Source organism: Akebia trifoliata, chromosome 7, assembly GCF_017979445.1.
Source record: "Akebia trifoliata isolate Shusen 1 chromosome 7, ASM1797944v1, whole genome shotgun sequence".
In the NCBI taxonomy this organism is placed as follows: domain Eukaryota; kingdom Viridiplantae; phylum Streptophyta; class Magnoliopsida; order Ranunculales; family Lardizabalaceae; genus Akebia; species Akebia trifoliata.
The window spans coordinates 3,184,160-3,256,248 of NC_141381.1; the positions used below are offsets into that span (position 1 = coordinate 3,184,160).

At 34.1% G+C, this 72,089-nt stretch overlaps 2 protein-coding genes across 3 annotated transcripts; both read left to right on the forward strand.

Annotated features, from left to right (window-relative positions):
* The first annotated feature begins 8,062 nt into the window (after nt 1-8,062).
* Nucleotides 8,063-16,229, forward strand: LOC147397994 (sugar carrier protein C-like). Its single transcript, XM_086447091.1, has 5 exons — nt 8,063-8,209; nt 8,302-8,445; nt 10,524-10,843; nt 13,933-14,436; nt 15,572-16,229. Exons 2-5 carry the CDS (start codon nt 8,349-8,351, stop codon nt 16,013-16,015), a joined length of 1,365 nt encoding a protein of 454 aa, XP_086303217.1. The 5' UTR covers nt 8,063-8,209; nt 8,302-8,348; the 3' UTR covers nt 16,016-16,229.
* A 4,622-nt stretch (nt 16,230-20,851) lies between these two features.
* LOC147397995 (sugar transport protein 10-like) lies at nt 20,852-38,385 on the forward strand. 2 transcript variants are annotated; one of them, XM_086447094.1, is made up of 5 exons: nt 20,852-21,150; nt 21,243-21,410; nt 25,845-26,164; nt 36,488-36,991; nt 37,744-38,385. In XM_086447094.1, exons 2-5 carry the CDS (start codon nt 21,290-21,292, stop codon nt 38,185-38,187), a joined length of 1,389 nt encoding a protein of 462 aa, XP_086303220.1. In that variant the 5' UTR covers nt 20,852-21,150; nt 21,243-21,289; the 3' UTR covers nt 38,188-38,385. The 2 variants fall into 2 exon arrangements, with proteins under 2 accessions (XP_086303220.1, XP_086303218.1); XM_086447092.1 differs by lacking the exons at nt 20,852-21,150; nt 21,243-21,410 and adding exons at nt 23,171-23,481; nt 23,574-23,741 and having other exon boundaries at nt 37,744-38,368.
* The last annotated feature ends 33,704 nt before the right edge of the window (nt 38,386-72,089 follow it).

Sequence of the window (72,089 nt, forward strand, 5' to 3'; positions counted from 1 at the left end):
TTTTCGAAATTAATAATTAAAATATTAATTAACATAAAGTGAAATCTTCATTAAAATTTTTAAACAATTAGAAACAATTAATTAAACCCACGGGCAAACTTTTAAGTAGTGGCCAATTTATTTAAGTGGTGGCCCGTTTATTTAAGTAAGAGCCCACCTAACATTTATTAAAAGACCCCTCCATCTGGGGGCCCAAATAATTAAAGATATAATTAGGGGGATTCTCCAAGAAAACTTAAAAAACATTATTTCATTGTATGTAAGAATTAAAACTAATTCAAAACCCTAATTAACGTTATCTTAAAGAGACTTAGTCAAACTGAAAGACTTCAAAAAAACTCTATAAATAGGAATCTCCACAACCCAATCTCGGAGGTCAAGAGAAATCCTAGGAAAGAGAGGTCAGAAACAACCCCAGTCTTCCCAAAACCTTAAATCCAAAGTCCAAATTTCCTACCAAACATCCAAACCCCAGTTTTTGTTTAAAAAAATACCTAGAAACTCTCCAAAAACCCTCTCAAAAATTAGAAAATACTCAAATCTAAGAGGAGGATACCTCATCTTGAAGATCAGAAGTAGATCCAGTAACGAATAAAAATCAGAAAAACTCATACGAGGATGCTCTCCGCCAGCTCTAAAGGAACCAGTTGTTGCAATCAACCAAGTAATATTTTTTATTTATTTATTTTTAGGTCTGTTTAGCAATGTAAATTTTTTGGAAAAAAGTAGACACCGACGTTTACCTGGCGGGGTTGGTGCCTAACACCTTCCAACCCCGTAACATGATCACCGGACCCGTTCTTTTTGTAGATCAATATTTTTTTATCTATTTAGAGTCAATATTCGATTCCTAGACCATCATAACTAAGTGATAACTCCCAGACCCCAAAAAAGTGGATCCGCAACCCGCGGATCGAGGGCACTTTCAGTAATACAATTTTGTTCATCTTAACTTTTAGGTGTGAACTTTGTATTCCTATTGCTAGCCACCATATTTTATTTATTTGCTGAAATTATGACCAATTGATACTGTGTTGCTTTAAATTCAAGCACATTGGTTTGATTTTAGAGTAAATTCCTAGAATCTTTTCATTGCAGTGTCTAAATTGACTTTTATGTAATTATATACAATCTGATTTTATATCTAGAATTTATGTGATTTTGTAAATTAGATTATGTTTTAAATAATTCCAAAGTTATCGAAAATTATAAATATTTAGGTAAAAGTAAAACTAATACTATTTTTAATGAGATTTAATAAAATACATTACTAATTTGATATTAGATTTCGAAAGAATCATTTAAAGAAAATTTGAATGATGATTTTGTTGATTGATAGATAGATAAATTGAGAATTTCTCCGGTATTTGGTTGTAGTATGTGTTGAGTGATTCCATCGAAAGAATGGAAATCGATGCGAGCTATGTTATGTAAGTCAGAAGTGATGGATGGATAGAGTGAATAAAAATGGAGGTTCATCACACATACATGCTTTGTAATTTAAATGATAATAAAAACCTATATGTAAATAATTATGTAGTCAAATATATATTTACGTGATCTATTAAAAGGTAAGTGGATGCTTATAAAAGTAATTGTTGTTATTCCAGTTACTTAGAAATTAGAATAACACTTGAAGTGTTTAATATCTTTGGTGGTATGAGACACCTAGAGAGCAGCATCACTCATGATATTCGGGAAATTCCTTTCATCTGCAACTCCCCAATAGTTACATATTGTTCCGGTCAAGTGGTTTGTCACAACCCCTATCAAAAGGTATTCCTCTCATACGTTGTTGGTTGGCCTAGTGCTCCTGATTTCAGATAACATAGAGGTAGATCCGCATCGCAGATCGACAACTTCAACTACTAGCAGAAGTGCTTGGTCATTCATTGTCTGTTTTATCTGTTGTAGTACGACAAGTCATATTCGTTTGAGAGAAGCCCTGGAAAATCATGTTCCCGACCTCCAATGCATTTGGTTGTCCTGTACTTTGCCCCGATTCCCATCCATGGCTTGTTGTCTATTACTGGTCAGCTTTTCGTCACGGGTCAACTTCATTTGTCTTCTGGTTCTCATCATTGTGCTTGACAATCGTGGTATGGGTTCACTCCCCAGTAGAGTTGCCAAAATGTATGGTCTCCAAAAATACAGGTGAATAAGGTCTCCTTTCCCAAGGTAGGGCTTCCTTTTATTGTTGGGTTTCGATTATGATTAGATGCCAGGTGGCTTTCTCTGACTGGCCTTTTCCCCATTCTCTATATCCGTATGTGAACACGTCGACTAGTGCGACACTTGTTACTGTAAGATGACACTTCCTGAATTGAGTTATGACCACCTTTATGGACATGTGTGGATGCCAGGTAGCATACCCTAACTGGCACGACAACTACTAGTTATACGCCCGTATGCCCGTTTCTTGACGTTCTCAATTATCAGCAGTGTGGCCTAGGGGAGGCCGCCTTGCCCAAGTAAAAGCTTCCATGATTCTTATGTTGTCGGTCTTGGTCCTGCACGTACCCAATGGGATGTGGCATTTCAAATGTTAGTGTCCCATTCCACATGGCCTCATTGGCATGGACTACACCTTCTTGATCTTCATGTCACATCGCTCTTTGCCCATGCTGACATGGCCCTGATCGTATGTGATGTTGTTTGCAAGTCTGGTTTAGTACGCATATTCATTGCACATGACTAGCTTGCCATGCTGTCTATACTAACCATTTTCAAGTCAAATTTGCCTTTTTTGATATTTGATCGTTCATCCTTCTTAGTTTTTCCGTGGGTCTACTTGTTACAAAAGGCAAACATTCTCATTCCAAATCACATAGATCCTCAGGCGGGCGTCGCAGGGGGGGACGAAAAGAGTTTATTTACCTTTACAATATTCTAGAATGTATCATGACCCTATCTATGAATCTTTTGATTCAAAAATATAAGTAAGTGGAGCATCTCTCTGGGGAACAAATAGGCATGGGGAAGAAGGAGAGGGAGAGGGGGGACCACAAACCCTCTCCCATTGTTGTTCTCGAACCACCCACCCCTACGCCTGGTTTGGTGAGGTCCGAAGAGATCATATTTCTCGAAAAAAGAGAAGTGATGGGAAGAGAAGGCTGCTAGCAAAAGATCTCTATTCTATACACCCAGCCCGCGCAGGTATGGATCGAAGTAGGAAATTCTCCATCCATTTTCCAGCAACAAAGGGGGTTTGATTCCCGTTATACGCGATGTGGCGAAAAAGATGAATTTAAAGAGATAGAGAATAGATGCGATTTCAATTTAAACTTGTCATCCACTTCTAAGAAATGTTCGAAAGAGTTAGTGTTTTTTTACTATGCTTCCGAGTCGTTTAGTGAAACAAAGAAACCTAAGCTATTCATATTTTCTCCTAATCTTCATAAATGATTTGGTGTGATACAAAACATAATTCTATCATGATATGAGGTGTTTTATGAAATCATTCAGGAATGAAAAATGAAAATTCTATTTTCCTAAGCAATTGATTTTGCGATAAATTTGTACATTTTAGACCTGTTGTTAAGAAAATACATGACTTTATTTCACATGATGATGATGTAGACAACTAAACAATTATGTATTTTGTTGAAATTATTTGAAGTGAACAAATAATTATATATTAGAGTTGCTATTTCTACATCAATTTTTACTATTGCCACACCAATTCCTATGTAAATCACCAAATAATTGCACGGAGTTGGTCTGGCGTTAGTAAAAGTTGGCATGGCAATATTAACTATATATATATATATATATATATATATATATATATATATATATATATATAAGGGGAAGCATTTGGTGGCCCTAAAGAAAGCCAAACATTATGCTAAACATTTTTCAAAATAGGGGTTAGAAGCTTTAGAATAGGCTGAATTTTTGTGAGGATGATCTCTACTGTGAAGAGATCATCCTCACCAAAAATCAGCTAATTCCAAAACTTCTAACCCTAGTTTACATGTTGAAGAACCGTAAGCCATTCGATTTTTGTAAACCACTTTTGATGGGATTGGAAGTTTTGGAATGATCTGATTTTTTGCGAGGATGATCTCCTCATCTTAGAAACCATCCTCACCAAAATTCAGCCCCATTCCAAAACTTCTAACCCATACATTGAAAAAATGTTTAACTTTCTTCAGGGCATCCAAACGCCACCCTATATATATATATATATATCAATTATTTGATGTATAGATAATTCAATGAATTTACCTTTATGCCCTTGTGTTGAATGTAGGTTCATGGGAAGGGTAAATAGATTGGCACTCGTTGCTCCCCTGCCCTTCTAAAAATGCACTTCACTTTAAAAAAAAAGTTTAAACATCGAATGGGTCCATTTTGTAACTTCTTACTGAACCTATTCATAACAATTCGGCAATCTGTCCTCACACAACTCGTTTGAGATAAAGTTTGAATATTTGATTATTGACTTGTCATCAACCTTTTGATCTAGGAGTTGCCTCAACACAACTTGATTAATGCAGAGCATCGTATCTTAGTCATAGATTTAACATAATGTTCACTTTTCAAGTTAGGGAGTGCCCTCAATGCAACCTTGTTAAAAGTTTAATTTAAATTCCTGGTCGTAAATTAGGCATCATGCTAACTCTTTGAGTCGAGAGTCGACAAGCTTCATGCAACTTGGTTTAGAGTGAGGGCTTTTAGTTGTAGACTCGTCATGATATCAACTCTTCAAGTTGGGAGTTGGTAGCAACATGCAACTCGGTTTAAAATGGTGGCTTTTTTTTTTTGGAGCATGGGCTCCTAAAACATAGGTGAAAACGCCATCGATCTACGGGTTGTAGATCCGCTTTTTTATTGTTTGGGAGTCGCTACCTAGTTTTACGGTTTAAAAACCGAAATATGACTCAAAGCCAATAAAATGTACTAATCTATGAAAAGAAACTACGGGTCCGAGGATCAGGTTACGGGATTGGAAGGTGTTAGGCATTAATCCCGCCTGACAAATGCCGATCTCTACTTTCCCCAAAAATTACATTGCTAAAAATGATTTAGACAAAAATAAAATAAAACTTAACTTACCTGGTGATTGCGACAATTGGTTCCCTCAAAGTTGACGGAAAGTCTCCTTATGTGAGTTTTCCTATTTTTTCTTCATTAATATATCCGCTTCTAATCTCCAAGATGAGGTATTTCCTTCGTAGATCTAAGTATTTTTCTGATTTTTTGGGTATTTTGAGGGTTTTTAGATGTTTTTTGATCAAAAATTGGGGTTGGATGTTAGATAGGGACTTGAGACTTCAGATTTTGAGTTTTGGGAAGGCTGGGGAGAGTTTTTGGCCTCTTTTTCCTAGGATTTTTCTTGACATACGAGATTAGGTTGTGGAGGCTTTATTTATAGAGTTGTTTTGGAAGTCTTTCAATTTGACTAAGTATCTTTAAGATAATGTTAATTAAGATTTTAAATTAGGGTTTCCATTCTTACGTAAATGAAAGAATATTTTTTAATTTTTTTGAGAACCCTCCTAATTATATTTTTAATTCTTTGGGACCCCAAATGGAGGGGACTTCTAATAAATATCAGGTGGGCCACCACTTAAAATTTGGCCCATGGACTTAATTAATTGATTTTATTTGCTTAAAATTTTAAATTTAATTTATTAACGTTTCATTTTTAATTATTAATTTTGAAAATTTGAATTTTTAGGGTTGAAAGATTACCGTTTTACCCTCAAAAAGGACTTTTGGGTTGAAAGGTCGTTTTTTGATATTTTGTGATGTTTTTAAATTAATTTTTCGTAAGAAATTCAATTGGAGTATCCGTTTGTGTCATTTAAGGATTTTTGACGTAAAATGATCGTAGACCTTATGAGAAGTATTTTCATAATTTTGTCGAATTTGGTGAAAATTGACGAAATACTTTATTTGGTTTTAATTTACTGTTTTATGTGTTCGAAAGGATTTTCCTAAGCGTAATGTAGGCTCTAGGGATGTTTTGATGTTAGGGGTATTTTGGTAATTTGATCATTTTTTAGTGATTTTCTCATAAAGCTTCTTTTTGTCTCAAAATGATGATTTTTATATTTTTGGATCATATTTTTCTATCGTAGCGTGATTTCTAAAATTTTGCTTGCTTGAAATACCTTATCCAAATTTCTAAAATATATCTAGTAACAAAATAAAGCATTGGAATATTCATCCATCATTGGGAACCGTTACAATCGGGTTGACGAGTTGATTACTCAGGCGAGTACGAAAATGGGGTGTCTACAATAAACTCTTAAGTTTAAAAGTTAGGCTTCTTTAGAGCATGAGCTCTTTAATTGAAGCTCAGGGTTCTTTAGAGCGTTGGCTCTTATAATAGTGAAGTGGAAACTTTTTTGATGGTGATGCGTAAACTTATTTTCTTTGAAAACGACGGCTCTTTGACGGTAAAGTGAATGCTTATTTTCTTCAAGAGCGTGGGTTCTTTGATAATGAAGTTCGAGCTTATTTTCTTTGAGAGTGAGAGGTGCTCTTTGATGGTGAAGTGATAACTTCTTTTGAGAGTGAAGGTTTTTGTTTTTATAGTTAGGTTGACTCGGCGCCATGTCGACTTTAGAGCTATGGCTCTTCAAGTTTATAGTGTGGTGACTTGGCGTCATGTCAACTTCAGAGCTATGATTCTTCAAGTTTATAGCCGTGGTGACTTGGCATCTCGTTGACATTAGAATTATGACTTTTCGAGTTTATAGTCACGATAACTTGACATTATGTCTACTTTTGGAGTTGGAATAATTCAATGCAATTCAATGTTTATAGCTAGGACTCTTTGATTGAGAAGCGTGGGATTCATTATGAGCTAGGGCTCATAGTCATAGGTTTGTCACCATGCCGACTCTTTGAGTTGGGGTTTTATTCCAATAAACTTGACTAGAAATTTCTCATTACTTGAAAAATGATCACATACTACTAGTAATACTTTCGTAAGTTTAATGCGTTCTAAGGACGCTTTAGTACATTACCATTAGGGGTTTTTAAGTAGTAAACCCCTGCTGCCCCCACTTTAGGCATTATTTATAGACCTCCCAACTTTCCACTATTGAGTTCTTTGCTGTTCTTTGAACACTTTCCTCAGCACCAAGTCTGTGGATTTGAAATTTCTTCATTGGACCTTTTGATCATAGGCCTTCTTCAATTGTTGTTGGTAGGTTGTAAGGCGAACCGATACTTATTCTTTTTTTAAGATTGAGTGTTTTGATCAAGAGGTCATCATTCTACTTAGGGGTCTTAACTTTGCTCCTTGTGGTTGGGAGATCTAGTTTAGTTGGTATGACCTCTTCTAATCCAAACGCTAGAGCACAAGGAGGTTCTCCAGTGACTTTCCTTAGGCTCATAGAACTCTAGGAAGTTCATCAACCTATTTTCCTTTTGCATTTTCAAGTCACTTTCTGAAGTTGTTGATCAGGGTCTTGTTAGTAGTTTCTACTTGCTCATTTCTTTGAGGGTTGCATGGGATTGATTAGAATTGACGGATTTCCAAGTTCTTGCAAAAGTCGAGAATTGCCCATCCTTTGAATTGTTTTCCATTGCATGATGACCTTGGAATCCTAAACTGATTAACAATATTGCTTTAGTAGAAGTGTCTTACTTCTAATTTATCATTTACCCCTTTAATCCCAAATTTTTTTTAATAATACCCCCTTCAATTTATCAATTTTCCTATTTACCCGAGACCTCTAGTTTGTCAATACTTCTGATAAAGTTGACATTTCACGAGTAATGCATTGTGTAGCACGTGTGGTATATATCCAGGATGCACGTGCAGGGCTTAATGAAGATGTTAAGAGTCTCATTAATAGGGAACAGCGGAAATATACAATTATTTGGAGCGTGTGTCATTGAATAAAGATAAAATTGAGGGGTATGTCAAGAAAAGGTCATAATTAGAAGCGTGGGGATATCGGAAATTGGCAAATATTTGGATGCGTCAAACTCTCTCTCCCCTATAAAAGCGGGTTCCTTTACCGCAAAAACATATTAATTGAGTCGTGCTGGGGTGACACAGGATTTATTGTGCACATCCCACGTCAGACTTATATTGTTCCATTCGATGTGGATTCTGACGCCGCTTCTCTCTCTCTCTCTCACTGTCATGAAAGAAAGCTACGGTTCCTTTACCTCAAAGTTGATTTTGGTATTTTTAACTCTTAAGGGGAGCAAGTTGGATTGATTTATTGTTTAAAATCAGGTATGTTTTTCGTCTATAAGGAATTTGATTTCATTTGATGTGTATTCTGATGCTATGTGCTCTAAAAAGTAACGGTTGAACTACTACATTAGGTTTTCTTTCTATCTTCTGCAACAGCAATTGAAGGGAAGGAATAGCAATGTCGGGTCTCAAGGGGAAGATTTCGTCCTTCTTCTTTTCTTGCTTTGTTGCTTCTTGGGGTGGTTTTATCTTCGGTTTTGATCTTGCTATTGTTGGTAAGTACAGTAAGAGTCATAGTAGAAATCTAAGCATGATTTTTATATATACTAGGAAATGCCCATCCCTACACTCCTTACACATGGAATATTCCTTGCGCATTGAAATTTTAATATATATTTGTCAGTCCAATCATATTTTTTAGTCAAAGTATGATTTTGTAAGAATACTTGGGATACATTGAGATCACAAAATTGCAATCTTTATCAAGATTATCAGATTAATGTGTTTGCATTGAATTAATTTATGCATGTGTTCGAAAATGTTAAAAATAATAACTAAATCAATATAATATTAAATCCAATTAATTAAATTTTTATATTTATTTGATAATTAAAGATTCAATATAAATCTACAATAACTAATTTTCATATTTTCTAATAGGTATCTAAATTTTAGGAAGGGAATCTATGAATGAATCTGTGAAGTTTAAGTTAAAATTCAATCTCGTTAATTGGTTAACATTAAAAAAAATCAAAATAACTAAAATTGGTCCTTAAGTAAGGATGGTTTTAACGGTTCACCATTGGTTTTAAAAAAAAATGACGGTTCTCAAAATAATGATGGTTCTTAGAGAATCAAATCGATAAAATTCAAAATCCTAACTCGATCACCTGGTTGAACTGTTGGTCTGATTTCATCAGTTGGAACTTCGTAATAAGTAGGAAGTGGTTTCAAGCATTAAAAAAAATAATAATAAAACAATGACTTTTTTCCACATTAAAAAAGAAAAAATCATTTCTAACTAATTAATTTTTTTTCCACATTTTCAACAAAAATTGAATTTTTAAAACAATGATCTCATGATCACGTTTAAACGTGATTAAATTTTTTTTAAATAAGACAATGAATTCTCTCTACATTTAAAAAATATATACAATTAGTTTCTTTCCATATTTTTAACAAAAAATAAAATTTGAAAGCAATGATCTCATGATCATAATCATCCTGGTTCCAAACTTTTTTTTTTTTTTTTTTCAAATCATTTAGAATTTTTTTTTGGTTCATCATGAATTGTAGAGATTCTTGGAACATAAATTTCTTAATAGTTGGTCAAAAAATTATGATGGAATGAATGACCCATGATATGTTCTCTTTGGAGATCATGACAGAAATATATCACCTTCTGACACCCCATCACATGCCATGCATGCTATATATAAAAGAAAATCTCAGAAGAAGCACTATTACTAAAGAAACGAAAAAATACACTAATCTTAATTTTTATTTCTGATAAAGAATTCCAATATATTTCATCATCACATTACATTTGAAATAAAATGGAAATGCCTTCATTTGTTCGTTGTTGGAGAAAGTCAATCCATAGTTGAGGCTAATTTAGGGTGAAATATGGAAATCAAAAGGAAAGTAATGCCTTAACCACTTAGACCTGCAAATCAGTGATCAAGGCCCATAAATCTTCAAAAATAATTGCAAATCTTTGTAAATGAAACATAGATCGATCTCTCATGCCACAATCCTCTCCAAATCATATTTTCACCGCCTTGTCGAACATCACTATTTGTGATCTATAACAAAGAACCAAAATACAATCAGAATTATAGTATTTTTTGAATCTGAAGTGTCTAAAAAACACACAAATGCATTAAATGTTAAAGAAATTTGTTTTACCAACAAAATAAGCCAACCAATCATCTCAATCATCTTAGAAATTCTCTTTGTAGCCCTCTTCTCCAACAAAGTAATATGACTTACCACTTTGACAAACCTAAATTTTTCAAGAGAGAGAGAGAGAGTATAGATAGTAGGTATTTTAAAGAGGTTTTGGTGGTTTCTAGATAGTTGGGTTGGTTATTAGTGGGGAATGCTCCTACCCTTGCATGTCCTCAACCTTATCTCTCTATTGTTCCAGATTTTTTTCACACAGATAGAGAGAGAGAGAGAGGAGAGTGGGTAGTTTCAATTTACAAACACTTGAGTTGGTTTATGGTGGTGGTTTCAAGTAGTTTTTTTTTGTGTGTGTGTGTGTGTGTGTTAGTGAGAGTGGTCCCAACCATATATATATATTATTGTTTTGATCTCTAAGTCTAAGATGAAATTTGATGATTGTTTCTAGGTGGAGTTTCAACTAACATTCATTTCATGAAGAAGTTCGTCCCTTCTATTCACAAGATTGTGATAGGTGACGAGCCTATTAATCCGTATTGTACATTCCGCTATCTTCATCTCCATCATGTTATATTTCCGTACTTTGCGACTCTATTGGTTTCACCCTTTGCTTCGACAATCCGAAGGAGACTCGGACGAAGGATATCAGTGCTCGTTGCTGGTCTCATCTTTTTTACAGGGGCATCAATCAGTGCTTCTGCCATGAGTTTTAGTACGTTGGTCGGCGGTCGTATTTTGCTTGGTGTTGGTTTTGGATTTATAGATCAGGTAACTAACTAACTCAGGGGTGGAACTACATATAGAAAAGAGTGGGGGTGGGGGGTAAAAATTTCAAAAAAAATTTCCATACATATAACTCAAGCTGAATTACACGTGGAGTGGGTGGTGTGTGATGGACCAAGTCAATTCGTGTTGACTCTGTTAAAGGATGTCTCACAAGCTTAGATGAGTCACAACCTTAAACAACAAATTATTAACACTTATAATTAAGAAGTAGAAAGCATTCGTAGTGTGTTTGGTATCTTGAATGTTTTTTATTAGTCATTAGGTACAAGTTAATGAAATTAGAATGAATGAAGAGCAAACAAGATATAATTATGATTCATTATTATTGTAATTTATCATTATATTGGAAATTATCTCACACTTCGAGATTCTAACACAAAATCATGGGGATTTGTGTTGGGATTTTGGGGTGTGACAAGTGATAACGTGGTATTAGAGCATCAACATTTGGTCTATGATGTAGGGTAGATCACACAAACTTAGAATATATGTTAAAAATTAGATACTAAGGTGAAATCCCAAGAACTAAGAGTTATGAAGAACTCCATGTCGAGCAAAACAGACTAGAAACTTCAATATAGATTTGAGATTACACTAAAATTAAGAAAATATTGGGTTCTTATGCTCTAAAAAACTAGGACTACTTAAGCAACTTAAACAATGGTCAAACTAATTTGACTCAATTAATGTTGTTGATTTTTTTCTTCAACGCATCTTAACTCGATTATAGGCATTGAGATTAAGTGTCGGCAAGCCTATTTACATCAATCTAGATGGGACATAGAGATAATGCTAAGTATACTGACACACCACTAGAAAGGTAACCTAGGATATGAGTTTACATGATTTGATAATCATATATGAATTGTCGTAGAAAACATCTTTTGGGGAGAAATATCGATAGAGTCTAATCGGATAGTTTTATTGAAAACAAGATAATTACATAAATGAAAATCTTTTATAAGAGTAGTATTGCCCGGGAATGCTGGGAAAGGGCGATTGCTTCTGTGGCTGTGGTCACAACCACAATTGAACCAACAAGGTAGTCGAGCATTGAGCTGATATAGTCTGTGCAAACCTGATGAGGTGGGGTTGAGTAGGTTGGCTCGTAGGATGACATGGCGAGAGTACTGAGAGAGGTTGGCTACCCCCGTTGCGATAGCTATCCACACCCAAGTGCCACTAGAGCAAGAGGTTACTCGCAAACTCCGTGAGTCCATAGTCATAGAGCTGGAGGATGGTGAAAGAGTGTGTCGCAAGAAAACCTATATTGATGGACATATTAATAGGAGAGGCAGGGTCTTATAGATCAATAATTAAGTTTACAAGTAGTTAGTATCAGAACATTCTTCTTAATAGACCAGCGTTTCCTGTTAAGTTGTAAGTTACAATATGTGAGGAGGAGGTCATTAGTAGGCCTTAGGAACTTGTTATGGAGCTCGAAGGAGATGAAAGTGTTGGAGATAACTTGGAGTTAGTGGAATATGGAAAAGTTGTCTAATGCGTCCTTTTGTTGCTATACTGGAGAAGTTGTAGTTTTTATGATGAACGGATGGATAGTTAAGAAACAAACATGTTGATCTTGTACAAAGCACAATATACATATTAATGAAAATGGATTTTTTTTTTTTTTGTGATAATGGAGGGTATTTGGGCCAGCTTGCACGCACCTGACTAGTCCCTACGGCCCGCACCCAGGCTATGTTTGGTGCCTGCTTGGTCCAAGCCAGTGCGTGGGCACCACGAATGAGACCAACTAGGGAGCAAACCTAATGATACCCAAGTCTACCAAAATGGATATTTTGGCTTGTAAGTAATTCATAATAGTAGTAAAGTACAATTATGTAAAGAGAGTTGAATTTTAGTTAGTAAACTTGTGTTAATTCAACAATGAGGATCATTTTAAATTTTGTAGAAGAAATTTCTTTTAGGAGGGGAGGTAGTAACAATTTGAAAAGTGAGTATGAATCTCAAGGAATTATTACGCGTAGGTTTGCATTTTTAAAATATTAATATTTTTGGAAATCCATTTTTACGAATAGATTTAGAAGCATCGAAATATCAAGTTTATATTTTAAGCAAGGTCAAATCTGAGTTTGATTGAAAAACGTATTTGGTATTGCAAAAAGTGAGTTTGATAAAGTAAGTTTTAGGAAGATCAGATGTCACGACTAGATAGAACTTGAAAAACTATTAAAGTTGGATTGTAAGATTGCAAAAATCAGAGATGAGTCGAAGCCGATCGATAGAATTGAAAATAAACAGGAATGCAAGTTGACTCAAGGCATGACTCACCAGCTAAGGACGAGTCACAACCTTAAACAACAAATTACTGGCACCTAGACAGCAACATGTATAGGTAATAGGTTACCGAATGGACCCATTCGGTATTTTCACTTTTTAAGTGTGGTGTATTTTGCAGACATGTGGGATGGAAATGAGCATGAGCCGTATATATCCGTTTTTTGTATATGTTAAAAAAACATGTTTAGTACAGCAAAATAAATGTGTTTGGTTTGCGGAATTGTACTCTTTACATTTCGACATTTGAAATTCAATTATCTGAAGTTCAACTTGTGAGCAACTTCAGTCCAGTGTTCAGATGCCTGTGAGAATTCACCCTGGAGTTCAATAGAACTTCAACTCCTGTACCTTGTCAATCTAGACTGCTTGTACTGGATGTTGTAGATTTTTCAGTAGGCTTTGTAGCCTGCCAAGATTGAGTAGTGCAGATCCATGGGACACTAAACATGATTTCTCAATTTATTATTTGGAGAATAAAATATGTTTTGGCAGAGGTCAGGTTCAGGTTTCTATCAATATATCTAGATCATTGTCATGATCATCATAATCATCAACATCAAGATCATCATCATCGTTGTTTGTTTTCTTCTATTGGGTTCTAGGATAAGCTCTCTTAATAAGAAGTTATAACTCACACCTCACAGGAAGTGTTATAACTCCTTAAAAATGATATTTATGAAGAGTTGAAATAGTTACAACTTTCTGAATCAGTTTTGATATTTATGATATTTGTACCCCTCTAACCCTCTGAAATGTCCCCATATTAGTGTCGTGATGCGTTCAACATCTTCTTCCAATTAATGTTCTCGCTTGGCGTTTTCGTTGCCAATCTTGTAACCTTTGGGACAGACAAGATCAATGCTGATTGGGGTTGGCGTTTGAGTTTGGCTCTTGCTGCTATTCCTGGTGGACTAATCATCATCGGATCGTGTATTCTATTGGACACCCTGGATTCCACCACTGAGAGTAGTAACAGTGAAGTGCCAGAGATGGAGTACCCATGGACTACAATCCTTCAGACAAAGTACAAACCCCATTTATTTTTTGTCACATTTATTCCTTGTCTCCAGGCCTTCGCTGGTGCCAATGCCTTAGTGTTCTTCTGTCCAATTCTACTTAAGATTATTGGTTTGGGAAACAGTACTCCTCTTTTTACCTCTATCATTAGTTTTGTTAATGTCCTTGCGACCGTGGTATCGGTGCGCCTCATTAATAACAAGGGGAGGAGGTGGCTTCTCATTGAAGGTGGAATCCAAATGTTAATTTTTCAGGTAATACTTATTGACTTTTTTTTTTAAATATTTGTTTGAAGAAGAAAGAAAAAAGAAACGGGCACCTAAGATTTCAAAGTTATTGACCAGTGGCACATTTTTAAAATATTTATCAAAAAGAGCATATACCCGTTTTAATCTTTACCTAAACATGTATCACTAATGTCATTTTACTGCATTTCCCTTTATACCTTAGTCCTGAATTCCATACAAATGGTCTTCTATTTGAGGTTCAAAAGAAAGGTATGTAGAAGTAAAGTGATGAAAGTGAACATGCAATGGTTAAGTTCTTGGTAAAAATCATTGAGTACCAAAATGGGTATATTCCCTTTTTGATTAATATTTTAAAAATATTTAAGGGGGTAATTTCTGCAAAACCTCGACCGTTTTGGTAAAACACTTGAGGTTTTTTATGAAATATATTTCAAAAATTATATATATATGAAATAGGAAAAGAATGTTGGACTTGTGGAAAGGAAGGACAATTTGATCCACAATGCCCCGAAAAGAGGTCAAAAAGAAAGGCCAATATGGTAGAATGTATGTTAATAGATGCTGATGATTATGATTTAGATTTGATCTACCCATCAGAAATCAATACCTTCCTAGAAGAAGACAATGAAAGTATATACTCTGTAGAAGAAACCTCTAGCATAGACGAATACCAATATACTTCGGAAACAGAAGAATCCGAAGAGACTCTTTAATGCTGAAGATGAAGAATCAAGGCAATTAAAAGAAGAATATGCCAAAAAATATGAAGATAAAAGAAATGTAGATGGATATGTATGGCTTATCCATAAAGAATTCATAGGCCAAACTAGACAACTTAGTATAGATAAAGAAAACTTAGTATATATATATAATTATGATATTGTAATTATGCTTGTTCCACAAAACTACTTTGTATTGTACAGTCACTTTTGTTATTTACATGGTTTCACTTCCTTCAAGCCGAAATTGAACTAGAGCATAAAGATAAATTCATCAAATTGTCTACACGATTACTGTACATTGGTTTTTGTTATAAATTAAAAAATAAAAAAATTACGAGATGGGGTATGGTTTTTTATTTTTTATTCAAGAAACTTTTAATTTAATGCATGCAACTCTTATGCGTTATTATTGTATGCAGTTGTTACTTGGAATTCTAATCCCGGTTAAGTTTTGGCTTGATGGTGTGGAGACAATTGGCAGTTGGTATGCCTTCGGGGTGGTTGTGTGCATCTGCGGCTATGTAGCTGGCTTTGCATGGTCATGGGGTCCGTTGGGGTGGTTGGTTCCTAGTGAAATATGCCCTCCTGAAATCCACTCAATGGCACGGAAAATAAGTGTTAGTTGCTTTCTGGTCTATTCTGCTGGCTCTGCTCAAACATTCATGATTTTCCTGTGTGAAATGACTTTCGGATTCTTCGTTTTCCATGCTGCCTTGTTGTCTTATGTTATTTTTTTCGCCTTGTTTGAGTTGCCTGAAACAAAGGATGTGTCGATTGAAGAGATGTGGGTTTTGTTGAAACGAAGCAAGCATTTTGGCATGTACATTCCTGATGATCTTGTGATTGAGATGGGTCACTACTAGTTTGAAATTTGTATCCTATAAATACAATTTGGGAGGCTAACTTATGGATGAATTTAGATATTTTTTTTTTCCATTTCTTGTTTTAAATTTAGTTCTTGTATTATGATTAGTACTGATGTTTCGAAGGAAAAACAGGACTAAGTTGCATTTCTCTCCGGAGCTAACCCTAGTGTTCCATCAAAATTGTGTATCCTTTTCTTTGTAATTCGGAGTGAATGGAGGAATGGTGATCAATCCGATGGGAAATTTATTCGATCTGAACTTTGATTGGATGTGTTATTTTAATCTTTGGATCTGATCCAATAAATGTGTTGCTCTGGTTCAAAACATCAATTTTTTCGGATTATTAGTCTTAGTTTTTATTTTATTTTTATGATGGGGTGTCCGAGCTTACATCCAATTAACAGGGCCTAAAGAGCCAGGGTCGGAGCCAAGGCTTATGGGTCCCTCCCCCAGGCATATGTACTGCCCACACATTACACACACCGGATAAGTGAGGGTGCGCCCTCGCGGGTGGCCCTGAGGAAATAGTGCTCATACTAGGTATTAAAATCACAACCTACCGACTCTCACTCACTTATTGGATCGAACATTGCCATTGAGGGGTCAATTATTAGTCTTAATTGAATCTTATTTGATTTGAAATAGGTACATGTTATCCAAATAAAATTACATAATGTAAATATAAATATAATATACGTTGGTGTTCCACGGCCAACATGCAGCCAGCATCTTTGTCTTATGCGGCTTAAAATTTTCAAATTGAACTGATTTTTTGTGAGCATGATCTCTATGGTGAGGAGATCATCCTCATAAAAAATCAGTTCAATCTGAAATTTCTAAGTCCATCAAAAGTGATTTACAAATCTGAGATTAAAAATTGACGATTCACAATTTCAGATTACTTTTAATAGACTTAGAAGTTTCAAATTCGGCTAATTTTTAGTGAGAATGATGTCCTCACCAAAAATCAGCTCAATCCTAACTTTTAAGTCACATAGGACAAAAGTGATGATTCCATGTGGGCTCCCTACCATTCGCTGCCAAACTTGACCCACATATATATATATATATATATATATATATATATATATAAACACCAATTTGACCAGATAATGGGAAGATCATGTACACTTCAAGCTATACAATGAGTTTGAAGTCAACGTGTTAGAAAATCAGAGTCATCTGTGGAGGTGTGACAGAAATCAAACTCTTCCATATGAAGAAAATTGAATTTATCTATGTGAACGGATCAAGGGACATACGAAAAAACATATGTAAAAATAATGTAACATTAATAAAAATTTAAAATATGGGTTAGAAGTTCCGGATTGAGCGGATTTTTTGTGAGGATGATCTCTATGATGGGAAGATCATCCGAAAAAAAAAAAAATTCAGTCAAATCTAAAACTTCTAACCCCATTAAAAATGATTTAGACTGTGGATCGTCGAATTTTTGTCAAATTTTGCCAATAATTTATAAATCACTTTCGATGGATTTAGAAGTTTCAGATTTAGCTGATTTTTTGTGAGGATAATCTTCTCATCATAGTGACCATCTTCGCATAAAATCAGCTCAATCCAAAACCTCTAACCCATATTTTGAAAAACCATTGTTTTTACATATGTCCCTTGAACTGCCCCCATATATATATATGGGTGGGCGTTCTTTTGACAAAATTCTAGACAATATTTTAGACAAAGCATTTTGTCTTGTATGGACTAAAAATTTCATAATGGGCTGATTTTTTATGAGAATGATTTCTATGATTAGAAAATCATCCTCACAAAAAATCAGAAATTTCTGAAATTTCTAACCCTAGTTTATAAGATGAAGAATCGTGAACCGTCAATTTTTACCGTTAGTTTGTAATTACTTTTCATGGGGTTATAAGTTTTATAATTGGTAGATTTTTTGTAAGGATGATCTACTGATTATAGAGATCATCTTCACAAAAAATCAGTCCATTCTGAAACTTTTTAACCATATAAGACAAAACTTTGAAACAAAGATCTTGAAACACTCAACAACAATGCCAATGAATTAGATGAATTGCCTGAATAATTTGCAAAAAGAATAGATTTCATGGAAATGAGTCAATTTGGAAGGTTAATGAGCCGATCTTACCAGAGCCAGTTAATAAGTGCTAGGGGATGGAATGTGCACAATATGAAGATTGATGAAGGCCTCTCCTATTTTGCACTTTTTATAGAAAAAATCTTATCCGCGGATTCCCCCTTTGATCTCGTACCGAGCTTTTGAATGCCTGGAATGGAGGAAATAAAGCGACGTAAACCTGTACTCGCTGATGGATGTGGGTATGACGAATGCGAGAGAGTTTATTTTCCCTAACATACTCGAACCGAAGCCGCTATTCGATCGATCAGCTTTTCTCTCAACCTCCGTTCTATGGACTCCTTTGGGCAGCTACCCGATCACGGTTCTACCATTCCCTTTCAGAGGTAGTTTTCGCGAGATAAAGAATTTATAAGAAAATTTGGTTTTGAAAATGTATGGGTCATTCACTCTTGCATGTGTTCCTCACAAGTTGCAAATTAAATTGATTCAACAATACAAAATATCATTCATTTTTCATTTATATATATATATGATCGATGGTACATGATTGTACGTCATAATATTTTAAGAATTAAAAAAAAAAAAAAGTTATTTTTTACAATTGAATTTTAATTTTAAATTTAGAATTTTGTTGGCCCTCCATCAGGAAGACACACATTTTAAATTAACCATTTACAAAATAGATAAAAATGTGGTTTTGGTAATTAAATTGTGTATTTTTAACGATGAATTGAGTTGATCTAGTCTTGAGTCAATCTGTAGTGTTGACTTAGTCTTGGGCTGAAGATAAAAATAGGGATATTTCATGTATTTTACCAAAAAAGTTACAAATTACCTCATCAAATCAACAAATAAGTCAACTTTGTAAATCTAAAATTTACTGTCTCAACCCACGGTAAAGAGTTCCTCCACATTTTACATCAAATGAAAGATTGAAAAGGAAGATCTCATCGGTCTATTTGTTAGAGAGACTCAATCCATGGTAGAGGCTAACTTTTAAGAAATTTGAAATTAATAATTAAAACATTAATTGACGTAAAGTGAAATCTTAATTAAAATTTTTAAATAATTAGAACCAATTAATTAAACCCAAGAACCAACTTTTAAGTAGTGACCCATTTATTTAAGTAAGAATCCACCTAAAATTTATTAAAGGACCCCTCCATCTGGAGGCACAAAAAATTAAAGATATAATTAGGGGGGTTCTCCAAGAAAACTTAAAAAATATTCTTTCATTGTACGTAAGAATTAAAATCATAATTTAAAACTCTAATTCAAAACCCTAATTAACCTTAACTTAAAGAGACTTAGTCAAACTGAAAGGCTTCAAAAAAAACTTTATAAATAGGAGCCTCCATAACCTAATCTCGGAATTTAAGAGAAATCCTAGAAAAGCGAGGTCAGAAACACCCCCTACGCTTCTCAAAACCCTAAATCCAAAGTCTTAACTCCCTTCCTAACATCCAAACCCCAGTTTTTTTCTTAAAAAATACCTAAAAACCCTCCAAAAAACTCAAAAATCCAAAAAGAAAAACTAGAAAATACTCAAATATAGGAGGAGGATACCTTATCTTGAAGATCAAAAGCGGATCCAGTGAAGAATAAAAATCAGAAAACTCATATGCGGACGCTCTCCGCCAGCTTTGAGGGAACTAGTTATAGCAATCAACCAGGTAATTTTTTTATTTTTTATTTTATTTTTAAGTCTGTTTAGCAATGTAAATTCTTTGGAAAAAAGTAAAGACCGACGTTTGCCGGACGGGATTGGTGCTTAACACCTTCCAATCCCGTAACATGATCCCCAGATCCATTTTTTTTGTAGATCAATGTTTTTTTTATCTATTTAGAGTAAATATTCGGTTCTTATACCATAATAACTAAGTGGCGACTCCCATACCCCAAAAAAGCAGATCTACGACTCGTAAATCGAGGGCGCTTTCAGTAAGACAATTTTGTTCATCTTAACTTTTAAGTGTGAACTTTGTATTTATATTGTTAGCCATCATATTTTATTTATTTGCTGAAATTATGATTAATTGATACTGTGTTGCTTTAAATTCAAGCACATTGGTTTGATTTTAGAGTAAATTCCTAGAATTTCTTCATTGCAATATCTAAATTGACTTTTATGTAATTATATTCAATTTGATTTTATATCTAGAATTTATGTGATTTTGTAAATTAGATTAGGTAAAAGTGAAACTAATACTATATTTAATGAGGTTTTATAAAATACATTTACTAATTTGATATTAGATTTCAAAAGTATTATTTAAAGAAAATTTGGATGATGATTTTATTGACTGATAGATAGAGAAATTGAGAATTTGTCCGGTATTTGATTGATACTGTGTTGCTTTAAATTCAAGCACATTGGTTTGATTTTAGAGTAAATTCCTAGAATTTCTTCATTGCAGTATCTAAATTGACTTTTATGTAATTATATTCAATCTGATTTTATATCTAGATTTTATGTGATTTTGTAAATTAGATTAGGTAAAAGTAAAACTAATACTATATTTAATGAGGTTTTATAAAATACATTTACTAATTTGATATTAGATTTCAAAAGTATTATTTAAAGAAAATTTGGATGATGATTTTATTGATTGATAGATAGAGAAATTGAGAATTTGTCCGGTATTTGGTTGTAGTATGTGTTGACTGATTCCATTGAAAGAATGGAAATCGATGCAAGCTATGTTATGTAAGTCGTATCGCGAGGAAACACATCTATGGTTATGTACACATCCCACGTCAGACTTGTGAGAGTGGCAGTAAATTCTTTTTGTCATTTCAGCATTTTCCAAATTGATTTGGTAGTTTTAACTCTTGGAGCGAATCGGACTGATTTGTTGTTCAAAATAAGGTTTGTTTCGTTTGTAGTTTTCAATAGTGTTCCATTCGATGTGGATTCTGACGCCGCCCCTCTCTCTCTCTCTCTCTCTCTCTCTCTCTCATAAAAGAAAGCTACGGTTCCTTTACCTCAAAGTTGATTTTGGTATTTTTAACTCTTAAGGGGAGCAAGTCAGATTGATTTATTGTTTAAAATCAGGTATGTTTTTCGTCTATAAGGAATTTGATTTCATTCGATGTGTATTCTGATGCTATGTGCTCTAAAAAGTAACGGTTGAACTACTACATTAGGTTTTCTTTCTATCTTCTGCAACCGCAATTGAAGGGAAGGAATAGCAATGTCGGGTAGAGCTTTGAGCAGTGAAGGAAATCTCAAGGGGAAGATTTCGTCCTTCTTCTTGTCTTGCTTTGTTGCTTCTTGGGGTGGTTTTATCTTCGGTTTTGATCTTGCTATTGCTGGTAAGTACACGAAGAGTCATAGTAGAAATCTAAGCATGATTTATATATATACACTAAGGAATGCTCGTGCCTACACTCCTTACACATGGAATATATATATATGGGTCGGGTTCCTATGACCCTTATTACAACTCACATTGCGACACCGTGTTTTGTCTTATATGGAAAAAAATGTTTGGAATGGGCTGATTTTTTGTGAGGATAATCTCTATGGTGAGGAGATCATCCTTGCCAAAAATCAGCTCATTGTGAGGTTGATCTCTATGGTGAAGTGAAAACTTCTTTTGAGAGTGAAGGTTTTTGTTTTTATAGTCAGGTTGACTCGGCGCCATGTCGACTTTAGAGCTATGGCTCTTCAAGTTTATAGTGTGGTGACTTGGCGTCATGTCAACTTCAGAGCTATGATTCTTCAAGTTTATAGCCGTGGTGACTTGGCATCTCGTTGACATTAGAATTATGATTTTTCGAGTTTATAGTCACGATAACTTGGCATTATGTCTACTTTTGGAGTTGGAATAATTCAATGCAATTCAATGTTTATAGTTAGGACTCTTTGATTGAGAAGCGTGGGATTCATTATGAGCTAGGGCTCATATTCATAGGTTTGTCACCATGCCGACTCTTTGAGTTGGGGTTTTATTCCAATAAACTTGGCAAGAAATTTCTCATTACTTGAAAAATGATCACATACTACTAATAATACTTTTGTAAGTTTAATGCGTTCTAAAGACGCTTTAGTTCATTACCATTAGGGGTTTTTAAGTAGTAAACCCCTGTTGCCCCCACTTTAGGCATTATTTATAGACCTCCCAATTTTCCACTATTGAGTTCTTTGTTGTTTTTTGAACACTTTCCTCAACACCAAGTCCGTGGATTTGAAATTTCTTCATTGGACCTTTCGATCATAAGCCTTCTTCAATTGTTGTTGGTAGGTTGTAAGGCGAACTGATACTTATTCTTTTTTTTCTTCTTTTTTCTTTAGTAAGATTGAGTGTTTTGATCAAGAGGTCATCATTCTGCTCAAGGGTCTTAACTTTGCTCCTTGTGGTTGGGAGATTTAGTTTAGTTGGTATGACCTCTTCTAATCCAAACACTAGAGCACAAGGAGGTTCTCCAGTAACTTTCCTTAGGCTCATAGAACTCTAGGAAGTTCATCAACCTATTTTCCTTTTGCATTTTCAAGTCACTTTCTGAAGTTGTTGATCAAGGTCTTGTTAGTAGTTTCTACTTGCTCATTTTTTTGAGGGTTGCATGGGGTTGATTAGAATTGACGGATTTCCAAGTTTTTGCAAAAGTCGAGAATTGCCCGTCCTTTGAACTGTTTTCCATTGTCACGATAACCTTTGGAATTCCAAACTGATTAACAATATTGCTTTAGTAGAAGTGTCTTACTTCTAATTTATCATTTACCCCTTTAATCCTAAAGTTTTTATTTTAATAATACCCCTTCAATTTATCAATTTTCCTATTTTACCCCAGACCTCTAGTTTGTCAACACTTCTAATAAAGTTTTGACATTGCACGAGTTATGCACTGTGTAGCACGTGAGGTATACAACCAGGATGCACGTGCAGGTCTTAATGAAGATGTTATGAGTCTCATTAATAGGGAACAGCCGAAATATACAATTATTCGGAGGGGGTGTCATTGAATGAAGACAAAATTGAGGGGTATGTCAAGAAAAAATCATAATTAGAGGCGTGGGAATATCGGAAATTGACAAATATTTGGATGCGTCAAACTCTCTCTCTCTCTCTCTCTCTCGTATAAAAGCGGGTTCCTTTACCGCAAAAAATATTGATTGAATCGTGCTGGGGTGACACAGGATTTACACATCCCACGTCAGACTTATATTTTCCAAATTGATTTGGTACTTTTAGCGCTTGGAGCGAATCGGACTGATTTGTTATTCAAAATGAGGTTTGTTTCGTTTGTAGTTTTCAATAGTGTTCCATTCGATGTGGATTCTGACGCCGCCTCTCTCTCTCTCTCTCTCTCTCTCATAAATTTAGATGTGGTATTTTTAACTCTTAAGGGGAGCGAGTCGGATTGATTTATTGTTTAAAATCAGGTATGTTTTTCGTCTATAAGGAATTTGATTTCATTCGATGTGTATTCTGATGCTATGTGCTCTAAAAAGTAACGGTTGAACTACTACATTAGGTTTTCTTTCTATCTTCTGCAACCTCAATTGAAGGGAAGGAATAGCAATGTCGGATAGAGCTTTGAGCAGTGAAGGAAATCTCAAGGGGAAGATTTCGTCCTTCTTCTTTTCTTGCTTTGTTGCTTCTTGGGGTGGTTTTATCTTCGGTTTTGATCTTGCTATTGCTGGTAAGTACACTAAGAGTCATAGTAGAAATCTAAGCATGATTTTTATATATATACTAGGGAATGCCCGTCCCTACACTCCTTACACATGGAATATTCCTCGCGCATTGAAATTTTAATATATATATATATATATATATATATAGGATTAGGATTCGTGTACACACATATCTACTCATATATCTACAACGTGTTTTGTCCTATGTGGGCTAAAAGTTTCTGATTGAGTGTTTAATATCTCGAAAATGTTAAAAATAATAATTAAATCCAATTAATTAATTTTTTATATTTATTTGATAGTTAAAGATTCAATATAAATGCATGATAACGAATTTTCATATTTTCTAATAGGTATCTAAATTTTAGGAAGGGATTCTATGAATGAATCTGGGAAGTTTAAGTTAAAATTCAATCTCGTTAATTGGTTAACATTAAAAAAAATCAAAATAACTAAAATTGGTCCTTAAGTAAGGACGGTTTTAACAGTTCACCATTGGTTTTAAAAAACCTGACGCTTCTCAAAATAATGATGGTTCTTAGAGAATCAAATCTATAAAATTCAAAATCCCGACTCGATCACCTGGTTGAACCGTCAGTTCGATAATTCAATTTTTAAAACATTGGTTCACATCAGTTGGAACTTAGTAATAAGTAGGGGGTGGTTTCAAGCATTTTTAAAAAAATAAAACAATGACTTTTTTCCACATTTAAAAAAGAAAATCATTTCTAACTAATTAATTTTTTTTCCACATTTTTAACAAAAATTGAATTTTTAAAACAAAGATCTCATGATCACGTTTAAACATGATTAAATTTTTTTATAAATAAAACAATGAATTTTCTCTACATTTAAAAAATATATATAATTAATTTCTTTCCATATTTTTAACAAAAAATAAAATTCGAAAGCAATGGTCTCATGATCATAATCATCCTATCTTTCAGATGGGTTCCAAACTTTTTTTTATCAAATCATTTAGAATTTTTTTTTGTTCATCATGAATTGTAGAGATTCTTGGAACATAAATTTCTTAATAGTTGGTCAAAAAATTATGATGGACTGAATGACCATGATATGTTCTCTTTGGAGACCATGACATAAATATATTACCTTCTGACACCCCATCACAAGCCATGCATACTATATATAAAAGAAAATCTCAGAAGAAGCACTATTACAAAAGAAACGAAAAAAAATACACTAATCTTGATTTTTATTTCTGATAAAGAATTCCAATCTATTTCATCATCACATTACATTTGAAATAAAATGGAAATTCCCTTCATTTGTTCTTTGTTGGAGAAAGTCAATCCATAGTCGAGGCTAATCTTTTGAGAAGGTGCCACATGATAAGCCACAAATAGCCATCCATGGTAAAACAATGGTAAAAATTTAGGGTGAAATATGGAAATCAAAAGGAAATTAATGCCTTAACCACTTAGACCTACAAATCAGTGATCAAGTCCCATAAATCTTCAAAAATACTTGCAAATCTTTGTAAATGAAACATAGATCGATCTCTCATGCCACAATCCTCTCCAAATCATATTTTCACCACCTTCTAGAACATCACTATTTGTGATCTACAACAAAGAAGCAAAATACAATCAGAACTATAGTATTTTTTGAATTTAAAGTGTCTAAAAAACAAACAAATGCATTAAATGTTAAAGAAATTTGCTTTACCAACAAAGTATGCCGACCAATCATATCAATCATCTTAGAAATTCTCTTTGTAGCCCTCTTCTCCAACAAAGTAATATGATTTACCACTTTGACAAACCTAAATTTTGAGAGAGAGAGAGAGAGAGCGAGTATAGATAGTAGGTATTTTTAAGAGGTTTTGGTGGTTTCTAGATAGTTGGGTTGGTTATTAGTAGGGAATGCTCCTACCCTTGCATGTCCTCAACCCTATCTTTCTACTGTTCCAGATTTTTTTCACAAAGAGAGAGAGAGAGAGAGTGGGTAGTTTCAATTTACAAATAGTTGAGTTAGTTTATGGTGGTGGTTTCAAGGAGTTTTTCAATTATGTAATATACATACATATATATATATATATATATATGATCTCTGAGTCTGAGATGAAATTTGATGATTGTTTGTAGGTGGAGTTTCAACTAACATTCACTTCATGAAGAAGTTCTTCCCTTCTGTTCACAAGATTGTGATAGGTGACGAGTCTATTAATCCGTACTGTACATTCCGCCATCTTCGTCTCCATCATGTTATATTTCCGTACTTTGCGACTCTATTGGTTTCACCCTTTGCTTCGACAATCCGAAGGAGACTCGGACGAAGGATATCAGTGCTCATTGCTGGTCTCATCTTTTTTACAGGGGCAACAATTAGTGCTTCTGCCATGAGTTTTAGTACGTTGGTCGGCGGTCGTATTTTGCTTGGTGTTGGTTTTGGATTTATAGATCAGGTAACTAACTAACTCAGGGGTGGAACTACATATAGAAAAGACAACGGTGGGGGCATAAAAATTTCAAATTTTTTTTTCTATACATATAACTCAAGCTGAATTACATGTGGAGTGGGTGGTGTGTGATGGATCAAGTCAATTCGTGTTGACTTTGTTAAAGCATGTCTCACGAGCTTAGATGAGTCACAACCTTAAACAACAAATTATTAACACTTATAATTAAGAAATAGAAAGCATTCGTAGCGTGTTTGGTATCTTGAACGTTTTCTTTTTGTCATTAGGTACAAATTAATGAAATTAGAATGAATTAAGAGTAAACAAGATATTATAATGATTCATTATTATTGTAATTTATCATTATATTGGGAATTATCTCACACTTTGAGATTCTAACACAAAATCATGGGGATTTGTGTTGGGCTTTTGGGGTGTGACAAATGATAACGTGGTATTAGAGCATCAATATTTGGTCTATGATGTAGGGTAGATCACACAAACTTAGAATATATGTTAAAAATCAGATACTAGGGTGAAATCCCAAGAACTAAGAGTAACGAAGAACTCCATGTCGGGCAAAACAGATTAGAAACTTCAATATAGGTTTGAGATTACACTAAAATTAATAACCAATATCGGGTTCTTATGCTCTAAAAAACTAGGACTACTTAAGCAACTTAAACAATGGTCAAACTAATTTGACTCAATTAATGTTGTTGATTTTTTTCTTCAACGTATCCTAACTCGATTATAGGCATTGAGATTAAGTGTCAGCAAGCCTATCTACATCAGTCTAGATGGGAGATAGAGATAATCCTAAGTGTACTGACACACCACTAGAAAGGTAACCTAGGATATGAGTTTACATGATTTGATGATCATATATGAATTGTCATAGAAAACATCTTTTGGGGAGAAATTTCGATAGAGTCTAATCAGATTGTTTTATTGAAAACAAGATAATGACACGAATGAAAATCTTCTGTAAGAGTAGTATTGCATGGGAATGCTGGGAAAGGGCAATTGCTTCAGCGGCTGTGGTCACAACCACAATTGAACTAACAAGGTAGCCGAGCATTGAGCTGATATAGTCTCGTGCAAGCCTAATGAGGTAGGGTTGACTAGGCTGGCTCGTAGGATGACATGGCGAGAGTGCCGAGAGAGGTTGGCTACCCCCGCTACGATAGCTATCCACACCCAAGTGCCACGAGAGTAGGAGGTTACTAGCAAACTTCGCGAGTCCATAGTAATAGAGCTGGAAGATGGTGAACGAGTGTGTAGCAAGACAACCTATATTGATTGACATATTAATAGGAGAGGCAAGGTCTTATAGATCAATAATTAAGTTTACAAGTAGTTAGTATCAGAACATTCTTCTTAATAGACCAGTGTTTCCTGTTAAGGTGCAAGTTACAATATGCGAGGAGGAGGTCATTGGTAGGCCTTAGAAACTTGTTATGGAGCTCGAAGGAGATGAAAGTGTTGGAGATAACTTGGAGTTAGTAGAATATGGAAAGGTTGTCTAATGCGTCCTTTTGTTCCTGTACTGGAGAAGTTGTAGTTTTTATGATGAACAAATGGATAGTTAAGAAACAAATATGTTGATCTTGTACAAAGCACAATATACATATTAATGAAAATGGATTTATTTTATTTTATTTTTTTTATTTTTTTTATTTTTTGTGATAATGGAGGGTATTTGGGCCAGCTTGCAAGCACCTGACTAGTCCCTACGCCACGCACCCAGGCTATGTCTTGTGCCTGCTTGGTCCAAGCCAGTGCGTGGGCACCACGAATGAGACCAACTAGGGAGCAAACCTAATGATACCCAAGTCTACCAAAATGGATATTTTGGCTTGTAAGTAATTCATAATAGTAGTAACGTACAATTATGTAAAGAGAGTTGAATTTTAGTTAGTAAACTTGTGTTAATTCAACAATGAGGATCATTTTAAATTTCGTGGAAGAAATTTCTTTAAGGAGGGGGGGTAGTAACAACTTGAAAAGTTAGTATGAATTTCAAGGAATTATTACACGTAGGTTTGCATTTTTAAAATATTAATATTTTTGGAAATCCATTATTACGAATAGATTTAGAAGCATCGAAATATCAAGTTTACATTTTAAGCAAGGTCAAATCTGAGTTTGGTATTTGGTATTGCAAAAAGTGAGTTTGATAAAGTAAGTTTAGGAAGATCAGATGTCACGACTAGATAGAACTTGAAAAATTATTAAAGTTGGATTGTAAGATTGCAAAAATCAGAGATGAGTCGAAGCCGATCACTAGAATGCGAATTGAAAATAAACAAGAATGCGAATTGACTCAAGGCATGACTCACCAGCTAAGGACGAGTCACAACCTTAAACAACAAAGTACTGGCACCTAGACAGCAACATGTCTTCATACTATTAAATCTAACAAAATAATGTAACTAAGTTAAATAGACCTAAGGTAAAATAACTCTAGTTAATAGTAAATTCGTTAGAAAGTTCACAATTAGTTAATAGCTCTCTGGTTTTCTTAGAGTTTCTAGAAAGATAAAATCTGTAAGTACATTATCTTCATCTCCAAATCTCTCTCTTTTTTTTTTTTCCTCCTTAAAGCTTCATCTGTTTCAAATTTAATTAGTTCCACGTAAGGTTTAGTTAATAAAATGTTTTAGTAGCAAAAACTAAGTAGATAACAATCAATAAATAAGGTTGAAACTGAAACTTGGATTTATTGATGTCATCATCAAAGCTTGTCAAATAAGTTTAGAAAGAAGAAAAGGGTTAGAAAATTCAGCTTGAAGTTGCAAGACAATTTTGTTCATCTAACTTTTAGGTGTGAACTTTGTATTTCTATTGTTAGCCATCATGTTTTCTTAAAATTGTTTTATTTATTTGCTGAAATTATGATCAATTGAGATTGTATTGCTTTAAATTCAAGCACATTGGTTTGATTTTTGAGTAAATTTCTGGAATCTCTTCATTGTAATGTCTAAATTGACTTTTATGTAATTATATTCAATCTGATTTTATATCTAGAATTTATGTGATTTTGTAAATTAGATTATGTTTTACATATCGAGAATTATAAATATTTAGGTAAAAGTAAAACTAATACTATTTTTAATGAGGTTTTATAAAATTCATCACTAATTTGATATTAGATTTCAAACGTATTATTTAAAGAAAATTTGAATGATGATTTTATTGATTGATAGATAGAGAAATTGAGAATTTCTCCAGTATTTGGTTGTAGTATGTGTTGAGTGATTCCATTGAAAGAATGGAAATCGATGCGACCTATGTTCCGTAGTTGGAAGTGATGGATGGATAGAGAATAAAAATGGAGGTTCATCACATATGTTCTGTATTTTAAATGATAAAAAAACTATATGTAAATAATTATGTAGTTAAATATATATTTACGTGATCTATTAAAAGGTTAGTGAATGCTTATAAAAGTAACTGTCGTTATTACAGATACGATGTACACTTAGAAATTTGAATAACACTTGAGGTGTTTGATATCTTTGGTGGTATGAGACACCTAGAGAGCAACATCACTTATGATATTCGGGAAATTCCTTTCATCTTTAATAGAGAACTTCGTTTGTATTTTGGTACCGGTTGTATGGTGAAGAGATGTTTGAGGTCCACATTGTATTGCCTGATAGACTAAGATGCAGGGAGTTTCTCCTCGGCTTGTTAGTGATTACAAAAAGTCTGTAGTCGTCAAACGACTAACCAAAATATTTGGTTCATGTATTTGAACCTTGGTCAACGACCAACCTAAGCCAGATAAATGGTCACCCTAATGTGGTATGCCAAACCAACTACAAAATCAGGAAAGAACGGTGAGACTCCACACCAATTAAGTATTGGAATATTGATATTCATATTTGAGACAATCATATTAGCGTATTCCTCAGTGCTCTTATCAAGTACAGTACCTGTAATGTATATATCTAGTGTGATACTAGTACATGATTTTAAAAGTATCTTAAGTGTTTCACTATATTGATAGATTGATAGATGTATATTCTATTTAATTATTGATTTATGTCGTATAACATATTCTAATAGTATTTCATTTTAAAGGCAGGAAGCTGACCTTGGTCAGGAGCACTTTGGAGAGTATCCCGATATGTCACTTGTTTCTATTTTCTCTGCCCAGGATTATCGAGGTAAAGCTGGAAAAGATGGTTAGGGAGTTCTTGTGGAATGACAAAGATGGAAAAAGAAAGTATCATTTAGTAAAGTGGAACGTTGTCTGTCCTCCAAAGAAAAATGTACATTGGGTATCAAAGGATTTAAGTTGTCTAATTTGACTCTACTTGGTAAATGGTTGTGGTATTTTGAGAAAGAATAATCAAGTTTATGGTGGAAAGTAATAAAGGCAAAATTTGGGGAGAAGAAGTTTGGGTGGGAAAGCTAGGAGGTGAAGAATTCTTTTAGGGGTGGCGTTTGGAAGGCCATTGTTAAGTTAGCCAAGAGTTTAAGAAGTGGATTCCATTTAGAGTGGGTAATGGTGAAAGGATTCGGTTCTACGAAGATATGTGGGATGACGAGACTCCTTTATCATTGCAATTTTTCTTGCTCTACGAGTTATCCTCAAAAAATGACTTGCTCTGCAACTCCCCAATAGTCACATATTGTTCTGGCCAGGTGGTTGCTATCGCAACCCCTATCAGAAGGTATTCCTCTTGTATGTTCTTGGTTGGCCTATTGCTCTAGATTTTGGATGACGTAGGGTAGATTCGCATCGCAAATTGACAACCTCAACTCCTAACGGAGATGCTTGGTCATTCATTGTCTGTTTAATCTGTTGTACTATGGCGAGTCCTATTCGTTTGAGAGAAGCCCTGAAAAATCACGTTCCTGACCTCCAGTGCATTTGGTTGTCCTGTACTTCGCCCTGATTCCCATCCATGGCTTATTGTCTATCATTAGTCAACTTTTCGTCACGGGTCAGCTTCATCTGTCTTCTGGTTCTTCTCATTGTGCTTGACAACCGTGGTATGGGTTCAATCTCCCTAGTGTGGATAAGGTCTCCTTTCCCAAGGTGGGGCTTCCTTTTATAGTTGGGTTTCCATTATGATTAGATGCCAAGTGGCTCTCTCTGACTGGCGTTTTTCTCATTCTCTTTATCCGTACATGAACACCACGTGGACTAGTTGCGACACTTGTTGCTACAAGATGGCATTCCTTGAATTGAGCCATGACCTCCTTTATGGACATATGTGGATGCTAGGTAGCATACCCTAACTGGAACGACAACTACCAGCCATACGCCCATTTCTTGACGCTCTCAACTATTGGCGGTGTAGCCTGGGGCTGGCTGTTGTGCCCAAATAAAAGCTTCCACGTGTCTTATGTTGTCGGTCTTGGTCCCCCACGTACTCAATGGGATGTGGCCTTTAAAATGTTAGTCTTACACTCCACGTGGCCTCATTGGCATGGACCACACCTTCGTGATCTTCACATCACATCACTCTTTGCCCATTCTGACGTGGCCCTGATCGTATATGATGTTGTTTGCATGCCTGGTTTAGTACGCATATTCATTGCATGTGGCTAGCTTGCCACACCGTCTGTACTAACTATCTTCAAGTCAAATTTGCCTTTTCTGATATTTGATCGTTCATCCTTCTTAGTTTTTCCATGGGTTTACTTGTTACAAAAGGCAAACATCCCCATTCCAAATCACATAGGTCCTCAGGCGGGCATCGAAGGGTGACGAAAAAAGTCTATTTACTTTTACAATATTCTGGAATATATCATGGCCCAATCTATAAATCTTTTCATTCAAAAAATCAAAAAAGAGTGGAGCATCTCTGTGGGGAACAAATAAGTATGGGGAAAAGGGAGAGGGGGGACTACAAACCCTCTCCCGTTGTTTTTTCCGAACCACTCACCCCTATGCCTGGTCCAGTGAGGTCCGAAGAGATTAGATTTCTCGAACGAAGTGAAGTGATAGGAAGAGAAGGCTGGTAGCAGGAGATCTCTATTCTATACACCTGGCCTGGCCGGGTATGGATCTTAGTAGGAAATTTTCCATCCGCTTGCCAGCAACAGAGGGGGTTCAATTCCCATTATAGGTGATGTGGCGAAAAAGACAGATTTAACGAGATAAAGAATAGATGCGATTTTGATTTAAAATTTGTCATCCAATTCCAAGAAATATTCGGAAGAGTTAGTGTTTTTTTACTTTGCTTCCGAGTCATTTAGTGAAACAAGGAAAACTAAGCTATTCATATTGTCTCCTAATCTTCATAAATGATTTGGTGTGATACAACACATAATTCTATCATGATATGAGGTGTTTTATGAACTCATTCAGGAACGAAAAATGAAAATTTGTTATTTTCCTAAGCAATTGATTTTACGGTAAATTTGTACATTTTAGACCCCTTGTTAAGAAAATACATTTTACATGATGATGATGAAGACAACTAAACAATTATGTATTTTGTTGAAATTATTTGAAGTGAACAAATAATTATATATTAGAGTTGCTATTTCCACATCAATTTTACTATTGCCTCACCAATTCCTATGTAAATCACCAAAGAATTGCACGGAGTTGGTGTGACATTAGTAAAAGTTGGCGTGGCAATATTAACTCATATATATATATATATATATATATATATATATATATGGGAAATGTTCAGCACCCAACCATTTGCCCAACATGTTTTGTCCTACATGGGTTAAAAGTTTTGGAATGGGTTGATTTTTGGTGAGGATGATCTCTATGGTTAGAAGATCATCCTCACAAAAAATCAGCCTATTCTAAAACTTCTAACCTCATGTTTACAAGTTGAAAAATTGTGGACCGTCCATTTTTTGTAAACCATTTGTGATGGGGTTAGAAGTTTTGGAATGGGCTGATTTTTGGTGAGGATGATCTCCTCACCATAGAGATCATCTTCACCAAAAATCAGCTTATTCCAAAACTTCTAACCCATGTAGGACAAAACATGTTGGGCAAATTATTGGGTAAATGGTTGGGTGCCGAACGGGACCCTATATATATATATATATATATATATATATATATATATATATAGGGGGGCGTTCAATGGCCAACTTTTTGGCAAACTTTTTGGCAAAACATTTTTCAAAACATGAGTTAGAGGTTTTGGAATGGTCTGATTTTTGGTGAGGATGATCTCTACGGTGAGGAGATCATCCTCACCAAAAATCAGCCCATTCCAAAACTTCTAACCCATGTTTACAAGCTGAAAAATCGTGGACCGTCCATTTTTTGTAAACTGTTTTTGATGGGGTTAGAAGTTTTGGAATGGGCTGATTTTTGGTGAGGATGATCTCCTCACCGTAGAGATCATCCTCACCAAAAATCAGCCCATTCCAAAACCTCTAACCCATGTTTTGAAAAATGTTTTGCCAAAAAGTTTGCTAAAAAGTTTGCCCTTGAACGCTACCCATATATATATATATGGGAAATGTTCAGCACCGTCCATTTTTTGTAAATCAATTTTGATGGGGTTAGAAATTTTGGAATGAGCTGATTTTTGGTGAGGATGATCTCCTCACCATAGAGATCATCCTCACCAAAAATCAGCTCATTCCGAAACTTCTAACCCATGTAAGACAAAACGCGTTTGTTAAAGTGTGTGGTAAAACTAAGGGTGGCGAACGGGACCCTATATGGGAAATGTTCAGCACCCTAAGTTTTACCACACACTTTAACAAACGTTTTTTGTCCTACATGGGTTAGAAGTTTTGAAATGAGCTGATTTTTGGTGAGGATGATCTCTATGATTAGAAGATCATCCTCCCCAAAAATCAGCCCATTCCGAAATGTTTAGCCCCATGTTTACACGTTGAAAAATCGTGGACCGTCCATTTTTTGTAAATCAATTTTGATGGGGTTAGAAATTTTGGAATTAGCTGATTTTTGGTGAGGATGATCTCCTCACCATAGAGATCATCCTCACCAAAAATCAGCTCATTCCGAAACTTCTAACCCATGTAAGACAAAACGCGTTTGTTAAAGTGTGTGGTAAAACTAAGGGTGGCGAACGGGACCCTATATGGGAAATGTTCAGCACCCTAAGTTTTACCACACACTTTAACAAACGTTTTTTGTCCTACATGGGTTAGAAGTTTTGGAATGAGCTGATTTTTGGTGAGGATGATCTCTATGATTAGAAGATCATCCTCCCCAAAAATCAGCCCATTCCGAAATGTTTAGCCCCATGTTTACACGTTGAAAAATCGTGGACCGTCCATTTTTTGTAAATCAATTTTGATGGGGTTAGAAATTTTGGAATGAGCTGATTTTTGGTGAGGATGATCTCTTCACCATAGAGATCATCCTCACCAAAAATCAGCTCATTCCGAAACTTCTAACCCATGTAAGACAAAACGCGTTTGTTAAAGTGTGTGGTAAAACTAAGGGTGGCGAACGGGACCCTATATATATATGGGAAGTGTTCGGAGGTCCTAAAGAAAGCCAAACATTGTGCCAAACATTTTTCAAAATAGGGGTTAGAAGTTTTAGAATAGGATAATTTTTTGTGAGCATGATCTCTATGGTGAAGAGATTATCATCACCAAAAATCAGCTCATTCCAAAACTTTTAACCCTAGTTAACAAGTTGAAGAATTGTAGACCGTCCGATTTTTGCAAACCACTTTTGATGGGGTTAGAAGTTTTGGAATGATCTGATTTTTGGTGAGGATGATCTCCTCATCATGGAGATCATCCTCACCAAAAATCTGCCCATTCCAAAACTTCTAACCCATACATTAAAAAATGTTTGGCTCTCTTTAGGGCCTCCTAAAGCCACCCTATATATATATGGGTCGGGTTCCTGCAACACAGATTGCGACACATATATAGACAACGTGTTTGTCTTATATGGGCAAAAATGTTTGGAATGGGCTGATTTTTTGTGAGGATGATCTCTGTGATGAGGGGATCATCCTGGCAAAAAATCATCCCATTCCAAAACTTGTAACCCCATCAAAATTGATTTACAAAAATTGGACGGTCTATAAATTTTCAACAAAAATTGGACGGTCTAGAAGTTTCATAATGAGCTGATTTTTGGCAAGGATGATCTCCTCATCACAGAGATCATCCTCACAAAAAATCAGCCCATTCCAAACATTTTTGCCCATATAAGACAAAACACGTTGTCTATATGTGTGTTGAAATGGTTGTCGTTTGAACCTGACCCTATATATATATATATATATATATTTACTAAAACGATTCTCTGATGTATAGTCATTGTATAAATAATTCAATGCATTTACCTTTACACCCTTGAGTTGAATCTAGGTTCATGGGAAGGGTAAATAGACTGGCACTCGTTGCTCCACTCCCCTGCCTTTCTAAAATTGCACTCCACTTTAAAAAAAAAAGTTTAAACATCGAATGGGTCCATTTTGTGACCTCTTACTGAAACCATTCATAACAATTCGGCAACCTGTTTCCGATTTGTTATGAATGAGTTCGGTAACAGGTCACCAAATGGACCCATTCGGTATTTTCACATTTAAGTGGTGTATTTTGCTGACATGTGGGATGGAAATGAGCATGAGTTGTGTAAATACGTACATAGAAAATGTGACTGTACAATACATAATTGTTTTCATAAAAATAAATAATTATGAAATGAGGTATATATCCGTTTTTTGTATATGTTAAAAAAACATGTTTCATACAGCAAAATAAATGTGTTTGGTTTGCGGAAGTTTACTCTTTACATTTCGACATTTGAAATTCAATTACCTAAAGTTCAACTTTTGAGCAACTTCAGTCCAGTGTTTAGATGCCTGTGAGAATTCACCCTGGAGTTCAATAGAACTTCAACTCCTGTACCTCGTCAATCTAGACTGCTTGGACTGGATGTTGTAGATTTTTCAGTAGGCTTTGTAGCCTGCCAAGATTGAGTGGTGCAGATCCATGGGACACTAAGCATGATTTCTCAATTTATTATTTGGAGAATAAAATATGTTTTGGCAGAGGTCAGGTTCAGGTTTCTATCAATATATCTAGATCATTGTCATGATCAGCATAATCATCAACATCAAGATCATCATCATCGTTGTTTGTTTTCTTCTATTGGGTTCTAGGATGAGCTCTCTTAATAAGAATTTATAACTCACACCTCACAAGAAGTGTTATAACTCCTTAAAAATGATATTTATGAAGAGTTGAAATAGTTACAACTTTCTGCATCAGTTATGTGTTATGAGATTGTCTTGTTTCAGTTTTGATCTTATTTGAACAATTTTTTTGGGGGTTTGTTTCTGAAGAGTACTATGTACCCCTCTAACCTCTGAAATGTCCCCATATTAGTGTCGTGATGCGTTCAACATCTTCTTCCAATTAATGTTCTCACTGGGCGTTTTCGCTGCCAATCTTGTAACCTTTGGGATAGACAAGATCAATGCTGATTGGGGTTGGCGTATGAGTTTGGCTCTTGCTGCTATTCCTGGTGGACTAATCATCATCGGATCTTGTATTCTATCGGACACCCTGGATTTCACCATTGAGAGTAATAACAGTGAAGTGCCAGAGATGGAGTACCCATGGACTACAATCCTTCAGACAAAGTACACACCCCATTTATTTTTTGTCACATTTATTCCTTGTCTACAGGCCTTCGCTGGTGCCAATGCCTTAGTGTTCTTCTGTCCAATTCTACTTAAGATTATTGGTTTGGGAAACAGTACTCCTCTTTTTACCTCTATCATTAGTTTTGTCAATGTCCTTGCGACCGTTGTATCGGTGCGCCTCATTAATAACAAGGGGAGGAGGTGGCTTCTCATTGAAGGAGGAATTCAAATGTTAATTTTTCAGGTAATACTTATTGACTTTTTTTTTTTTAAATATTTGTTTAAAGAAGAAAGAAAAAAAAACGGGCACCTAAGATTTCAAAATTATTGACCAGTGGCACATTTTTAAAATATTTATCAAAAAGAGCATATACCCATTTTAATCTTTACCTAAACATGCATCACTAATGTCATTTTACTGCATTTACCTTTTTACCTTAGTTCTGAATTCCATACAAATAGTCTTCTATTTGAGGTTCAAAAGAAAGGTATGTAGAAGTAAAGTGATGAAAGTGAACATGCAATGGAGAACTTCTTGGTAAAAATCACTAAGCACCAAAATGGGTATATTCCCTTTTTGATTAATATTTTAAAAATATTTAAGGGGGTAATTTCTGCAAAACCTCAACCGTTTTGGTAAAACACTTGAGGTTTTTTATGAAATATATTTCAAAAATTACTGAATCAACCATTTTTTTTTTAATATTTATGAAAATGATTATATATATATATATATCTGATATTGTAATTATGCTTTTTCCCCAAAACTACTTTGTATTGTACTGTCACTTTTGTTATTTACATGGTTTCACTTCCTTCAAGCCGAAATTGAACTAGAGCATAAAGATAAATTCATCAAATTGTCTACACGATTACTGTACATTAGTTTTTATTAAAAAGAATAAAAATTACGTGATGGGGTATGGTTTTGGATTTTTTATTCAAGAAACTTTTAATTTAATGCATGCAACTCTTAGGTGTTATTATTGTATGCAGTTGTTACTTGGAATTCTAATCCCGGTTAAGTTTTGGCTTGATGGTGCGGAGACAATTGGCAGTGGGTATGCCTTTGGGGTGGTTGTGTGCATCTGTGGCTATGTAGCTGGCTTTGCATGGTCATGGGGTCCGTTGGGGTGGTTGGTTCCTAGTGAAATATGCCCTCCTGAAATCCACTCAATGGCACGGAAAATAAGTGTTAGTTGCTTTCTGTTCTTTTCTGCTAGCGCTGCTCAAACATTCATGTTGTTCCTGTGTGATATGACTTTCGGATTCTTTGTTTTCCATGCTGCCTTGCTGTCTTATATTATTTTTTTCGCCTTGTGTGAGTTGCCTGAAACAAAGGATGTCTCAATTGAAGAGATGTGGGTTTTGTTGAAACGAAGCCATTATTTGGGCATGTACATTCCCGATGATCTTGTGATTGAGATGGGTTACTACTAGTTTGAAATTTTTATCCTATAAATACAATTTGGGAGGCTAACTTATGGATGGATTTAGATTTTTTTTCCATTTCTTGTTTTAAATTTAGTTCTTGTATTATGATTAGTACTGATGTTTCAAAGGAAAAACAGGACCAAGTTACATTTCTCTCCGGAGCTAACCCAAGTGTTCCATCTAAATTGTGTATCCTCTTCTTTGTAATTCGGAGTGTCAATGGAGGAATGGTGATCAATCCAATGGGAAACTTATTCGATCTGAACTTGATTGGATGTGTTATTTTAATCTTTGGATCTGATCCAATAAATGTGTTACTCTGGATCAAAACCAAATCGGAACATCAATTTTTTCAGATTATTAATTAGTCTTAATTTTTATTTTATTTTTATGATGTGGTGTCTGGGCTTACATCCAACTAGGGGGACCGAAAGAGCAAGGGACAGAGCCAAGGCTTATGGGTCCCTCCCACGGGCACATGTAATGTCCACACATCACACACACACCGGATCAGTGAGGGTGCACCCTCATGGGTGACCCTGTGGAAATAGTGCTCATACTGGGTATCAAAATCACATCCTACGGATTCTCACCGCTTATTAGATCCAAAATTGCCATTGAGGGGTTGATTATTAGTCTTAATTGAATCTGATTTGATTTGAAATAGGTTGCATATTATCTAAATAAAATTACATAATGTAAATATATATAATATAAGGTGGCAGCAGCCAACACCTTTGTCTTGTGGCTTAAAATTTTTGGATTGAACCGATTTTTTGTGAGGATGATCTCTATGGTGAGGAGATCCTCCTCATCAAAAATCAGTTGAATCTGAAATTTCAAAGTCCATCAAAAGCAGTTTACAAATTTTCGATTAAAAATTGACGGTTCACAATTCCAAACCACTTTTAATAGGCTTAGAAGTTTCAGATTTGGCTAATTTTTGGTGAGGATGATATCCTCACCAAAAATCAGCTCAATCCTAACTTTTAAGTCACATAGGACAAACGTGTTGGTTCCATGTTGGGTCCCTAACATTGGCTGCCAGGCAGTTCATGGGACATATGTAAAAACAATGATTTTTCAAAATATGGGTTAGAGGTTTTGGATTGAGCTGATTTTTTGCGAGGATGGTCACTATGATGAGAAGATCATCGTCACAAAAAATCAGCTTAATCTGAAACTTCTAAAACCATCAAAAGTGATTTACAAATTATTGACAAAAAATTGACCATCCACAATCTAAATCACTTTTAATGGGATTAGAAGTTTCAGATTGGACTGATTTTTTTATTTTTTTTCGGATGATCTTCCCATCATAGAGATCATCCTCACAGAAAATCAACTCAAATCTGAAACTTCTAACCCATATCTTGAAAATTTATTAATGTTACATTGTTTTTACATTTGTTTTTTCATGTCCCTTGATCCGTTCCTATATATATATATATATATATATATGTATTTACTAAAATGATTATCTGATGTATAGTCATTGTATAGATAATTCAAAAAAAGTTAAAACATGGAATAGGTCCATTTTGTGACCTGTTACCGAACTCACTCATAACAAATCCGTAAGTCTATTAAAAGTTTCATGGTTTCACATCACGTCTAGTTTTTGTGTTTTTTCTCATGAAGCCTTTAGAGACTTAATTGAAGAATGAAAGGATATAGGAACAAAAACACATTGTGAATCACTTACAATGTTCAATGGAATTTTCTTTAGAATTGATGAATTCACAATTAAATTTGCTGTGTTAAGCCAGTGATCGTATCAAAATCCTACGTTTTAATATGTTCTAAAATAATAGAGTAAAAATAGAAGGGCCGGGATGTCCTAACATGTTTTATTCTCTTTTAGTATTATTGTTGGAATAATGCTGCAGTGACCTCAAGCTGGAGCCTCATATCGCACTTCTTAACATGAAAGTGTATGGGAACCATAGATGCTTCTTATCAAGATACAAGTGAAAAAGCCGCTATGGTTCCTATCCACTTTCATGTCAAGAAGTGCGATATGAGGTTCCAGCTTGAGGTCACACAAGCATGACTCTTATTGTTTTGCTGTCCAATGGAACTTAATTGTTTTGTAAACTATTTTTGAAACTATTTGTGTGTGGAGTAGAGCTTCCGTTGATGTTTATAACAGATACCTATACATGACAGAATATTTCTGCTTGTTTGAAAACTTGTCTAGGATTCTACCTGATATCAGATCTAAATCAAGACAAACTCCCCCCTAATCCAAACTTAGACCAATTTATTTTGTTATTTAATTTTTAGGATCTCAATGATTTAAGGTCGACTAAAAGTATCACGTTCCTACATTCAATCTAAAAGTAGGTAGGCTCAACAGTGTTTTTTATGACAATGCTACATTTTTCTTAATGCAAGGTCACTGCCATTTTATCAAATGGGAAGGTGAAATAGAAATACATCCTTCTGCTTTAGAAGCACTCTAAAACACTCAACAATTCATCCAATCTCATATTCTATCAAATGCTCACCCAGTTTAACTGAATTTTTCATTTTCTTTCTCTCTTACTAGAGTAGTTTCTTCGAAATAAAGGTAAAGTAGCATAAAAGAATTGGGAGATCATATAACCTTTCATTCTCATTCTTGGTGTAATATATAAGGAAGGTATTGTTAAACAATCCAAAAACACACACAGAAAAAGAAAAAGGCTACTGTTTTATTGATTCTACGAGAAGCAATTGAATATTAAAGAATGATTTAACCTAAATACAAAGAGACTATATATAGGTTAAGTCAAAGAAAATTGAAAAGACTATTCTACCCTTAATAAACAATAAATCAAAAATAACCCTATATTTCTTAACATCTCCCCTCAAACTCACGATGCGGTAGCTACAAGCATCGAGAGTTTGCCAACTAGAAAATGAAAATGGGAAATAGAATGCGACTTGGTAAAGAAATCTGCAAGCTGCAAAGAAGAAGAAACAAATGGCAAAGTAATGGTGCCATGCTTGAGATGATGACGAGTGAGGTGACAATCGATCTCAATGTGTTTAGTTCGTTCATGAAAAACCGAGTTGTGAGCAATCTGAATAGAACTCTGGTTGTCACAATACATAGGAGTGGGATGGGAAAGAGAAACTCCCATATCTGCAAGTAACCAACGTAACCAAACAATCTCTGTAGTAATAGATGTCATAGCACGGTATTCTGCTTCTGTTGAAGATTGAGAAACAATAGATTGTTTCTTGCTTTTCCACGAAATAAGAGAATCACCCAAAAAGATACAGAAACCAGTAACAGACTTGCGATCTGTGGGATCGCTGCCATGATCAGCATCAGAGTACGCACGCAGCTCAAGGGAAGAGGTGGATGAAAGTAAAAAACTCTGAAAGATTGTACCCCGAAGATACCGCAAAATACGAAGAACAGCTGCCCAATGAACTATAGTAGGAGAAGCAACAAACTGACTAACAACATAAACAGCATATGCAATATCTGGACGAATAATAGTGAGATATACCAAGCTCCCAACAATAATACGATATAAAGTAGGATCTGACAAAGGTAAACCATCATAAAAAGAATACTTTGCGTTAACCTCAATGGGAGTATCAACAGTCTTATTATCCGTAAGTCTAGCCCGCTCAAGAATATCTGCAACATATTTCGACTGAGAAAGAAGATAACCTCTGGGTGAGCAAGCTACTTCAATACCCAAGAAATATCGTAGAGAATCCAAATCTTTCATTTCAAACTGTCTAGCTAACTCTGTCTTCAAAACTGAAATACCATCAATATCATCACCAGTAATAATCGTGTCATCAACATATAAAGACAGAATGATACGACCTGCATCAGTGCACTTAACAAAAAGAGCAGAATCATGACTACTAGAAGTAAATCCAAGGGAAGATATCACAACAGAAAATTTCTCAAACCAAGCACGAAGTGCTTGTTTGAGACCATATAATTTCTTGAGCTTGCAAACAAACCCAGAATCATGTGAAACACCAAGAGGGGGCGCCATATAAACTTCTTCTTGAAGATCTCCATTCAAGAAGGCATTCTTAACATCAAGTTGAGAGATATGCCACTGACGAACTGAAGCTACTGCAATAAGAGTACGAATAGTAGTCATTTTTGCAACAGGAGCAAATGTCTCCTCATAATCCATACCATACCGTTGAGAGTACCCTTTTGCAACCAACCTAGCTTTGTATCGCGCAATAGATCCATCAGAATTAGTCTTGATCTTATACACCCAACGACAACTAATAACACTCTTACCAGGAGGTAGAGAAACCAAATCCCAAGTACCTGTCTTATGCAAAGCAGAAAGTTCCTCATCCATAGCTTGTTGCCAAAAAGGATCAATAATTGCCTCTTTATAGGAAGAGGGCTCAGAAAGACAATGAATAGAAGCTAAAAAGGAAGTAAAAGATAAAGAATAACAAGAATAAGCAAAATCTGGTAACTTTGTAGACTTACGAGTGCGTATGGATTGACGTAGAGGTGGATCCACAATCTCAGACGGAGCTTGAGAGACCATAGGAGAAGAGGAAGCTTCAGGTGTAGCGGAGAGCAAAGTGTCAGTACCAACAGAATGATCAATACAAATTGGTTGTAAAGATAACGGTGTAAGAACATGAGAAGGGGTATTTGAAGTACTAGGAACCTGAGATGACAAACTATCAGAATCCTCAGAAAAGGGATCTATACGAATAAGATCAGATCTAGTCAAGTTATGAGTAGTAGATGGAATAGAAAAGTAAGGTATATGCTCGAGAAAAACAACATAACGAGATACATAAAGTTTCTGAGTTATTGGATCAAAACAACGATACCTCTTTTTACCTTCACCATAACCAAGAAAAACACAAATAACAGATCGAGAGGACAACTTGCTGCGTTCTACATGAGGACGAAGAACGAAACAAGTACAACCAAAAACTCTAAAGAAAGAATAATCAGGAGCATACCCATACAACTTTTCGAAAGGAGAAAAACTTGAAGTATGAGAAGATGGAATTGTATTAATCAAACTTACAGCAGTAAGAACAGCTTCACCCCAAAACACACTAGGAACATAAGCAGACAACAAGAGAGAACGAGCAGTTTCAACAGTGAGCCTATGTTTTCTTTCAGCAACACCATTTTGCTCAGGAGTATCTGTACATGAAGTTTGATGAATAGTTCCATCTAAGGCAAGCAACTCACAAAATTTATCAGAAGTATATTCCCCACCCAAATCACACCTAAAACATTTGATAATAACAGAATGTTGAGTTTTGACAAGAGCACGAAAGGCTGTGTATATCTCAAAGAATTCAGAACGATGTTTCATTAAATAAACCCAACAATAACGAGTATGATCATCAATAAAAGAAACATAATATCGAGACCCTCCTTTTGTGGCAACAGGAGAAGGTCCCCATACATCAGAATGAATCAAGTCAAATGGATAAGAAGAAATAGAAATACTTCGATTAAAAGGTAAAGCTGAAAATTTTGCCAGTTTACATCCACTACAATCAGAAATATCAGAAGTTTGCAAATTTGCTAAAGTCCCTGTAGAAACCAAAAATCTCAAACGAGAAGACGAAACATGACCTAGGCGAGAATGCCATAAATAAAAACTAGAATGACTCAAACGAAAAGAAAACAAATCAACACTAGTAGCAGCAGCAACTGGCACTTTTAACTCATCCAAAATATATAAGCCTCCCTTCTTACGGTCTGTCCCAATCAGCTTCTGAGACTGCAGATCCTGCACATAACAAGAAGAAGATGAAAACGTGACTAAATTACCAGAATCACATAACTGACCAACAGAAGCAAGATTTAATGTGAGTTTAGGAATATGATAAACATTAGGAGAGACAAGTGAAGTGTGACAACAGAACCAACACCTGCTAAAGGCATAGGAGTGCCATCAGCAGTCATGACAGGAATAGAAGTCGAAGGAGACACAGAAGCAAAAGATGAAAAATCTGGAGACATGATGTGAAGCACCAGAATTCAAGACTCATACAGAATGTGACATACCTGAAGAACTATGAGGCAACTGACCTACTGAAGAAGAAGCAGACATAGCTTGTGGTTGTAAGGAGAGAAACTTCTGAAATTGCTCAGCCAGAGTACTAGGATCAGTGAAGGGATCTGATGAAACTAATGTTGCAGTATTAGACTGTGGTGGTTTATAACCCTGAGATGGTCTATGAGCATTAGATTGTGACTGGTTGCCAGGCTTCCAAGCTTGAAATTGCTGCTGCGATTGATTCTACTGTCTCAACTTAGGACACTGAGCCTTCCAATGTCCTTTCTGCTTACAGAAACTACACTCATCGAAGGCAACTCGTGTATAAAGCTTATTCTGATTATTAGAGAGGGACTTAGAAGGTACTGCTAACACAGAAGGACTAGAAGTAGAAAGAATTCCCTTTTCAGAATAAGACTTAAGACGTATTTCTTCAGCCAATAACTCACTAACAACTGAGTCAACAGAAGGAAGTGGAGAACGATGCAAAATTGAACCTCTAAGTCCTTCAAAATCACTGCGAAGAGCTGTTAAAAACTATACCAACCATTGCTGCTCTCTACGAGCAATATAGGCACCACATGCCTTTAATTCTGTCGATTCTGTAAGAGCCAATTGATCCCAAAGATCTGTTATAGCAGAATAAAACTCCTGAATACTCATGTTCTTCTGTTGAAGAGCTCGTATGTCATTCTCCAATTGATACTGCTTTGCAAAATTGGACTGAGTGAATAACCTTTGCAGATGGTCCCAAACCTCCTTTGCTGTCTCATACTTCGCCAACTGTGTACCTATGGAATGCTCAACAGAATTGTTAATCTAAGTAATAATTTTTGCATTATTTGCTTCCCAGGTATCTATCAAAGCAGCGTAACCCTCATCGGTATCCCTAGGTTTCACAGAAGTTCCACTAACATATCCCCCACATCTTTTTACCCTTAAGAAAATTTCTCATCACGTAACTCCAATACGAATAATTTTTTCCATCCAACCTCACACTCATAGATTGAAGCGAATCGTCTCTTTCAGTAGCCATAATAATAAAACAAAGATAACCATATCGTAAAAGAAAGGAAAACCAAATACCAGATTGCAGAAACTGAACGAAAACCCTCTCGAAATCGTCTCTTTTCAGATTGCAGAAACTGAACGAAAACCCTATCAAACCTCGTTCCATGAACGCTCTGATACCATGTTAAACAATCCAAAAACACACACAGAAAAAGAAAAAGGCTATTGTTTTATTGATTTTACGAGAAGCAATTGAATACTAAAGAATGATTTAACCTAAATACAAAGAGACTATATATAGGTTAAGTCAAAGAAAATTGAAAAGACTATTCTACCCTTAATAAACAATAAATCAAAAATAACCCTATATTTCTTAACAGGTATTTCATATCCACATACAACATGACTAGACAAGGGGAGAGATTAAAAGCATTCCATTCTCAAACTTCAATATTTTTATATTTGCTACAAGTCAATCAACCTACAATTAGAAGATCTGAATACTCAGAAAAACACACACCATTGCTTCTTGACTATCTACAGTCTACTGATGAGTCAATATTATAGAATATACATAACTAGGAATAGTGAGAAGAAAAAACTATAACAAATAGGCTTGTAGCTCCTTGCATCCATTAGTTTTGTTTTTCAAATCCATGGGCTTCACTTTTAAATACGATCCAAAGGCTTTATGGTAGGCATGTCTATATTCATTCACATACTTGAAACATTCCTCCCATTTGATAAAAATTCTTATCCGTCGCCCGACAAAAATCATGTAAAATTTCAACATTCTAAAAGTGGTCCTACAAGATACATGTATTATCATATAGAAAAATAATTAAACAACTTAAAAATTATGGTTACTTTTTTAAGAAATACTTCATTGAGAGTCTTCAAAATCCCAACCCAGGTGGATTACAGGTTTTTTTTTTTTTTAAACGTAGGAAACAACATAAAAGAACAATGGGAAAATAATTAAATAATAAAATTACTTTCTTAAAAAATACTTTGTTGAGAATCTTCATAATCCAAACCTAAGTGAACTAGAAATTTAAAATAAAAAAATAAAAAAAAAAACATTAAAGACAACATAAGAACATAAAAAAACAATCGGAAAAATATATTTCATTTTACATTGAAAAAGTAATTGGGGTGTGATGGGTAAAAGTTGGGTGACAATAGCAGCATTTTAAAAAAAAACCCTAAAAAATGTATTATAAAATGACTGCATTGTTGATATTATTTAATTTCCGAAGGGAGACCTGGTAAAAGAGAGTGGTAAGAGTTGCATTGTCGAAAGCATCTCATGTCCGACGGAAAATCTTGTCAAAAAGAATGATAAGAGTTGTTTATTGTTGTTTGCTGGTTTAGCGGAAATGTTTTGCACCATTAACTATCTTCGAAATGTTACTGTGTTTAATAAAAACAACAATATCATTTTGATCAACAAAAAAAGGATAGCTCATCTTCTAGACCTAAACACTCCAACCAACACATTTGTTGTTTATGATTGAAAGGTCATTTTAATTAATCGTAACAATCATGAGGAATATTTCCAAAATCCTCTTACATTACGAAACAATGACAATGTTATTTAATTTATCAAGCCGGTTGTTAATTCCACGACTAACGAGATTGACGAACCTACAAACGCAAATCCTAACGAGGTTAGATTTCATTCTCTTTATCGTTGATTTTAATTTTAATTTATTTTTAACTTATACTAACATTTGTTAAATACCGATAATTAGGGAGCCCCCGTCGTCGATGGCATGATTTGCTATTCTTGAAAAAGGCTTCATTTGCATGGGTTTGTTGTTTCTGGGCTAATTTAGCTTATACAATAACGAAATAAAAACTAGCGGAGAAAATTGAGGTGGGTTTTTAATTATATTTTCTTACTAGTTTAAGTATGTTTGGACTGTGTAGTTACTTTTTCACACTTTTGAAAAGATTAAATCAAAACTAAGTTCTTGGATTTGGATTTGGAAGATTGGAATTTCTTTATAACAGGATTGGTTAATGTCTTAATCCAGGACTTGCACAATTACAACTCCTAAGTTTGCTTTTTATCTATAATATCTATTATTAGATTTATAGCATGTTACATATATTATTTTATCATATATGATAAAATGATGTTTATTGATGCCATGTTTATTAGATTCAGTGAACCCGACCAATTTCATTTATCGAACCAAATATTATTTTAATTCATTTTTATTTTTTTCGTTGTTTATATTTAATATTTAGATTATTTTACTAATTTATTTCTATTCAACTTAAAATAAATTAAAATTAAGTTGAATAGAAATAAATTAGTAAAATAATATAAATTTCAAATATAAATAACGAAAAAAATAAAAAATAATAAAAATAATATTTTATTCGATGAATCCCACAAACATCACATTAATAAACATCATGTTATCATATATTATAAAATAATATATATAACGTACCATAAATCAAATAACAGATGTTATTAATAAAAAACAATCTGAGAATTGTACTATTGTAAGTCTTAGATTAAGACAATAATCAACCCTGCTATAATGAAATTCTAACATTCAAAATCCAAATCAACTTAGTTTTAACTTAATCTTTTCAAAAGTTTAAAAAAAATATATCTATACAATCCAAACATACCACAACAAGTAAGGAACGATAATAAAAAACTCACTACAATCTTCTTCGTTAGTTTATATTTCGTTCTTATATAAATTAAACTAGCACAGAAACAACATACCCACATACATGAATCCACTTTCAAGAATAGTAAATCATGTCATCAACGACAAGGGCTCCTTAAATATCGGTATTTAAGAAATGTTAATTTAAGATAAAAATAAATTAAAAGAAAATCCAACTATAGAAAAAATGAAATTTACCCTCGATAGGGTTTGCGTTTGCAGGCTCACCAATCTCGATAGTCATGGACTTAACAACTGATTCGATAAATTGAATAACAGTGTCATTATTTCATAATGCAAGAGGATTATAAAAATATTCAACATAATTGTTATAATTAACTAAAATGATCCTTCAATTATAAACAAGTGTGTTGGTTGGAGTGTTTGTATTTAGAAGATGAGTTATCTCTTCTTCGTCGATGAAAATAATATTATTGTTTCCATTAAACATAGTAACATTTCAGAGATGATCAATGGAGAAAAACATTTACGTTAAACCAGCAAACAATAAACAACTCTTACTACTTTCTTTTACAAGGTTTCCCGTTAGATATAAAACACTCTCAACAACGCAATTCTTACCACTCTCTTTTACCAGGTCTCTCTTTCAAATATTAAATACTCTCAACAACATAATCTTTTTATAATTGATTTTTAGGATTTTTTTTTTTAAAGACTTATTCTCATCCAACTTTTACCCATCACACCTCAATTACTTTTTCAATGTAAAAGGAAATACATTTTTCTCATTGTTCTTTTTTATTTTTATATTGTCTTCCATGTTTTTTTTTAAATTTCTAATCCACCTAGGATTCGACTTTAAAGACTCTCACCAAACTATTTCTTAAGAAAGTAACCTTATCGTCTAAGTTGTTTAATTATTTTCCCATCTAATAATGCATACATCTTGTAGGACTACTTTTGGAATATCGAAATTTTATGTGATTTTTGTCAGGCAACGGACAAGAATTTTTACCAAATGAAAGAATTGTTACAAGTATGTGAATGTATACAGAGATGCCTACCATAAAGCCTTTTGATCATATAACGAAGCAAAAAAGGCACTTTATAGAGTTCTAATGTTAGGAAGTGAAGCCCATGGATTTAAAAAACAAAACTAATGGATGCAAGGGGTTACAAGCCTACTTGTTATAATATCGTTGACTATTAGCCATTCCCATGCACACAAACAAAAATTTTAAAAAAAAAAAAATTTAAGAAAAGAGGGGCAACTAACCAATGGATACAGAACGGGTGCACTTTGCATACCTACAAAGAAAATCAAGATCACATCAAATACAAGACAATTAAGAAGAGTAACGGGACAAAATAAATTGGGAGAAAATATTTCTTACGTATAGCATAGATTATTGGTAAGTGATGGGAGTCCTTCACACTAAACTTGTTCTCATCCCATAGTACATGATAATGAGCCAGTCAGCTTGTACCTTGCAACAGTTCACAAATCATGGCCACTATTGATAAATCTCAAGAGTTTTAACATTAGAGAAAGATTCTCCCAAAATAACTATAAGAGCAACAACAAAAAAAAAGGGGCTTCAGTTACCTGAATGCTAGCGTGGCAGCACAGGTAGAAGTCAAACTCGGTTTGGTGGCAGATTTTGGAATCAACAACCGTTCCTGCAAAATTCATGTAGAATGAAATTCTCTCAACCACCAAGGAAACCACTTTCAACTGAGATATTGTGAAGGGTACCTCATGATGTCCAACAAAATTCACCTACCCGGTAATATATTTCCACTTCGATCAATTGCATTGTGATCAGCATGGTTGTTTGCAAATAACCTCATGTGGTGACGCTTTTGAACCACAACAAATGTCACAGGAGGTTGATAATTTGGTTCTAGGGATGCTCATGCCTGAAAATAAATGTCTTTATAAATTGAACAAAGTTAGGAAAATTTAGTTGGATCTTTTCAACAAATGTAGGAGCTTTCTTCCAACAACTGATTTCATTCTTGAATCTTTTAGCTATAATCTAATATGATGGACAATGCCCACCATTTAAGGTGGTCCATATTCAAATTGTTGATTCAAAAAGTGAAAAGTATGGTACATGGTGCTTGGTACAACCACGTATCTCCTTCAAGAGAGCCAAGTTAATACAAATGGTTTTACCTTACGTATTGCATCCAGTTCGTACAGTAAAACTGCCCTTCACTAACCCCATCCCTACAAACAGAGAGAACATCCTTAGCCCAAGATGCAGGACAGGGCTCAAGATCAATGAAAGGACATATGAAAATACCTTAGAATATGATCCGTTGAGGTTTTTAACCAGTTGATCTACGGAAGGTTATTAGAAGTTCCCTGGATTATGAGAACACCAAGTCAATCAAAATCCATTTTCCATTAAGCGAAGGGTTCCCTTATGAAAACTAAAGTGATTGTCTACAATAACGAATGCAACATTCACAGCTATTTCAAATACAGTTACCATTAGTTATACCACACTTATTTAAGAGAAGTTATATTGCCACACAGACTTTTGTTAAGAGCACCCCAATTCACATGAAATAGCCAAAGAATTGGCAAGCATCTTGGGGTGCTCTTAGTAAAAGTTGGTGTGACGATAGAAGCTCTATTATTTAAAAATGCATTAGCAAAAGAGAAGCTTACTTGATCATGCCCCACTCACAGTTCCTCTTACAGGATCTTGCCATACTTTGAACAGATCTTGGATCAGTTCCTAACGATGAGCTTGAGCACAAACCAAACCTGCGTACTTGGTGACCTCCGGCCAATCTTGAGAGGCCACAACCTAGGAAAAATTTAAACCAAAAATTCATATTTGCACTGAGCAAGAAAGTGAGTTATAAATATTAACTCCACATGATTGCTATATGTAGGTGTGTATCAGAACACCAAATGACTTAGTATGTGGAAATTAAAATCTTACAGCTACAATGGAGGGACTCTTGTCCTCGCCAGGGTAAGGATGAGTTACATCAGCACCAAAGATGATGGTTGGTCGGTCACTAATGAGAGGTATTCTTCTCGACAACGCGTCAACAAGCACTGTGTTTCTTCCCCCAACCTTCACGTTTATCTTAAGTTTGCCAGATAATACTGCTTACTCATCTTAAAAACATGTTTGATCAAGCAACACTGGGATACTACTCCAAGTTCCATTTCACATATTCTCTTCAAATAACCTGCAAATATAAAAGCACCCATTTAACTTGCTTTGCACAAACATAATTTTAAACAGATGGTTATTCAAGATAGAGAAAAGTAATTTTCGTACCATAGAGAGAACCATTGTTATCTAGCAAAATGACTATCGTTAGGCAATTTCCTTGCCCTGGAGTTTGGTCACGGCATCGTGATAGCGAGCCCTTAAGGCTCTCTCAACCTGGTCAGGACGAATGCTACATGGTGGAAGTGTTGGCTCAGGATTAAATGCCTATACATGTTTCAAACACCATTACTCAGAATAGATAGTACTGTAGTATTGAAGGCATCTAAGACGAGATAACAAGGAAAATCTATGGTTCTAACTCATGCCACTTCCGGGGGATGTGTCAAAGGGGGAGTCAGAAAATTATATTCAATAAATAATTTTACTTTACTACATTTTACCCCACCCCCCAAGAAAATCCTGGCTCCGCCGTTTCTCATAAAGGTTCATCATGCCTATACAGTATCACCTCCCTCCATGGGGATGCTAAAAATGGCAGAATACAAATATGTACCACCCATCGAGAACGGTGGCGTTACTACTGGTATCTTCAACTAGCTCTTTGTGGAAGGTTTAAATAAGAACATTGCTATCACATCTCTCCTTTGGGCGGCAATTCTTGGGCAACCTTGAGTGTAAGCAATCAATACTCCATCTATGTATAATTTAAAAAAAAGGATTGCAACTGTCTTTGCCAACATTGACCATGCGTATGTTGGTATTAGGTTTGCATTGTTAAACAGGATAAATGTGTTGATCCCAATATTTGATATGATATTGGTGATATTGAAATGTTCCCACTAAACAGGCTTTTGTGATTGACATTTGAGTGAGTAAAGTAGGTCACTGAACTAGGCTTATAGTATGGAAGAAATTTCTTCAATGCCTTACAAAGACAATCATTAATGTGGCCAAGTTCTTCATCAGATGCTAGTTCAATTGAGGAAAACTTGACTGAGTTGATGATTGACTTCGAAAAGTTTTCAAAAGTATCTGTAAACCGGTTCTTAGGCTGATCGAATCCAAGTTTATGTTAAAAGTTAAGACTGTCAATTTGTACAATTTTAATTTATGTGCTAAGTTAGCCAGCGCACCAACAAAGATCTTTATACTGGATTTTTTTTTTCGATTATTTATTTCTTACTTCTTAGACAATGTTAAAGTACATTAGGTTTCTTTTGTGAGTGTGGAGTAGAGCTTCCGTCATTGTTTATAACAGATACCTATACATGACAGAATATTTCTGCTTGTTTGAAAACTTGTCTAGGATTCTACCTGATATCAGATCTAAATCAAGACAAACTCCCCCCTAATCCAAACTTAGACCAATTTATTTTGTTATTTAATTTTTAGGATCTCAATGATTTAAGGTCGACTAAAAGTATCACATTCCTTTATTCAATCTAAAATACATCCTTCTGCTTTAGAAGCACTCTAAAACACTCTACAATTCATCCAATCCCATATTCTATCAAATGCTCACCCAGTTTAACTGAATTTTTCATTTTCTTTTCCTCTTACTAGAGTAGTTTCTTCGAAATAAAGGTAAAGTAGCATAAAAGAACTGGAAGATCATATGACCTGTCATTCTCATTCTTAGTGTAATACATAAGGAAGGTATTTCTTATCAACATACAGCATGACTAGACAAGGGGAGAGATTAAAAGCATTCCATTCTAAAACTTCAATATTTTTATATTTACTACAAGTCAGTCAACCTACAATTAGAAGACCTGAATACTTAGAAAAACACACACCATTGGTTCTTGGCCATATACAGTCTACTGACGAGTCAATATTATAGAATATACATAACTAGGAATAGTGAGAAGAAAAAACTATAACAAATAGGCTTGTACCCCTTGCATCCATTAGTTTTGTTTTTCAAATCCATGGGCTTCACTTCTAAATACGATCCAAAGGCTTTATGATTGGCATCTCTATATCCATTCTCATTTCTCCCATTTGGTAAAAATTCTTGTCCATCGCCCGACAAAAATCATGTAAAATTTCAACATTCCAAAAGTAGTCCTACAAGAAACATGTATTATCATATAGGAAAATAATTAAACAACTTAACAAATAAGGTTACATTTTTAAAAATACTTCGTTGAGAGTCTTTAAAATCCAAACCCAGGTGGATTACAAGTTTTTTTTTTTTTTAAAAACGTGGTAAACAACATAAAAGAACAATGGGAAAATAATAATAAGGTTACTTTCTTAAAAAATATTTTGTTGAGAATCTTCAAAATCCAAACCCAGGTGGACTAGAAATTAAAAAAGAAAACATTAAAAACAACATAAGAATATAAAAAAACAATCGGAAATATATATTTCCTTTTACATTGAAAAAGCAATTGAGGTGTGATGGGTAAAAGTTGGGTGACAATAACAGCTTTTTAAAATTAAAAAAAAAAACCCTAAAAAATCTATTATAAAATGACTGCATTGTTGAGATTATTTAATTTCCGAAGGGAGGCCTGGGAAAACAAAGTGGTACGAGTTGCGTTGTCGAGAATATTTCATGTCCGACAGAAATCTTGTAAAAAAGAATGATAAGAGTTGTTTATTGTTTGCTGGTTTAACGGAAATGCTTCGCACTATTGACTATCTTTAAAATGTTATTGTGTTCAATGGAAACTACAATATCATTTTGATTGACGAAAAGGGGATAGCTCATCTTTCAAACCCAAACACTCCAACCAACACGCTTCTTGTTTATGATTGAAAGGTCATTTTAGTTAATCGTAACAATCATGAGGAATATTTCCAAAATCCTCTCGCATTACGACACAATACAATGTTATTCAATTTATCAAATCGATTGTTAATTCCAAGACTAACAAGATTGGCAAGCCGCAAATCCTAGCGAGGCTAGATTTCATTCTCTTTATAGTTGATTTTAATTTTAATTTATTTTTAACTTATACTAACATTTGTTAAATACCGATAATTAGAGAGACCCTGTCGTCGATGGCATGATTTACTATTCTTGAAAAAGACTTCATTTGCGTAGGTTTGTTGTTTCTGGGCTAGTTTAGCTTATACAATAACGAAATAGAAACTAGCGAAGAAAATTAAGGTGGTTTCTAATTATATTTTCTAACTTGTTTAGGTATGTTTGGACTGTATAGGTACATTTTTCACACTTTTAAAAAGATTAAATCAAAACTAAATTCCTGGGATTTGAATTTTGGAAGATTGAAATTTCTTTATAATAGGATTGATTATTGTCTTAATCCAGGACTTGCACAATTACAGCTCCCAAGTTTGCTTTTATCTATAACATCTGTTATTAGATTTATGGTATGTTACATATACTATTTTATCATATATGATAAAATGTTGCTTATGAGATTCAGCGAACCCAAGCAATTTCATTCGCTGAACCCGACCAATTTCATTTATCGAACCAAATATTATTTTAATTCATTTTTATTTTTTTCGCTGTTTATATTTAAAATTTATATCTTTTACTAATTTATTTCTATTCAACTTAAAACAAATTAAAATTGTACTTATTTTTTTCGTTATTTATATTTAAAATTTAGATTATTTTACTAATTTATTTCTATTCAACTTAAAACAAATTACTTATAATTTTAATTTGTTTTAAGTTGAATAGAAATAAATTAGTAAAATAATCTAAATAATTAATAAAAATAATATTTTATTCGATGAATCAAGTTGATCGGTTCGATAAATCCAACAAGCATCGCATTAATAAACATCATTTTATCATATATGATAGAATAGTATATGTAACATACCATAAATCAAATAACAGACGTTTATCAATAAAAAACAATCTGAGAGTGATACTAGTATAAGTCTTGGATTAAGACAATAATCAACCCTGTTATAACGAAATTCTAACCTTCAAAATCCAAATCAACTTAATTTTAAATTAATCTTTTCAAAAGTTACAAAAAAAATATATATCTATACAATCCAAACATACCAAAACAAGGAACGATAATAAGAAACCCACCACAATCTTCTTCGTTAGTTTCTATTTCGTTCTTGTATAAGTTAAACTAGCACAGAAACAATATACCCACATACATGAAACCATTTTTAAGAATAGTAAATCATGTCATCAAATATAGGGGCTCCTTAAATATCGGTATTTAAGAAATGTTAATTTAAGTTAAAAATAAAATAAAACCAAGTATAGAAAAAATGAAATTTACCCTCAATAGGATTTGCGTTTAAAGGCTCACCAATCTCAATAGTCGTAGACTCAACAACTGACTCAATAAATTAAATAACAGTGTCATTATTTCATAATGCAAAAGGATTATGAAAATATTCTCACATAATTGTTATGATTAACTAAAATGATCTTTCAATCATAAACAAGTGTGTTGGTTGGAGTGTTTGGATTTAGAAGATGAGTTATCTCTTCTTCGTCGATCAAAATGATATTGTTGTTTCCATTAAACACAGTAACATTTTGGATATAATCAATGGTGAGAAATATTTTCGTTAAACCAGCAAACAATAAACAACTCTTACTACTTTCTTTTACAAGGTCTCCCGTTGGATATAAAACACTCTCAACAACGCAACTCTAACCACTCTCTTTTACCAGGTCTCTCTTTCAATATTAAATACTCTCAACAACACAATATTTTTATAATTAATTTTTAGGGTCTTTTTTTTTAAAGACTGTTATTCTCACCCAACTTTTACCCATCATACCCCAATTACTTTTTCAATGTAAAAGGAAATACATTTTTCTCGTTGTTCTATTATGATTTTATATTGTCTTCCATATTTTTTTTTAACTTCTAATCCACCTAAGATTCGACTTTAAAGACTCTCAACAAACTATTTCTTAAGAAAGTAACCTTAATATTTAAGTTGTTTAATTATTTACCCATCTAATAATGCATATATCTTGTAAGACTACTTTTGGAATATCGACATTTTATTTAATTTTTGTTAGGCGACGGACAAGAGTTTTTATCATATGGGAGGAATGTTACAAGTATGTGAATGTATACAGAGATGCCTACCATAAAGCCTTTAGATCATATAAGGAAGCAAAAAAAGCATTTTATTGAGTTCTAGTGTTAGGACATGAAGCCCATGGATTTGAAAAACAAGACAAATGGATGCAAGGGATTACAAGCCTACTTGTTATAATATCGTTAACTATTTTCCATTCCCATGCACACGAACAAAAATTAAAGAAAAGAGGGGCAACTAACCAATGAATACAGAACGGGTGCACCTTGCATACCTGCAAAGAAAAATCAAGATCACATCAAATACCAGACAATTAAGAGAGTAACGGGACAAAATAAATTGGGAGAAAATATTTCTTACGTATAGCATAGATTATTAGTAAGTGATGGGAGTCCTTCACACTAAACTTGTTCTCATCCCATGGTACATGATAATGAGCCAGTCGGCCTGTACCCTGCAGCAGTTCACAAATCATGGCCACTATTGATAAATCTCAAGATTTTTAACATTAGAGAAAGATTCTCCCAAAATAACTATAAGAGCAACAACAAAAAAAGGGGCTTCAATTACCTGAATGCTAGCATGGCTGCACAGGTAGAAGTCAAACTCGGTTGGGTGGCAGATTTTGGAATCAATAACCGTTCCTGCAAAATTCATGTAGAATGAAATTCTCTCAACCACCAAGGAAACCACATTCAACTCAGACATTGTGAAAGGGTACCTCATGATGTCCAACAAAATTCACCTACCCGGTAATATATTCCCACTTCAGTCAATTGCATTGTGGTCAGCATGGTTGTTTGCAATAAAACCTCGTGTGGTGACGCTTTTGAACCACAACAAATGTCATAGGAGGCTGATAATTTGGCTCTAGGGATGCACATGCTTGAAAATAAATGTATTTAATGTAGGGGCTTTCTTCCAACAACTGACCTAATTCTTGAATCTTTTAGCTATAATCAAATATGATGGACAATGCCCACCAAAGATGATGGTTGGTCGGTCACTAATGAGAGGTATTCTTCTCGACAACACATCTACAAGCACTGTGTTTCTTCCCCCAACCTTCACGTTTATCTTAAGGGCCACGTTTGCAAGATACTGTTTACTCATCTTAAAAACATGTTTGGTCAAGCAACACTGGGATACTACTCCAAGTTCTATTTCACATATTCTCTTCAAATCACCTGCAAATATAAAAGCACCCATTTAACTCGCGTTGCCAAAACATAATTTTAAACAGATGGTTATTCAAGATTGAGAAAAGTAATTTTCGTACCATAGAGAAAACCATTGTTATCTTGCAAAATGACTATCATTAGGTCAATTTCCTTGCCCTGGAGTTTGGTCACGGCATCGTGATAGCAAGCCTTTAAGGCTCTCTCAACCTGGTCAAGACAAGCGCTACACGATGGAAGTAGGGTTGTCAATGGATAGGTATCCAATCGGATAGTACCATATCCGAATTCGAATCCGAAAAAAAAAAAACAATGATCTCCGAATTCGAATCTGAATCCGATCGGATATCACTAACAAACATTCGAATTCAAATTTGAAAAATGTATCGGATGTCCGATAATATCCGATCCGATAAAAAAATCTTATAAAATACCATCATTCTCAATCTGTAAAAAAATAAATCGACTTTCTTTTTTTTTTTTTAATCTTCCAACTATTTCAGTCTTAAAATCGGATAAAATGGAGTTTTATTGTGTGTGTGTGTGTGTGTGTGTGTGTGTGAGAGAGAGAGAGAGAGAGAGTATCTTTGGAAGCTTGTCAGTCGGAGAAGACAATGATGGAGCTCGTACAGTCAAAAAAATAGGATTTTACCGAGAGAAAGAAAGAGAGAGAGAGAGAGAGAGAATGTGTACCTGGATGCTCGCCGGCCTGAGAAGACGGTGGGTATGGAATTCACACAGTCAAAACCCACCCTTACCGATCTTTAATGGCCGCTGGTTCTTGTGTGTTGAGACTTGAGAGAAGATAAAGGTATAAGTTATATTTTGTTGTATAACATGATTACACGACACTTTATATATACATATATAAAATTTTGTTGTAAAACATGAATACATAATAAATATATATTATATCAGAGCGGATTTCGCAACATCCGAATTCGTATCTGAAACTCATTCGAATTTTAAAATAACATCCGAATCCGATATCCGAAAATTTCGGATAATATCCGATTTTTCGAATTCGGATTCGGATTTCGACTATCCATTGACTCCCCTAGGTGGAAGTGTTAGCTCGGGAGTAAATGCCTATACATGTTTCAAACACCATTACCCAGAATAGATAGTACTGAAGACATCTAAGAAGAGATAACAAATAATCCACAACATCAGAATCATTATAAATTTAAGACGAATAATTGGAAGTATTATGATCCGTACCAAGCCAGACATGTAGCACATTTGAGTGAGCTCGGGACAAAACCCATGAGCGACATTAGCTTGAACATTAAATTCATGCATATCCAGTAGTTTACTGTTCCCCCATTAACCATTTTCTGCAATTGGAAAGAAAATCGAATAAAATTCAATTGGCAAAACACTCACATAAAGTCGAATTTAAGACAGCTGACATGTTTGAAAAATAGGCACGTAACTTCACAAATGTATCTTTCAATTATTTTACAAAAAGAAGCCAAACATGCACCACGTTTATCGAGAGAGAGAGAGAGAGAGAGAACTCCCTCTATTTACAATGATTTCCATGTTGGTTTCTTTACAGTTAGGCAGCTACCTTGGATAAGATTTTTGGCTATCTATCCACTTACATCCCATGAAAACTGTTGTTTAAAGTGTCAGTCTAATAATAATACGATAAATCACCAGTTCATTCATTGTGATCTAGTTTCGAGCATTAGATCTTCCCCCAAGTTCTTACTTGGCTTATTCCAAAGTTGCCCATCTCACTTCCATTGTTTTCAAGAGTTAGGATTGGTGAAGAATGATAAAATTTGCAATCTGTTAGACTTGGCTAGCTGTAAGTAAAAGTACAGTAAGACCTTTAAACTAAAAGATCTTGCATTACAGGAAATCGTCATTGGCATTAAAGATCTTGTCTTCTTTCTTTTTTTGGTCCAAACTTTCCAAAGAATTCTGAAATTTGATTTTTGAATGATTGATATTTAGGAGAGAGCGCCTGTTTTGGTTTATGGTTTCAACACATTGATAAGGCAATAATTAGCTCCTACATCCATGTTCGTCTTCTCAAATACCCATCCAATGTATTATATTTTTTCTTGGAATGAAAGCATTTCCACTGATAGAGAAGTGAAAGGGGATGTCAAACCATATCACACTGTTAAATATATTGAATGTGGATACAAGATTGTGGCCATGTCTATGCAGGAATGAGATAGTCCACAAGACTTCCATGCGAACTTGAGCCCTTCTACTTCTTTTGGAATTTTCAAATTCACTGAAGCTTTCCACTCTGAGATTGCTTTCCACATTACCCGAGACTTAGTATTGGAAAGTCCAAAATAATAAATGATGCATCCAAATAAATAAATAAATAAATAATACCGTAGAACATCAAAGGAAGAAATGATTGACATCGAAAAGTTTTCAAAAGTGACTGCTTACCAAGACAATCATTAATGTGGCCAACTTCTTCATCAGATGCTAGTTCAATTGAGGAAAACTTGACTGAGTTGATGATTGACTTTGAAAAGTTTTCAAAATTGTCTGTAAACCGGTTCTTAGGGTGGTGGTCAAATCCTAGTTTATGTGACCAAGTTCTGAAAGAACTCACAGATTTTTAGCACTTATCTGAAGTAGCACTGCTGCTCTACTCTTAACTCTGAACTACAATTTTTAGTGGCAGAAGAAGCTCATTCATCCCGGAAGACTAAGCCAATCAAGTCAGTCCAAAGTAACTGGGAATCGGAAGCAGAAGTTGCTTGTGTGAAGTTCGCAAATTCAATGGCCCCACCAGCTCAAAGAGGAGAAATGATGGAGACAGACCTCATCACCTCTTCAAAAAGGTCACATTTGATGTTTGCAAATTCCCTTTCAAGTAGTAGGAAGCACCTTAAAAAAAATTAAACAAAAAATTGAAGTTTTGGAATATGGATCTCCTTAAAGGATTTTGTTAGGGCACATGTTAAAGTACAATTCATACACTTAGGAAATTGGAATCTGAGTGTATTTTGGTAAAAAATAATTTTTTTAAGGGCATTTTCGGTACAAAATCCAATTTCCAATGTGTATTTATTGCACTTTAACGTGTGCCCCTTCCTTAAAAAATACCATCACACATGTTTCTGGTTTTTTCAAGGGCTATACATGTCCCTGTTGGGACTTGGGGGTATAATAAAGTTGTTCCTGACATCGTACCCATATATTTTGCTTGCTTGGACATCTGAATGAATAGTGGACCACCTCTTTCACAGACCAGCAAAAAAAATATAGGGACAATACTGCAAGGGACTCTTTATTGAGAATATCTACATCCCACTTAATAAAATATTCACGGATATTTTGAAGATTTTTTTAAGAAAATACCTGAAATACCCTTTTTAACAACTTTACAAAGTAGTTTAATCTAAAAATACACAAGTCAAATAAAAAACTTGACCACTTTATGGGACGCAGGGACCAAAGGATCAGGCTCAGCCTGAATCGTATGAATAAAGAGGTGACATGTGGTCTGCACTTAACAAAAGTTTAACCCTAATTAACAATAAATGTGGTTAACCTCATCCTATTCTCTACATCCTTTCTATCTGTTCTGAACCTCACGGTCATTTCCCTTAAACTCTCATTCAAGGTTTATTTCCTCTATTACTCTCCTCTCTCTTTCCTTTCCTCAATCATCTCTCTTCCTCTCTCCTCCGTTATTATAAATTAAAGATTCATCTTACGAGACGAAATCGGCTGGTTTCGAACCAAATCATGCTTTGAATCACAAAGAATGAGGTCTTGGATTGTATATATATATATATTTTGCAGGTTAGTGTTGGATTGCTGTTAGGGTTAATCTTTTAATGCTCATCATCTGATTTCTAAAAAGGTTATTGGATAACAGAACAGATTTTTAATCTAAAAAAACAATGCCAGGCAATGATGGTTATCTTCATGTTTGTGACTTAATGTTGACAGATGAGAAGAAAGATTATGGAAGATGGAGAAAGTGGTTTTTTTTATTTAAGTCAATCGGATTGGTGTTGACAAGATTATGATTTGGAATCAATTTAGTGAGACGTGTTTGTGATTTATGTTGACAGGTGAGAAGAAAGATTATGGAAGAAGGAAAAAGTGGTATTTTTTGGAGTGGTGTTGACGAGGTTCTGATTTGGAATCAATTTAATGAGACCCTTTAGTTGTATGTTTAAACCAGGTTGGTGACTGTTGTATAAAACAGGTTTGGATGTTCATGAACAGACAATGTATCAATCATTTAAGAGTTTTTCCCAAATTGTTAAAAGTTAAGACTGTCAATTTGTACAATTTTAATTTATGTGATAAGTTAACCAGCGCACCAACGAAGATCTTTATACTGGAATTTTTTTTTTTTCGATTATTTATTTCTTACTTCTTAGACAATGTCGAAGTACATTAGGTTCTTTTGTGAGTGTGGAGTAGAGCTTCCGTCATTGTTTATAACAGATGCTTATACATGATGGAATATTTCTGCTTGTTTGAAAACTTCTAGGATTCTACCTGATATCAGATCTAAATCAAGACAAACTCCCCTAATCCAAACTTAGACCAATTTATTTTGTTATTTAATTTTTAGGATCTCAATGATTTGAGGTCGACTAAAAGTATCATGTTCCTTTATTCAATCTAAAAGTAGGTAGGCTCAACAGTCTTTTTTATGACAATGCTACATTTTTCTTAATACAGGGTCACTACCATTTTATCAAATGGGAAGGTGAAATCGAAAGAAAACCTTCTGTTTTAGAAGCACTCTAAAACACTCTCTACAATTCATCCAATCTCATATTCTATCAAATGGTCACCCAGTTTAACTGAATTTTTCATTTTCTTTTTCTCTCACTAGAGTAGTTCTCCAACTAAAGGTAAAGTAGCATAATAGAATTGGGAGATCATATAACCTTTCATTCTCATTCTTAGTGTAACACATAAGAAAGGTATTTCTAATCAACATGCAACATGACGAGACAAGGGGAGAGATTAAAAGCATTCCATTCTCAAGCTTCAATATTTTTATATTTACTACAAGTCAGTCAACCTACAATTAGAATACCTAAATTCTCAAAAGAACACACATCATTGTTTCTTGGCCATTTACAATCTAATGACCAGTCAATATTATAGAAAATACATAACTAGGAATAGTGAGAAGAAAAAAACTATAACAAGTAAGCTTGTAGCCCCTTGCATCCATTAGTTTTGTTTTTCAAATCCATGGGCTTCACTTCCTGACACTAGAAATCAATAAAGTGTCTTTTTGCTTCCTTATAGGATCCAAAGGCTTTATGGTAGGCATCTTTGTATCTATTCACATACTTATAACATTCTTCCCATTTGATAAAGAATTTTGTCCGTCGCCCGACAAAAATCATATAAAATTTCGACATTCCAAAAGTAGTCGAAATTATATGCATTATCAGATATGCAAATAATTAAACAACTTAAACAATAAGATTACTTTCTTAAGAAATATTTTGTTGAAAGTCTTCAAAATCCAAAACTAAGAGGATTAAAATTTTAAAAAAATAAGCGTAGGAGACAAGATAAAAACATAGAAGAGCAATAGGAAAATAATTAAACAACTTCAACAATAAGGTTACTTTCTTAAGAAATACTTTGTTGAGAGTCTTCAAAGTCCAAACCCAGGTAGATTAAAATTTTAAAAAAGCATGGAAGACAACATAAAAAAACAATGGGAATAATGTATTTCCTTTTACATTGAAAAAGTTTTTTGAATGTGATTGGTAAAACTTAAATGATAATAGTAACCTTTAAAAAAAAACCCTAAAAAATCTATTATAAAAAAACTGCATTGTTGACAGTATTTAAAGTCCGAAGGGAAACCTAGTAAAAGAGAGTGGTAAGAGTTGCGTTGTTGAGAGTATTTCATGTCCAACGAGAGACCTTTTAAAAGAGAGTAGTAAGAGTTGTTTATTATTTGCTACTTTAACGAAAATGCTTCACACCATTGACCATCTCCGAAATGTTATGATTTTCAATGGAAACAACAATATCATTTTGACCGACGAAGAAAGGATAGCTCATCTTCCAGATCCAAACACTCCAACCAATACACTTGTTGTTTATGATTCAAGGGTCATTTTAATTAATCGTAACAATCATGTGGAATAATTTCATAATCTTCTTGTATTACGAAACAATAATAATGTTATTCAATTTATCGAGCCAGTTGTTGATTCTACGACCAACGAGATTTGCAAACCTGCAAATGCAAACCCTATCAGGGTTAGATTTCATTTTCTCTATAATTGATTTTTCTTTTAATTTATTTTTAACTTATAATAACATTTGTTAAATACCGATATTTAGAGAGCTCCGTCGTCGATGGTATGGTTTACTATTCTTGAAAATGACTTTATTTGTGTGAGTATATTGTTTCTGTGCTAGTTTAACTTATACAAGAACGAAATGAAAACTAATAGAGAAGATTGTGGTGAGTTTATTATTATCTATCCTTACTTGTATAGGTATGTTTGGACTGTATTGATACATTTTTCAAACTTTAGAAAAGATTAAGTCAAAACTAAGTTCCTCGAATTTGAATTTTGAAAATTGAAATTTCTCCATAACAAAGTTGGTTATATTTTTAATCCAGGACTTAGACAATTATAGTTCCAAAGTTAATTTTTTATCCATAACATGATTTGTACATTTTACATAAATTCTTTTATCATATATAATAAAATGATATTTATTGATGCAATACTTGCGGGATTCATCAAACCCGACCAATTTAATTCACCGAAAACGACCAATTTCATTCGTCGAACCCAACCAATTTGATTCATCGAACCAAACATTGTTTTAATTTATTTTTATTTTTTTCATTTTTTATATTTAAAATTTAGATTGTTTAACAAATTTATTTATATTTAACTTAAAACAAATTAATATTATGCTTCTAATTTTAATTTGTTTTAAGTTAAATAACAATAAATTAGTAAAATAATCTAAATTTTACATATAAACAATTAAAAATATATAAATTAATTAAAACAATATTTAGTTCGATGAATCCCACAAGTATCACATCAATAAAATCATTTTATCATATATGATAAAAAAATATATATATAATATGTTATAAATCTAATAACAAATGTCATGGATAAAAACAAACTTGAGAACTGTAATTATCTAAGTCGTAGATTAAAATAATAACCAACCCTTTTATAAATAAATTTTAACCTTCCAAATCCAAATCAAATGAACTTAATTTTAACTTAATCTTTTCAAAAATTTGAAAAAAGTATCAATAAAGTCAAAACATATCTAAACAAGTAAGGAAAAATAATAAGAAACACATCATAATCTTCTCCGCTAGTTTCCATTTCGTTATTTTATAAGCTAAACTAGCGTAGAAACAAAATACCCACACAAATGAAACCATTTTCAAGAATAGTAAAACCTTGTTATCAACGACGAGAACCTTCTAAATATCAGTATTTAACAAATGCTATTATAAGTTAAACATAAATTAAAAGAACACCCAACTATAAAGAAAATGAAATCCAACCTCAATAGGATTTGCATTTTTAAGTTTGTCAATTTCATTATTCATGTAATCAACAACCGACTCGACAAATTAAATAACAGTGTCATTGTTTCGTAATGTAAGAGTATTATGAAATTATTACAAATGATTGTTACGATTAATTAAAATATCCCTTTAATTATAAACAAAAGTGTGTTGGTTGGAGTGTTTAGGTATACAAGATGAGTTATCCATTCTTTATCGACAAAAATGATATTATTGTTTTCCATTGAACACAGAACATTTCGGAGATGGTGAATGGTGTAAAGCATTTCTGTTAAACCAACAAACAATAAACAACTCTTGCCACTCTCTTTTACAAAGTCTTACGTCAAAAATGAAATACTCTCAATAACACAACTCTTACTACTCTCTTTTACCGTTCTCCCTTCGGACATTAAATACTCTTGACAACACACCCTTTTTATAATAGATTTTTAAGGTTTTTTTTTTAAAGCTGCTATTGTCACCCAACTTTTACCCATCACCCCCCAATTACTTTTTCAATGTAAAAGGAAACACATTTTTCTCATTGTTCTTTTATGTTTTTATGTTGTATTACATGCATTTTTTTTTAATTTTTTTAATTTCTAATTTACCAAGATTTGGACTTTAAAGACTATCAACAAAATATTTCTTAATAAAGTAAACTTATTGTTTAAGTTATTTAATTATTTTCTCATTGTTTTTTTATGTTTTTATGTTGTCTTCCATTCATTTTTTTTTTTTTCTAATTTCTAATCCACCTAGGTTTGGACTTTTAAGACTCTTAACAAAGTATTTCTTAAGAAAGTAACGTTATTATTTAAGTTACTTAATTATTTTCACATCTAATAATGCATGTATCTTATAGGACTTTAAAGACTATCAACAAAATATTTCTTAATAAAATAAACTTATTGTTTAAGTTATTTAATTATTTTCTTATTGTTTTTTTATGTTTTTATGTTGTCTTCCATTCAATTTTTTTTTTTTTTTCTAATTTCTAATCCACCTGGATTTGGACTTTGAAGACTCTTAACAAAGTATTTCTTAAGAAAGTAACGTTATTATTTAAGTTACTTAATTATTTTCACATCTAATAATGCATGTATCTTGTAAGACCACTTTTGGACTATCGAAATTTTATGTTATTTTTGCCGAACAACAGAGAAGAATTTTACCAAATGTGAGAAATGTAACAAGTATGTAAATGGATACAGAGATGCCTACCATAAAGCCTTTGGATCCGTATAAAGAAGTAGAAAGGCATTTTATTGAGTTCTAGTATCAGGAAGTGAAGACCATGGACTTGAAAAACAAAACTAATGGATGCAAAGGACTACAAGCCTACTTGTTATAATATCGTTGACTATTTGTCATTCCCATGAACACAAATAAAAGAACAAAATGTAAAATAAATAAATAAAAAAGAAGGGCAACTAATCAATGGATACAGAACAGGTGCACCTTGCATACTTGCAAAGAAAAATCAAGATCACATCAAATACCAAACAATTAAAAAGAGTAATAGGAAAAAATAAATTGGGAGAAAATATTTCTTACGTATAGCATAGGTTATTGGTAAGTGACTGGAGTCCGTCCGCACTAAACATGTTCTCATCCCATAGTACATGATAATGAGCCAATCGGCTTGTACCCTGCAGCAGTTCACAAATCATGGCCACTTTTGAAAAATCTAAAGATTTTTAACATTAGAGAATGATTCTCCCAAAATAACTATAAGATCAACAAAAAAAAGGGGCTTCAGTTACCTGAATGCCAATGTGGCTGCACAGGTAGAAGTCAAACTCGGTTGGGTGGCAGATTTTGGAATAAACAACCGTTACTGCAAAATTCATGTAGAATGAGATTCGCTCAACCACTAATGAATCCACATACAACTCAAACATTGTGAAGGGTACCTCATGAGGTCCAACAAAATTCACCTACACGGTAATATATTTCCACTTCGATCAACTGCATTGTGGTCAGCATGGTTGTTTGCAAATAACCTCGTGTGGTGACGCTTTTGAACCACAACAAATGTCACAGGAGGTTGATAATTTGCCTCTAGGAATGCACATGCCTGAAAATAAATGTATTTATAAATAGAACAAAGTAAGGAAAATTTAGTTGGATCTTTTCAACAAATGTAGGGGCTTTCTTCCAACAACTGATCTCATTCTTGAATCTTTTAGCTATAATCTAATATGATGGACAATGCCCACAATATAAGGTGGTCCACATTCAAATTCTTGATTCAAAAGGTGAAAAGTATGGTACATGGCGCTCGGTACAACCATGTATCTCCTTCAAGAGAGCCAAGTTAATACAAATGGTTTTACCTTACATATTGCATCCAGTTCGTACGGTAAAACTGCCCTTCACTAACCCCATCCCTACAAACAGAGGGAACATCCTTAGCCCAAGAGGAAGGACAGGGCTCAAGATTAATGAAAGAACATATGAAAATACCTGTAGAATATGATCCGTTGAGATTTTTAACCAGCTGATCTACGGAAGGTTATTAGAAGTTCCCTGGATTATGAGAACACCAAGTCAATCAAAATCCATTTCCCATTAAGCTTAGGTTCCCTTATGAAGAATAAAGTGATCGTCTACCATAACGAATGCAACATTCACAGCTATTTCAAATACAGAAACCATTAGTTATACCACACTTATTTAAGAGAAGTTCTATTGCCACACAGACTTTTGTTAAGAGCACCCCAATTCACATGAAATAGCCAAAGAATTGGCAAGCATCTTGGGGTGCTCTTAGTAAAAGTTGGTGTGACGATAGAAGCTCTATTATTTAAAAATGCATTAGCAAAAGAGAAAAGCTTACTTGATCATGCCCCACTCACAGTTCCTCTTACAGGATCTTGCCATACTTTGAACAGATCTTGGATCAGTTCCTAACGATGAGCTTGAGCACTAGCCAAACCAGCGTACTTGGTGACCTCCGACCAATCTTGAGAGGCCACAACCTAGGAAAAATTTAAACCAAAAATTCATATTTGCACTGAGCAAGAAAGTGAGTTATAAATATTAACTCCACATGATTGCTATATGTAGGTGTGTATCAGAACACCAAATGACTTAGACTTGGTATATGGAAATTAAAATCTTACAGCTGCAATGGAGGGACTCTTGTCCTCGCCAGGGTGAGGATGAGTTACATCAGCACCGAAGATGATGGTGGTCAATCACTAATGAGAGGTATTCTTCTCGACAACGCATCAACAAGCACTGTGTTTCTTCCCCCAACCTTCACGTTTATCTTAAGGGCTACGTTTGCCAGATACTGCTTACTTATCTTAAAAACATGTTTGATCAAGCAACACTGGGATACTACTCCAAGATCCTTTTCACATATTCTCTTCAAATCACCTGCAAATATAAAAGCACCCATTTAACTTGCTTTGCCGAAACATAATTTTAAACAGATGGTTATCCAAGATTGAGAAAAGTAATTTTCATACCATAGAGAGAACCATTGTTATCTGGCAAAATGACTATGGTTAGGTCAATTTCCTTGCCCTGGAGTTTGGTCACGGCATCGTGATAGCGAGCCTTTAAGGCTCTCTCGACCTGGTTAGGACGAACACTACACGGTGGAAGTGTTGGCTCGAGATTAAATGCCTATACATGTTTCAAACACCATTACTCAGAATAGATAGTACTGAAGGCATCTAAGACGAGATAACAAGGAATCCACAACATCGGAATCATTATAAATTTAAGACCAATAATTGGAAGTGTTATGATCGGTACCATGCCAGAAATGTAGCACATTTGAGCGAGCTCATGACAAAACCCACAAGCAACATTATCTTGAACATTTCATGAAAAGTTCATGCATATCCAGTAGTTTACTGTTCCCCCATTAACCATTTTCTGCAATTGGAAAGAAAATCGAATAAAATTCAATTGGCAAAACACTCACATAAAGTCGAATTTAAGACAGCTGACATGTTTGAAAAATAGGCACGTAACTTCACAAATGTATCTTTCAATTATTTTACAAAAAGAAGCCAAACATGCACCACGTTTATCGAGAGAGAGAAAGAGAACTCCCTCTATTTACAATGATTTCCATGTTGGTTTCTTTACAGTTAGGCAGCTACCTTGGATAAGATTTTTGGCTATCTATCCACTTACATCCCATGAAAACTGTTGTTTAAAGTGTCAGTCTAATAATAATACAATAAATCACCAGTTCATTCATTGTGATCTAGTTTCGAGCATTAGATCTTCCCCCAAGTTCTTACTTGGCTTATTCCAAAGTTGCCCATCTCACTTCCATTGTTTTCAAGAGTTAGGATTGGTGAAGAATGATAAAATTTGCAATCTGTTAGACTTGGCTAGCTGTAAGTAAAAGTACAGTAAGACCTTTAAACTAAAAGATCTTACATTACAGGAAATCGTCATTGGCATTAAAGATCTTGTCTTCTTTCTTTTTTTGGTCCAAACTTTCCAAAGAATTCTGAAATTTGATTTTTGAATGATTGATATTTAGGAGAGAGCGCCTGTTTTGGTTTATGGTTTCAACACATTGATAAGGCAATAATTAGCTCCTACATCCATGTTCGTCTTCTCAAATACCCATCCAATGTATTATATTTTTTCTTGGAATGAAAGCATTTCCACTGATAGAGAAGTGAAAGGGGATGTCAAACCATATCACACTGTTAAATATATTGAATGTGGATACAAGATTGTGGCCATGTCTATGCAGGAATGATATGGTTCACAAGACTCCCATGCGAACTTGAGCCCTTCTACTTCCTTTGGAATTTTAAAATTCCCTGAAGCTTTCCACTCTGAGACTGCTTTCCACATTACCCGAGACTTATTATTGGCCAGTCCAAAATAATAAATGATGCCTCCAAATAAATAAATAAATAATACCATAGAACATCAAAGAAAGAAAGATTGGGGGGAGGGGGGACCATATCATATCAGTGTTAAATAATTACCATGTGGATACAATATTGGGGGGGCATTTCTATGTAGGAATGATATAGATCACCAAACTTCCATGCTAACTTCAGCCTCTCAACTCCTTTCTCAGTTACAAAAGAAAGTGCTACTTATTGCACAATTCTTTAGTTTAAATTGAATGGTGTGATGGAACCTTCCCACTCATTATGCACATATTAAGTTAGCTTCTACTATAATGAAATGTTCTATTGGGGGTTCTTTGTTAGGTTACCTATAAAAAATAAATAAATGTTCTATTGTGAGTTCTTTGTGTAGTAGAAGCACCCTACAAAATAATACCACTTTAAATCAACCAAACAATACAGAAACCAAGAGGTTGCAAACAACATCTTATGCATTAAAGCTAACCCAGCATTAATAAAATCCTGCTTCAATCCCTGAGATTGTTATAGCTACACTTCATTCATTTATAATATACAAGATTATGTTTGATTGCCTGATTCCATGAATTTATAAAGAAACTCTTAATCTAGTGTATTTCCCACTTGTGAATCCTTTCTAACATAATGTATGCGGTATATGTGAAACAAACAAAACTAAAACACATTCCTTCAGCAACTTAGATGTAAGCTAAATTAAGAATGAATGAATCATAGGATGAATTGTCAATTCAACAGACCCACAATGTGTACTTTATCCAATTCAGATCGTATACAGTAAAACATTGGGCACATAAATTCCATTTACATATTAAACGTAAGGGTTTAGACTGTTAGGTAAATGTTACCTTGTTCATCACATTCCACTGACCGACTTGTGGAAAGCAATCCTTTTCTCTCCCTGTATCACGGTATTTAAGCTGCAGAATCAACAAACGGTAATCAATCGACACAAACAAGCATTCTTATACTGCAGGAGCAGATTGCTTCATGAACCAGATAAAAATAACAACCGAGAAGATTGGCCATAAAATTACTTACCCGGGGAATTCGTGCTTCAACTGAAGCAAGTTTTTCAATTTATTTTTATACCAAATTCCTTTGCATAAGGATCTTCATGGTAAGCATTCCGATGAACCGTCTGAATGGTTAAAAAAGGAACTTTTAGAACAATTGCTAAGCGCACTACTCTTAATTATATTTTCCTTATGATCTTGGAATTGTAACACGACTTTTAAGTTCGTGACAGGCAAACTAGTTCAACTAATTTTGGAAAGCACCATATATTATTTTTAGGTACATTTTAAACCATGGTCTTACATAGCAATTGCAATCTAGGTTTCTACCAAGGTCAAAACCATGATCAATTTTTACTGAAATACCAAAATTACAGTGAAACTATTGTAAGACGAGAAGATCTTAAGTCATTCCTTCACTGATTAAAAATAAATCCTCAACTAATTTTCTCTAGGGGTATTGAAAAATGGACCAAAATCTTGAAATTCTATGAATTTTTGTCAGAAACACATGTTACCAAATTTGTAACATGGTTATTCGCAACATGATTTCATAATGAAGAACCAGTGTGGGAACTAAAAAAGATTACAGAATTGGAAACCAAGAACTACTCACAATCTAACACGCAAAAAAGAACAAGATGCCATTATCATAATAAAAAAATAAAATAAAAGGTCCCATTGATTCAAATAGAAAAAAATTGATCGACAAAACCATCAAATATAAACTGAAATAACATTATCGATTGCAAAACTAAATGATATACAATCGAGATAATGATGCAAAGTTGGATACTTTGCCTGAAAATTATTGCTTTAGGCCTTTAGTTAATATTATGGGAAATAAGGTATTTTTATACCAAAAATGCAAAAAGATTCATGCCTGACAATGATATCCCTTTCTTGCAGCAAAGGTGTAAAAGCAATGACAGAGGAAGTGTGTTACCTCTATTTCATGTGGAAATTGTTAGCTCACTTGTTCACAAGACCAAATTTTAGGATGATAGACCACTGCCTTGTTATCTTAATATATATATATATATATATATATATATATATCAAAGGCAGTCATTCTTATACCCAAAATATATATATATATTGATAGCCATCCACATGCAGCTGCCCCAAAGAACCACCTATTAGAGAGACAAAATGGATTTGACAGGGCAAGAAACTTCCATCTTTTTTAACTTCTTTAGCTAAGGAAAATAAAAAAGGAAAGCAGCAACTTAGCAGTTAGTAAAATATGACGTATGCAGCGACAACGACAAAACCTGGTCCCAGATATAACCATTTGATCATGTTGAAATATAAAGGAAACCTATTGTCACAAACTGCACAAGCTAGATTACCTTCAAAAGGTTGAACCATAAGCCATAATACATGTAAG

What these genes read in the sequence shown, in the direction of transcription:
- LOC147397994 (XM_086447091.1), top strand. Translation starts at nt 8,349, where the DNA reads ATGTCGGGTCTCAAGGGGAAGATTTCGTCCTTCTTCTTTTCTTGCTTT. An exon ending in TTTTGATCTTGCTATTGTTG is followed by an intron (nt 8,446 to 10,523) that starts GTAAGTACAGTA and finishes GATTGTTTCTAG; the next exon opens with GTGGAGTTTCAACTAACATT. An exon ending in GTTTTGGATTTATAGATCAG is followed by an intron (nt 10,844 to 13,932) that starts GTAACTAACTAA and finishes TCCCCATATTAG; the next exon opens with TGTCGTGATGCGTTCAACAT.
- LOC147397995 (XM_086447094.1), top strand. Translation starts at nt 21,290, where the DNA reads ATGTCGGGTAGAGCTTTGAGCAGTGAAGGAAATCTCAAGGGGAAGATT. An exon ending in TTTTGATCTTGCTATTGCTG is followed by an intron (nt 21,411 to 25,844) that starts GTAAGTACACGA and finishes GATTGTTTGTAG; the next exon opens with GTGGAGTTTCAACTAACATT. An exon ending in TTCAAATGTTAATTTTTCAG is followed by an intron (nt 36,992 to 37,743) that starts GTAATACTTATT and finishes TATTGTATGCAG; the next exon opens with TTGTTACTTGGAATTCTAAT.